The sequence below is a fragment of the Chenopodium quinoa genome, unplaced genomic scaffold (assembly GCF_001683475.1).
Source record: "Chenopodium quinoa cultivar QQ74 unplaced genomic scaffold, ASM168347v1, whole genome shotgun sequence".
NCBI lineage: Eukaryota > Viridiplantae > Streptophyta > Magnoliopsida > Caryophyllales > Amaranthaceae > Chenopodium > Chenopodium quinoa.
The window spans coordinates 50,202-122,290 of NW_018742411.1; the positions used below are offsets into that span (position 1 = coordinate 50,202).

General features: G+C 35.0%; 2 protein-coding genes, 3 long non-coding RNA genes and 1 pseudogene across 5 annotated transcripts; all 6 read left to right on the plus strand.

Annotated features, from left to right (window-relative positions):
- The first annotated feature begins 16,820 nt into the window (after window positions 1-16,820).
- LOC110706061 lies at window positions 16,821-17,904 on the plus strand. Its single transcript, XR_002508231.1, has 3 exons — window positions 16,821-17,204; window positions 17,305-17,408; window positions 17,733-17,904. It is a non-coding gene; the product is annotated as an uncharacterized LOC110706061 (long non-coding RNA).
- Window positions 17,905-18,350: 446 nt separating this feature from the next.
- On the plus strand, window positions 18,351-19,467 carry LOC110706066. The gene is made up of 3 exons (XR_002508232.1): window positions 18,351-18,554; window positions 18,675-18,777; window positions 18,902-19,467. It is a non-coding gene; the product is annotated as an uncharacterized LOC110706066 (long non-coding RNA).
- Window positions 19,468-20,315: 848 nt separating this feature from the next.
- LOC110706076 (subtilisin-like protease SBT5.4) lies at window positions 20,316-33,294 on the plus strand. The gene is made up of 11 exons (XM_021883995.1): window positions 20,316-20,526; window positions 20,686-20,792; window positions 20,930-21,030; window positions 21,720-21,884; window positions 28,455-28,566; window positions 28,692-29,253; window positions 29,546-29,652; window positions 30,053-30,313; window positions 31,158-31,272; window positions 31,605-31,791; window positions 32,011-33,294. Exons 1-11 carry the CDS (start codon window positions 20,437-20,439, stop codon window positions 32,556-32,558), a joined length of 2,355 nt encoding a protein of 784 aa, XP_021739687.1. The 5' UTR covers window positions 20,316-20,436; the 3' UTR covers window positions 32,559-33,294.
- Window positions 33,295-34,046: 752 nt separating this feature from the next.
- LOC110706085 (cellulose synthase-like protein E1) lies at window positions 34,047-49,528 on the plus strand. Its single transcript, XM_021884004.1, has 9 exons — window positions 34,047-34,407; window positions 35,100-35,418; window positions 35,850-35,993; window positions 36,151-36,193; window positions 46,513-46,601; window positions 46,918-47,130; window positions 47,235-47,450; window positions 48,455-48,799; window positions 48,884-49,528. Exons 1-9 carry the CDS (start codon window positions 34,136-34,138, stop codon window positions 49,430-49,432), a joined length of 2,190 nt encoding a protein of 729 aa, XP_021739696.1. The 5' UTR covers window positions 34,047-34,135; the 3' UTR covers window positions 49,433-49,528.
- A 7,558-nt stretch (window positions 49,529-57,086) lies between these two features.
- On the plus strand, window positions 57,087-58,205 carry LOC110706071. The gene is made up of 3 exons (XR_002508233.1): window positions 57,087-57,290; window positions 57,412-57,513; window positions 57,638-58,205. It is a non-coding gene; the product is annotated as an uncharacterized LOC110706071 (long non-coding RNA).
- Window positions 58,206-59,049: 844 nt separating this feature from the next.
- Window positions 59,050-71,355, plus strand: LOC110706095 (annotated as a pseudogene).
- The last annotated feature ends 734 nt before the right edge of the window (window positions 71,356-72,089 follow it).

A 72,089-nucleotide genomic window follows, 5' to 3' on the forward strand; every position in this document is an offset into this window, starting at 1 on the left:
AAGAAATTAGAAGGGAGCCGAGACACAATCTGGGCCCCCACTCCTCTAACTATAGCGAACCCGATCCTGCTGAAGATGTGAGCAGCAGCACGAGCACCTATAGCTTGAGTCCTTGCGAACGCCAGAGCCCGCTTCAGCAACGCAACAGCATCCTTCTCTAATTCCCCCAAAGAAGAAAAGTAGAAAGGAAGAAAGTCATAGCCAATAGCCCTACAACGCGCCCCGTACTTGTCTCGCTTCCGCTGAGCCGCAACCGACACAACACGACCAGGAACAAAGTCAGACAACCCAGATTGCGTCAAGGGGGAAGACCCCGTCAAGTCAACACATACATCAAGGCCTCTATCCCAGGAATATAGCAACACATCTGCTTGTCGAAGAGTCCCGTCGTTCCCTCCAGTCAACCCAACGATAACCTCCTTTCTTGTAGAAATCCCAGAGCGAAAACAAATATCAACAAGGGTATCACGAACAACGTTGTGCCGATGTTTAATACCCACCAACCCAGCACATGACACTGCATGATCCCCATAAATATCCCCAACGAAAACCCTTGAGCAAGCAGATTACGGTGCCGAAACAGAGAATAAGGGAACACCCAACCGGTAGCAAAGAACACAACGATAAGTCTTACCATTCATAGCCTGACCCAAACCTGATATTGGGACCACTCGCAACCAAGCAGAAGTGTGATCCCCTTGTTGGGATCTACATAAGGCAACCTGACTCGGAGATAAGGCGAAAGTAGATTCTACAGATACAGTGACCTTCGTGAAATATATATATCTGCCAATTTCTTCATGAGTTTGGGGGCAGTGATCTCACTAGGGTTACGCATAAGGTCAGTCTCCACCGTCCTATTAAAAAGACTAAGAGCACCATCGAAGGCTGGTCTTGGACAAACAGTACCAGAATTGCGAAGAAGTGTAGCATGTAGACTAGAAGACTGCAAACGCGACGCAAGGAAAGCATAGTGTCGAACATCACCCGCTGATTGACACCTAATCCACCAGAATAAAAAGGTAAGGTGGCAAGTCGCCATTGCCAATCACCAAAACTGGGCCCCAAAGCAGTTACAATGCGCTCCAAAGAAGCTCGAAGGGTCATATCAAAAGAAATCTGGGCCGCTTCAAAAAGATGAGGAGGACAAGTGCACATAGAAAAATAGAGTTTTGAAACCCCAGTACACGCACGAAGAAGTAACAACTCACATTAGGGATCATCAAGCTTAGCAACAACATCCATTAACACAGTGGTCTTCGACACTCTCTATGAAACAAGCTCACCACAGAAAGAGGAATCTGCACTGACAGGACAACCAAGCAACTTAACACCACGAATAGGTTGAGCAATATCTGGAGGAAAGACACCGATCAGACGGCTACGTGGGTCCTCCGAGGGCCAGAAAACTTCAGTGTTTTGAACGTTTACATGGAAGACGAGACGAGGTCCCTCCACCAAAATCAACTCCATAACCTTTCCTACCACCAAGGTGTCACCAATAATAGTGCCACCATCCAAATACCAAGCCTGCAAACACAAGTCGAAAGAAATCCTGATTCGGCACACCAACGGATGGAGCATCAAAGCAAAAAGCAAAGGGCCAAGAGGATCACCCTGTTGCACTCCCTGACATGACCTTAAGGTATGCTCCCCATAAAACAGTCTGGCTGGAGAAGAGTAGCATAACTCAACCCAACGCGAGAGAGCTGGACAACGGAGATGGACCTCACGCAGTAAAGCCGTGCGGTTAACCAAATTGAAGGCATTCTGGAAATCCACTAGCAACATAGAGAGGCCAACATCACCACCACGAGCCTCAACCAAACGATTTACAGCATGAAGAATAGCCTCACCACCCGCCGGCACACCAACACCAAACTGAAGACCTCCTAGATAGCTTCCTAGACGTGGACCAATTAAAGCAGCCCCGACCTTTGAAACCGGACGCCTCCAAACGGTACCCACAACAATAGGCCGAATACCACCACCAAGCTTAAGAAGTGGCGTAAGAGGAGCACTAGCAATGTATTCTCCCAACTCAGCTGGACATTTCCCAGCGAGAAAGAGATTAACCACTTACATAATAGAGTCTACCAACTCATCTGAAATAGCAACCGCAGCACCACTCAAGCAATCCATAAGGTGTTGAGCATGCAAGCCGTCTCTGCCGCATGACGTACCACGCGGAAAACCCTTAATTTGATCCAAAACAACAGCAGGAGAAGCAATAAGGTGCTGATTAACGGGAATATCCGGTAAGATAGGAGCCGGAAAGGAAGGGTGCTTTGCTTGTAATTCTGCAAGAGTAGCATCATTGTAAGGGGTAAGACCAGAAGACGAAAGAACCCTAACCGCATCAGTGTAATGACTGTCACAAATCTTTCTCTTACATTGCTTAATATTACGCTTAGACAAATCATGCTCATCATCAGCATCCAACAAAGGTGGAGACACATCAGCCGACGTGTCCCGCACAAGTTGCGCAGAACCACCAGGCTCACACCAAGATCGAATAGCAGCGGCATACTCTATTCCTGCCGCTACCGCCTGACACCCTAAGAACACTCGCGAATACTCCTCGGAGAAAAGGTTTTTAGAACACATGGAGGCAACACAAGCAGTTGAACCCAACAAGAGATGTCATCAGGCTTGCAAATCACCTTATCAAGCGCTCCTTTGAGAACCCGAGAAAAACCCAATTGAAACTTAAGAGGAATAGATTTCACTGAATGAAACTGCTTAGATAGCAAACTATCCAGGAGAGCAACATTGAACGCAAAAAGAGGCTCACAAGGCATACTAGGAACAAGATCAGATACCTCCAAAGATTGACTCAGTGGTTTAGGAAAACCATAAAGAACAAACCGAACAACACCATCCCCTGAATCAGGTAGGTCCACAATATCTTCCGAACCACGACCATGTCGACACTTCTTACGAAAAGTATGAGTCTTGAAACACTCCCCCACAAAGCCAAATGCCCATACGACGAAAAGTTGACTCCGCTTCTAAGAAAATAGCCAAATCACGAGTAAAAGAGCTTCGGGTAATATCCCGCGCATCCGCACAACAATGGAGGTCACGGAGATGAATGATCAAAGAAGTTTTAGTGAGCCCATTACCCCTGCCATCTTGACACCCAATAAGACCCATGAACGGGCAATGAAAGAAAACACTAGAAGGCATAACATTCACCGCAACTTGCCACAAGAGAACCGCAATACAACACAATGCAACCTGCACCAAAAACATCCCAAAAATGTACCAAAACTACAAACCTAATACACACCAACACTACACCAAAAACAGCACCAAATCCACAAGAAAACAGCACGCAAAACAGCACCAATATTCACTCCAAAACTGCACCAAAATCACTCCAAAACAGCCCGCAAAACTGACCCAATAACCGCCTTAAATTCGCACCAAAAACGAACCCTGAAAAGGTCGTGTAAATAGCCAGAAAATGCGGCAAAATATCCCCCAGAAACTACAGCAACGAAGCTCCCATAAACTGCCCAGAAACTGCAACAGAAAAAGCACCCAAACAACCCATAAAATAGCAAGAAAATACGACAGAAAACCTACCAAAATGACGCCTGAAAACAGAGCTGAACCACGACTGAAAATACAGCAGAACAACGCCAGAATTCACCCCAAATCGCACCTGAAAGCCGCCTGAAGACGCACCAAAACCGCCCATAAACAACCAATCAAGAACACGCCCAGAAACAACACCAAATAACGAGCAAATCGCACCAAAAAATGCCCAGAAATCGCCTGAATTTCGCTTGAAAAAGCCTGACTTGAACGCACAACCACCGGGAACCTGCTGCCTGACTTGAACACGCCTGCAATTACCAGAAAAGCCACCGGAAAGTGACGTGGAAGCCTACCCTACCTAGCCCTAATCGCCCTAAACGAGAGAGTTTCTTGCTTATTATTATTATTATTATTATTATTATTATTATTATTATTATTATTATTATCTCAAAAACAGACAAAGTCATACAACTTACAATAAATTAGTGGGAAGCCGAGATACGATCTGGGCCCCCACTCCTCTAGCTATTGCAAACCCTACCCTAGTGAAGATATGAGTTGCAGCACGAGCCCCAATGTCTTGCGTCGCCGAGAACCTCTGAACCTGCTTCAACAACGCAACAACCTCCTTCTCTAATTCCCCAAACGAAGAAAAGGAGAAGGGAATAAAACCATATCCAATCAACCGACATCTGGGTTCATATTTCACCCTCTTTTGATGAGCCGCATCAGCTACAACCCGTCCAGAAACAAAGTCAGATAGTCCAATTATTATTGTTGTTGTTATTCCGTATTATTATTAACTCAAGTTGAATATTTGTACGGTTTCATTTAATAATGAAATGTAGCTGGCAAATGTAGCAAACTAAAATAACTGAAGTTGTATTTATTGTTGACTTTATTCTTTAACAGTACACGTTCATTTTCAACATATCTTTCATTATACAATTAATGTAGCCGTTGCAGCAAAATAGATTAACTTCCATTAGAAACAAAACAAGACTTCACAACAAATCATATAAATGGGCTAAAATTTGCCAAACTATTTTCACACACAGAAGTATACTTTCTTTGAAAAAAAAAAAAAAATCATGGCAAATACTCATTCTTCAACAAAGAAAAAGTTCTCTATATTCTTCCTTCTCATGATATTAATATGTGCTCTTTTGGCAAATGGAGAAACCAATCAAACTTCCATGGTCTTATCTAATACGAGCCGCCTCACATTTCAACCTCCATTTGAGAATAAGCGGTTTTCATGGGATACCGCTATCAGTAGTGTAGACATAAATTATCAATTTATCTTGTTTTATTTTTATTTTATGTGACAATATTAATTTCATTTGTTTTTATTGCTTTATTTGTACACTTGCTAGCTTATCTTCTTCCTTCCAAAAAAAAAAAATTAAAAGAAAATTTCTCAATATATATCTGTTAGTGGTCATATATAAACAACATTTTGGGTTTATCAAGTCGTGCACGATATTAAATGAATGACATGGTTCAGCTTGTGAATAGATATAGATTTATGTGAGTTGAATTGGTTATGGGCTTATGGTAGCATAGGTTTGCTCATATCCGGTTCAATTTTATGTAAAGACTTTATATCGTTTTTACACAAATGAAAATTTCAATACAATAAATTGTTGGCTTGATTAATTAGTTGACAATATGAATTATTACCATTATTAAATTGATAATTTAAGACCAAAACCGGCATTATATTATTAGGTCGTTAATAAGTTTATTTATGAATTTAGTACTGAGTTGATATAAATCACGCAATATAATAAATTGTTATAAGTTATTGTAGTCAATAACTACGAAGTGTGTACCTCACTTTAGATTACTTTATAGCTTATGAGACCATAACATTTCATGGTTACGTATTTTATATAATACTTTCTTATTTTAATTTTTTTTTTTTTTTTTTGGAAAATCATATTTATACTCTTTTATCTTTATGAACTTACTATAACTATCTCGATATAAATGACTAAATGAAACCTAAACAGCAGAGTAGCAGACATTGGCGAAGCCATAAATTTTACAATGATAGGGCACCATACTTTCTAAAAATACTTCATTAAACCCCTAAAATATGTCTTTTTAAGCTATTTAATTAAAAAAAAAAAAAAAAAAGAACCAAGTCACAACTACGTATCACGAGTGTTCTTAATATCAAGATTCAAATTTATTTTACGTAGTATATATTTAAAAATCTATCAAATATTACCCCGGCCTATTCAAGATTTTAAGCAATGACTCAATTTTAAAAATCTTCTGCTTATTGGTTCGGAAATCACTAAACACATTATTCGTACAAATAGTTGTTGGAGTTTTAATAGAGAACTTCAAATAAGTTATGAATCAAAAGAATTAATTTCTCCTTTGTCAAAGATTGCATTATATTGTATAGTATTTTTCTTAGCTTCCTAAATAAAGTTAATTCCTTTAATTTATATATGCTTTATGCTCAATTAGTCAAATTGCCTTTGGCTTAATTGAATTGGGTGATTTAAATGCTAGCCTTTTTGGGTCTAATTTGTGATTAAATTTATTGTATTTATCTCACTCTTACATCTATATAACTCGTCCTCCTTCATCCTAAAAAGACATAGAAAGATAAAAACAAAATTCCTTTCTCACAAAAATGATGCTTCACCACGTACCACTATTCTCTTGAGCATTGTTCAAAGATGTTCTCAATCTAATTCTTTATCGTACACCAAAGAGTTAGAGTTATGTATCTCTAGAGGTCGATTGCTACGAGTCTATGTGTGCAGTATGAGGCAAAGTCGACTTTAGGGCAGTGATGATGCTATGTCAAACTACGACATTATATCAGATACGTTTGTTTTAATCTTTATTGCTATTAGTCATATTTCCTACAATCTAACGTCGGATTTATAACATGGATTTATAACTTCTGATCCATTGTGGCTAATAGTAATACTTGTTTGTGGTATAAAGGACTATATATTATCTAGTTTAAGTTTGTATATACTTAACTTAGTCATATTTCCTACAATATAAAGCCATGGATCATGCATGGTATTGTCAATGTGAGGAGAATATATGTTGCATAATATAATTCCAAATTATTTATTCTATATTAAGAAAGTGCATATAACCTTCTCATACGTGTCCAATGGCGGATCCAGGATTTTAAGGCTGTTGGGCCACCGTCACTTATCGACCGTCACCCATCGACCGCATACCCATTGATCTAGGAGGTAGATCTTTGTTGAGAATGATTTTGTGATATAGAAGAATTTTGTTGAGGAAGAAGATGCATTTTGGACTAAAAAAAACTAGCTTGTTATATATTACATGTCTTTTTTCTTTTTCGTTATGAAAATTAAGTCACAATTTCAATTCTTTAATGAACTATGGTCCAATAAGGAACACATACTTGATAATACCACATGAAAAATTCACACCGAGGATTATTCATATTTGATTAGGTGTACAACAATCTCAAATTAAACTCTGACAAATACTTTGTTCAACCCCAAATACGAGCATAAGGTCCGTTAACATGACGAATCTTTAATTAATGAACTAGAACCAATTTCCGCTTGAAATATTTCAAACCCTCGAGCAGTAACGAATTCTATATATATTCCGAAATCAACAGTTTCGCTTCTAAATTGTTGAAAAAATACTTTTTGATTCCAAGAATAATAATAGACAATTAAGAACTTCTCTGGAACAAATTCGATCGTTGTACTCGAATCAAAGACTTGTCCTCCTTCTGACAACGACCTCCATAATTCGTGTATCCGAATACGAAGGTTGGAATTGCTAAAGAACTATTCAGATCTCAAACGGTAGGTTTGTGTTTAATGTGTTTAGGGTTTTTCGAAAGTTGTTTTATTGCAGAGGTTGTTGTTTGTATTTATAAACTTCAAATACAAGGAAATCAATAAATCCAAACAACCTATCAATTTATGTTGTGCCCTACTAGGCCCAACTGATAGCCACTCTAAACAATATCTGACACACACGGTTATGTAGAAGAGGGTTCACAATCGTGCAGACAGGTTCGTCTGCAAAATCACATGACTGTGTAGAGTAAGGTACACGACCATGTTTTATCACACGGTCATGTAGTACAAGGTACATGACCATGTATCGGATAGTTGTACAATAATGAGTTTTCAACCAAGGAGTTAATCCCACCTACTTGGTCGAACAAACCAACCCGATTAAGTCTGAGATAAAAACTTTCCTGCTGCATTACTAAAGCCAACATACTCTACTAGGAAGCTTATCATATCTCAATGGCAAGTTGGGATACATACACACTTCATTCAAAGCATTGAACACGTACTTGTCTATTAATTGAAAAGACATAATATACTAGTGTGGGATCTTGTTGGAATTGTACATTTTATCAATATCTAGTTTATATAACTTTTGCACATATAAAAATGGAAATAAAATCATTTTAACACGTGTATTGGAGACCGTGATAAAGTTAAAAAAACGCATCAAAATACTAGGTTAAGAGGGAGTATAACAGTGGACCCACATTATATAAAGGTACAATAATAGTTGAAGTCGTCACATTCAAGGGGAGTACGTATATAATAATCCATACTTCTTACATGTAAAAAGTACACATTTAAAAGAAACGGCCAGACGGGTATTATCAAGCATAGCTAGGTCTAGTTATAAGGTTTGCACAGCCTGTTCCTGATAATTTATTGGCCCTTGCTGTGGAATATGGCTTGGAACTTGCAAAACGTATGGAAATAAAGAAGCTACAAGTGCAGCTAGATAATATGGCAGTGGTGCAGACTCTCAATGGCTCCGATGACTATGGAGGGGAGTGTGTGCACGACATCGCTCATTGTAAAAAGTTTGCATTTGTTAATATTAGGTTCCCATTAGTACATGATTCCAAGACCAAGCAATTAGATGAGGCTAATGAATTGCAGTTGATATTAATTAGATGAGGCTAAGATATAATTCAATGAATGTTTTGGGTCTATGTTCGATTATTACGAATATCGTTTAATTTTTTAATTTTTTTCTTGAGAATGATTTTAAGGCTGGTATTTTGCTGAACTTCATTTTTACAGATTTATTCAGTCTGATTTTTGTTGTTTTCATATGTTTTGAATTTTTAATCATATGTTTCAATTATTAATTATATGCTATAGAAGTATCCCTGCTCATTTGCCAGAGAATCCAATATGCTAGGATTTGGAAAATAATGGGATGTACTTAGTTAGATTTGCATCTTTGTGAGAATGGCGTAGAATGAATTGTGAATTGGTGAGACGCTAAAGACTCATTCTTCTTCTTTTGGAGCTTGCTGAAGTTTGGTATGAGAAACTATTACACTACTAGAAAACAACTTGATTCCGATGAAAATAATCCGTCGGAATCAGTCGAAATTCCGTCGGAAAATGGTCTTCCGATGGAATTCCGTCGAAATGTTCTGTCGCAAAACCCTTCGTAGGAAATTCGACCTTTTCCGACGGAAATTCTGTCGGAAGGCTAGTTTACGACGGAAATTCTGTCGGAAGGCTAGTTTCCGACGGACTTATTCTGTCGGCGCTTTTTTGACTTTAATTGAGATTTCGTCACATTTACGACGGAAATTTTCGTCATAATATACCTTTTTTTATGGAAATTTCCGTCGGAGTTGGAGTGGTTTCCGATAGAAATTTCCGTTGGAAGAGATATATTCCGACGGAAATTTTCGTGGAAAGAGGTATATTCCAACGGAAACTTCCGTCGAATGGTCAATAAAAAAACCAAAACAAAAAACAGCTCCCACCACCCACCACCAGCCACAAGCCCCCTAACCCGTACCACCAGCCCACACCACCACATCCAACCCCTTTTCCCACACCACCCACCACCACCACGCCCAACCCCTTCCCCCCCCCCCCCCACCACCCTAACCCTAACCCGTATCCCCTTCCTACCACCCAAATACCACCACCGAAACCACCACCCACCTCGCCAGATCTATAAACCACCACCACCCACCTCGCCATTCCACACCCTCCCAAACCACCACCGAAATCACCCAAAGCCACCACTGAAACCACCAAAAAAACATCAAAAAGTTCCATCCAAAACCCGGATCTACCCACCACAACCTCACCAACCTAGCCACCAAAATCCAAACTCCAACATCCACCACAACCACCATAAATTTTCAAAAAAAAAAAAAAACCGAAAAAACAACAAAATTAATTTTTTTAAAAAAAAAAAGATACATACCATACTTTGACCACCACACAAAACCTCAAAATTGGGTTTACGAGGCCAAATTTAACCATGAAAACTCTAGATCTAGAGTTTTCATGGTCGAATTTGACTTGAAAACCTTGTGTTGTTGATGTTGTTGATGTTGATGGTGAAAATAACGGACATTTAACCTATATTTCGGCCTACGACGGTGCTTGACGGTGCTCCACGATGCTTGATAGTGGTCGATCCAACATTGAAAGAACGAGACGGTGAGGGAAAAAAGAAAAGACGGGCTACCCGTTGCCGGTTGTGGTGGGTAGATCCGGGTTTTGGTCGGAACTTTTTGATTTTTTTTTGGGTGGTGAGAAAGGGGAAAGAGAAGAGGAGAGGAGGCGGTGAGGGAAAGAAAAGAGGAGAGAGAAAGAGAAAGGGGAAAGAGGAGAGGAGGCAGTGAGGGAAAGAAAAGAGGAGAAAGAAAGATAGAGGGGAAAGAGAAGAGGAGAGGAAGCGGTGAGGGAAAGAAAAGAGGAGAAGAGGGGGTGAGGGGAAGAGAAGAGGAGAGAGAAAGAGAAAGAGGAAAAAGGTGGAGAGAGTAAGAGAAGAGGAGAACCAGATTTTAGGGTCTTGACAAAAAAAAAATTAATTATATTCCTTGAAAATGTGTTTTCCATGAAAATTAATTTATAATTGAAAATATTTTATATCAAATCAAACATAACCTAAATAGTAAAAATAAAAAAAAAAATGAAGAAATTAATTAATTTAAGCTCATTCTAAAAATATTTTTCATCTAATTTATTAATGCATGGTTTAACTTTCATGAAGAGCATCCAAAGTGTTGTATCAATATTTGAAAGTCGAATTCTTGAATCGACAACGACTCGATCAGCGGATTTCTTAGGATTACATTATCCACCATCCAACCTTGAAGATTCAATATGGCATAAGGCAAACTTAGGAGATGATATCAATTAATAGTGCTTATCTTGATGATGGTGTAGGAATTGCTACCTTCCATGCCATGAAGTGGGCCGCATGCCAGGACTGATGTAAATAACTATCCATGGGTGCTATCTGTTGGTGCGTCTACTATTGATCGTGTTTTTTCTGCTCACGTTCTACTCGGCAACAATCAGAAGATCAAGGTATGTATGTATATGCACATATATTTATATGCTATATATTGATTGATGTGATGGTTAAACTTGCCCGTTGGAAAACATGATTAAAAACAAACGTGTCAACTGAATAAAAAAAACAGAACAATTATTACTTAAGAAAAAATTCTAAGCCTCTTACTACCGGAGAAGTATTGGCGTATAGCACCTATGTGCTTAGAAAGATTATAGGATGACACTGGTTTTCTAGTAGTACAATTCAAAGTACAAAACGTACTTACCACTTTGATTAAATGTACTAGCGTGATTTCAGTGGTACATTTTTGGAGTATTAAATGTACCACTAGCACGGTTAAATGGAATATTCAAGTTTTCTAATGCGTGGTAAATTACGCTTCTGCCTTCCTATACACTTTGTTTGTCAATAGGTGCTATACGCTGATATGCACTCCTTACTACCTAACTTGATTTGACAATCATAGTATCAAGTGGTTAATATAATTATTCTAAACTCCTTTTCCCAAAATTTAATATGGAGTAATATATTAAAATTAAACTATTTACTGCAGGGTACACGGTTTTATGATTTTGTAGCAAAACTTGACGTTCCTAATGAATTGTAACCACTAATCACTGGTGCAGATGCTCGCATATCTAGTGCTAATGTTAGCGATGCGTAAGTATAATTAATCTTCTTCTTCTTAATTTTTTTTTCTTTTCTTATGATTTTGAATAATTATGTTAAAAACCACCTCAACAAAAAATTTAAGCTGTTGGTTGATTCCCTAACATACCCATCGCTTAACATTTCATTTTTAAAGGAGGTTTTGGATGAGTTTCGAGCTCGTAACCTTCTTGTTACATTATCTTTGATACTCTGTTAAAGGATAATCTCAACCAAAAACTTAATCTGATGGTTAAGGCCTAGTAATAGATTTTATACTGTATCACATTGTATAATTATTGGATTGTTAAGCTAGATTACAACTTATTAAAATTGCTAATACAAAGCATATGTTATTTCGATCTTTTTATGATCGATATGATATGCATGTGACGTTGGATGTAGATCATTATGTCAACACTATAGTTTTTAGCTATAAAGACGGTGAAACTCTTTTTTCTTATATTAACTCTACAAGGTAAGATCAATTTATAACGCCTACCTCATTTCCTGTTTTGGTGCATAGATATGGAGTTACAACTTAAGCTATATATGTTTATTTCACTTCAGATTTACAGATCAAATCGAGCCATGAGGTAGGTTTTTTCTTTTTATTTAACTAAGTTAGCTCTTGGATATGTAGGTAATTGATGCTGATGCTAGTACAGTGGAAGATCATGATATATACTTCCACTGTTTTCTTTTACTTGCAACACAATTTATGCTCAGACACTTTTAGGAGGTAACTAATGATGGTAAACAAACAATTTTAATCAAAATAATCATTTTGACAGCGAGGATAGAGAAGGGTTAGGTACTATATATGTGTAAAAATTATATTGGTTTAATTTGTTTGTTTACATTGTATAATTTTGGCCTCAAAATGCATGCAACAAGGCTGTATTGCAAGTAAATAAAAATCAAAAGTTAGAATTAAGAAGATGAGACGATTATAATTAGTTTTGTAAATAATATATGAATATCTAAGAAATAAAGATTATTGCAATTTGTAACAGGACTCCAACCGTGTCAATCAGTGGCGTAACAAATACATTGGGAGTAAATCCATCTCCAATCATGGGCTTTTTCTCATCGAGGGGTCCAAACCAGAATAACCCTGGTATTTTAAAGATATACGTACTCATTATTTTTTTGATCTAATTATTACTTCTTTCATTCCTATTTGTTTGTCTCGTCGAAATGTATTTTATTAAGGATTGAACCAAAATATAGGAAGTAGGTAATAAGAGTATCTTTGTCTTTTATACTTTTATTAATGTATACAAGCGGGGTTAACGGTGGAGACAGAGAAATCTTTAAGGCCCATCTTAGAAAGGAATACGGGGCAAACAAATAGGGATGGACAGAGGGATTCTATAATAAATTCATTCATAAAATATATTCCTTAGCATGCACAATATAGTTATTTAAAGTAATTTTTCCTTGTGCGTATTCATTTACTACAGCCTGATGTTACAGCTCCTAGGGGTAATGCATGATCTGTGCACCGAGGTGCACCATGCACATGGTGCACCTGGTTTAATAATAAAAAAAAAAGGCGGAAATAACATTTAGGTTTTTTTAAAAAGAACATGCATTATTAAAGAACATAAAGACATTAAAAAAGAACATGATAAAAACTTTATTAAAATTTTATGAAAAATTACACATTAATGGATAAAAAAGTTTACCAAAGATATCATTTTCCCAAAAATAGTTTTTTCTCTCCAAAAATTCAACTTTGCATAATAATTTTAGTTTTCTCTCTCTAAAATATTTTCAACTAAAAAAATTAAGATTTCATTTTCAAATTAAATTTCAAAATTCAAAATAATATATGTTAAAAGAACATAAGTTATAATGTAAATAATATATAATTCATACCCGAAGAACTCACTGATCAAACTCAAAGAACATACGGTAGTAAAAAATGATATATGATAATTCAAAAAAGAATTGTCGTCACTCGTTATCTCAAAGAACATACAAGCCAAATTCAAAGAACATACTTTGTATTATTGAAACCCAAAAAACATGTTTAATCAACCTATGTTAAAGAACATAAGTATAAAAGAACGTATTATCAAACATATATGGGTATGTTCTTCGTCAAACACAATATGTTTTTTATTAAACAACTGTATGTTCTTTCCACCTTATGGGTGCACCATGCATATGGTGCACTCGGGTGTACCATCCTATTTTCACTTGGGGTAGATATTCTTGCTGCTTACCCTATAGAAATCTTTCAAAATTCTTATTGCATGTTAACCAAAACATCAATGGCTACTCCTCATGTTACTGGTATTGCGGCTCTTATTAAGAAGCAACATCCTGATTGGAGTACAACAGCTATCAAATCAGCAATCATGACTACAGGTATGTTGTGTACACAAACCACATGATATATATATATATATATATATATATATATATATATATATATATATATATATATATATATATATATATATATATATATATATATATATATATATAGCAATTACATACGGTTTATGGATCTGGTTCGGTAATGTAGAATTGATTTAAAGTAAATCACTATACACATCTAAAATGCAGCAAGTAATAATAATGCAACAAGTCCCCTTGATAATGAAGGGATGCCTATACGTGACAGTGACAAGATAAGTGATGCTAACCCATTTGCATACGGCCATACGGGTCGGGCCACGTTAAACCGAATGCGGCAATGGATCCTGGGTTGGTTTATGACATGAACCAATATGATTACCTAAACTTCCTGTGTGCATATCCTCATGATAGTACAACTCTTAAAGAATTTAGCCAACAACATTCTTACAAATGCCCGTGCTCCTTCAACATCTTGGATTTCAATTATCCTTCCATATCTATCGTGAATTTTACCGGCAATGCGATAGTTACTTGAAATTTGAAGAATGTTGGACAACCTGGAACCGCATTGAGCCGCCACCAGGTGTCTTAATTGTGGTGGAGCCTAAGACTTTGGTAGTCTCTCAAAAAGATCAAATCATTATGTTTAAACTTATTATCTGATATCAATCATCTCTCCACTGACTACATTTTTAGAAGTTTGGTGTGGTCTGATGCTAAACATGTTGTTAGAAGTCCTATTACGGTCAAGGCCAAAATAGGTAGATAGTTGTCTATAGTATTTGGAAAAATTCATGGGAATAATTCCACCTTTGGGCCGTTCGTTTTTAATAATCGCACTTTTGAAATATTTTTTAATAATCCGACCTTTACCCCCCATTCTTTTTTGAAGACACGTTTGATAGATGACATTTCATATATTTGCAATAGTAAGCAATAGATGATAAGATTACTAAATATAGTGATAGAGTATAAAACATATTCCTGAGCCTTAATTATCATCTTAATCTTTTGTTGAATTGCTCTTCTAACATGGTATCGAAGCCAGGTTCAAATCTCACCCACCCCCCACTTTCAAGTAGAATATTTCGCACAGGGTATCCGGAGAGCTCATGTACGGTGCATCCACACTTCAAGCCCAATGGACTCTCATGTGAGGGATCGTGATAGAGTATATTTTTGGGCCTCAACCATCAGCTTAATTTTTTAATTACGTAAAATAATAAACATTAATTACATTGATCGACGCGTATTTTTAACATGTATTCCAAAATTAATACCTTTTTAATTAAAAAAAAAAGTATATTATATTGTTATATAATGCTCTAGAAGCTCTCGTTAGCAATATCCATCGTAACAATATATTTTATTTAATTCTAGTAATTATGTATTGAAATTTGTGACTAATAGGTATGTGGCTTGAAATTCAGAGCTTTTCCGATGATGAAAGCTATGGCTCAATTCCCAAAAAGTTGAAAGAAGCTTGCGATAATAAACAAGATATGACATTTAAGTGCAATAGGTCAATACATCATCAACTTTACTTTTTACAGTCTTGTACTGTATGCATGCATTACTCTGTTGTACTCTCTCTATTTTTTTTTTTTTAATTTTTTATTTTCATGTTAAATTCTGAAAGCTTATAGGAGCTAGATATTTTTAACAAGGTATGGAGAAATTGATTAATTTAGAAAAAAATTGCACCTTCAGTGAAAAGTTGAGCCCTAGAGATGACAAGCATGGGCATGGCACCCACACCCTATCTACGGCGAAAGGGAATATTGTCCCATTCGCAAGCTGGGGAGGACTCGCGAATGGGACAGCTAAAGGAATGGCACCAAAGCGCGGTTGGTGGCCTACAAGACTTTGGGGAATGTTCAATGTCCTACATCTAAAACCACAGGAAGCGATGATATAGATATGATGGCTGCTATTGATGACGACGTTGACATTATAAATTATTCTCAAGGATATTCTAGTTCTAGTGGTTATTTTGATGATGCTGCAGGAATAGCTACCTTCCATGCCATGAAGAATGGCATCCTCACTATTGCTGGTGCAGGAAATAGTGGGCCAAATCCCGGGATTGTTGGAAACAATTATCCATGGGTCTTATCTGTTGGTGCGTCTACTACTGATCGTGTTTTTTCTGCCCATGTCTTACTCGGCAAACATCAAAAGCTCAAGGTTCGTATATACGTATATCATTTAATTTATTTATATGTTTACAAACGAACAGTCAAGCATAGTTGTTAAAATTCCGATTCGGATCTTACGATCCTACAATTCTACGATCCAAAATTGCGTGATCGATCCGGATTTTTGGTAGGATCTTAAGTTTGTAGGATCTTATGATCTTACTCTGATATTAATTATGAGTGGTAGGATCTCAACACGATCGTACGATTTTATTATGATCCTACGATCCAATCCAACATTTCACTATAATATGAGACTTTAATTTATTTTGACATATTTTTTATTACTTTTTAGATTATATGCACCTAAATTTAATGTATTCAATAATTATCGCTAATAAATTAGCAAATCCGTGACATTAATATGATTTTATCAATTGACAACTTGCAATTGTCATAGTTAAGGTCTAATTCTTTACAAATTTGCACATAATTTATCAATTTAAACTTGTGTTATTAATCTTCTAACTACCATACAAACAAAGCTAAATGAAGATCGACATTTCTTAAGCAAAAAAATGTCTTTTAGCATTGAAACCCCTTTTCAAAAACTGTTTTTAAGTCAATTTATAACATAATATATAATATTATTTGTTATTAAGTAGGATCTTACGATCATACGATACAATTCTATTGATTCGATCCCACCCCCCTCATTAATTAATTAGCATATGTACGGTGTATTAATTAACTAAGACAATTTAATTTAATTTCTTCTTTTTGCTCAACACACATCCATTATATTCCTTCTAGTTCTACCTACTATACTCTTGGAATTTCCTTAGACCAGCATCATTCAAATGGCTTCAGACTCTGATCTCTACCAGAATCTGATCTCGACCGACGTCCATTTCAAGATGTTTACCTTTCTTCAACACACATACCGCACCTTTTTCTAAGCCGACTAATCCCTCGACTATTGATCAGTCTAAGTGTGAGTCCGAGTCCGAGTCTGAGTCTGATTTTATCGCTCGTAAGTTTGATGATAAATATGAAAGGACAAAGTTGGTTAATATCATGAAAGCTGGTTTTCAGCTCTTATTTTCCGAAGTTGATGACAAAAGTCAATATACCTCTCTTGGAATAAAGGTAAATTTTTGCTATTGTAATTGATCACCATTTGACATTTACACTATTCATATACGAGATTTGACTTAAGTTCTTTAAAATGCGAAACAACTAATAATAGGTTATATTGGAGATTGATCATGAACAAATTCAAGAGGGACCTTGAAGACTCAGCCAAGGCAACACCTTGCGATGCATCTCCGACATATAAATTGGAAGCCGAAGGTTCGATCTAAAAATTCTAAATGCTACTACCTCTATCTCTTTTATTAGTCGGATAATCACATCGGAGTTTTGTTATTTTTTAAGAGTAAAGTCGTGATCCGTCTAATTAATTTTAGCATTAAAAAATAATTCAAAATCATTAAATCACAACCGTTTAATTTATAAAATTGTGATGGTCGTTTTTCTTGTAGAATTTTCAGTGATCCCGTATAATTATTTACACAATATGTCATGAGGCAAACTTAAAAGAAAAAGGGGCAAATGAAAGGTGTACGTAGAAGGATTTCAACTACACTCGTATTATATATTTGCTGTTGCTTGCAGATGCAATTGGATTAATTTTGGACTATGCAGGATTTTGGATACATAGTTGCTCCTCTGTAAGTTGAGCTTTATGTAATTTGATTTTGGTTGAAGATTTTGTCCACATTTAATTTATTACGTTTAATTTTCCGTTATGTTTGGGTTTAAACATTAAATCTCGCACTTATTTAAATATTTCGTATACCAATAGGTTCATCAACACATAATAACTCTAGTGGCCATCGCATAGTAAACTAACTCAGAGGCACGTACCAATAAAGTGTTAACTAAAGGTAGGAGTTTGAATCTTACTAAGTGAGCTGAGGGTGTTTGGGGTCGGGTAGGGTGATCAGCTCTTATACATCCTTCCCTCTACTCCCAAGTGCCTAATTCGCAAATACTGGACCAAAAATAAGGGTTGAGGCCAGGTCAAAATAGATCTTCCTTATCGTAAAAATAAAATAAGAATATAAATAGTAAATAAACACGTGATCACTTATTATATAACTCAAGTTTAATGGTCAATAGATTTGATAATATATTGAAAAGGTTGATGATCCTTACTCGATACAATAGCTTACAAGAGTAAATTTAAGAAGTTATTGCACCTTCATTATTAGTTTCATAGTTTGAATAACATTGACGCATTTTGTATACCTAAAGTTTATTATGCATCATTTATAATGCAAATTTAAAGACGTTAGGGCTTGATTTTTGTTGGTTTTTGTAACGTAGGTACTAACCGATGAACTCGTAACTTCATCGGATGAGAAGACACCCCTTTTAAATCTTTGTGGTAGAAATACAGAAGAAAGCAATCAATCAAGCAGTGGCTATGCAGAGGTGATTATATATTTCGTACTTTCTTCGTTCGTTTATTTATTTTTTATTTATTTTTTTTTTTTCAATTTGGACTCATCATATAACAAGATGATGAGAGCCTTTTCTTTTTTTGAACTTCAGGTGGTGTTTTTTGCACTCGTTGAAGGTCTAATTGATGATAAACTCATTTCTGATAGTGAGCAACTGAAGAAGTTTTTGAAAGATCTTGGCGAAAAAAAAAATGGTAGGAACTCGGATATCGAAAACACAAATTTTTTTAGCAAGAAGTGTTTTTGAGTAATAATTTATCAATGTATGAATTGAAGTGTTCTCAACCTCATTAATATTCGATTATACCATTTTTGTAGGGAATTTGGTCAAAGGTGCATGCTACATGTTCAAGTGTTGCCGAGAATTAACTTTGTTCTCATTAGGCAGTGTTATGCACAGCTTGTTGGTGGCTTGACGTACATACATCTGCAATAATCATATAAGATTAATTAGCAGATGATATTAAAGGACTAGCTCAAGTCAGCGTAATATAAAAGTTACGGGCTCAAATCTTATCTACCGTTCCTTTCAAATAGAATATTGAAACATGCATGGGGTATAGGGGGACCGAAATAAACTTAATTGTATAATTAATACTCCGTATAAGAATATTTTTGATACTACAAATTACTCATCATATATATATATACTCGATTGATTAGCTACTAAAAGTAGTGCAACTTTTTTTTATTTTTTTTATTCTTAATTTTATTACCCAATTTCAAAGTTTAAAATATGATTGGTCTAACTTCTACGAAAATATAAATATGATATACTCCCGAGTCCCATTAATTGCCTCAATAGTTGACAAAAGATATATGTGTAAAATCACCAAACGCTACCTTCTTTCGAGAAACGAAGAGAGTGGTAATAATGAAGAATAATTAAGAATTTTTATTTATCATAAACATTTTCTCAATAAATATACATTTGGGTATAAATTCTTTTGACATATTAAAAGGACGACATGAAATCACATGCTTTAAACAATATTGGGAAATATAGGATATGCGTGCGCATGGCGTGGCGTGGCTTGTTAAGTCACAGTGACAATTTTCATGTACTTCCTCCGTTTTTTTTAACTTGACTCGCTTTGACTTTTACACTATTCAACACCTCTTCTTTGACCGTCTTTTGTGAATTATATGTAAGGAAAAACATACTCATGTGGGATATTGTTAGTTTCGTCTCAATAAGTACTATCATAATATATAACTTTTATAATTTTTACTTATGGAGAATTGATGTTATTGATAGTTAAAGTTCTGCATTGGCAAGCGTGATAAATGAAACAAGTCAAGTAAAAAAGAACAAAAGAAGTATGTGTTATCTTGGGCTGGGTTTACTTGTAATTTTCGTAATATTGCATTGTATAGACGTACAGTATACCTCATTTCATGTCCTTCAAATTTCTTTATCTATAATGTCCAATGCAAATCATTGGCCTTATATATAAAAAGTATTTTTTTTTTATCAATTGTTCATAAACTAGTTTATTCATATAATTACACGGTTACACCAACCACATATAGAATGTTGAGGAGAAAAATGTGGTTAAAAATTGCAAATTTAGTTGAAAATGTCTTTATAATATAATTTGTCAATATAATCACCCACTTGTAATAATTTGGAATAGCAAAGAATTTCTCCACCCATTCATTGCAAATTTCTGTGCTATGTAATTAAGGTAGAATTAATTAGCTATCTATAAGTTAATCATACTCCTTACTATCTAAACAAAATTTTAAAGAGAAATTTATTTTAAAAGGGGTACAAATATTAATCATCCTGATTTGTTTTAGATCGATTGAAAAAGAAAGGGAAAGAAGAGAAAGAAGGATTTTGTTCAACAATGCAAATTCCAATGCTTTTACAACATTGTCTCTTATTATCATCACTTCTTTTTTCATTACAACAATTACCTACCTATGCTGCCCCTAAGGTAAGTCATCAATTTGCCTTGATCGATCATCTTCGTCTTCGATCTTTGACTAAGCAATCGATTGAATTCAAACTGTGATATGCGTAAAAGAAAAGTGTGACGATTAAAGAAAAATGTAAATTTAATTTTGATCATTGTTATATTTTTTTTTGCATGTAGCATTATATAGTCTACTTGGGCTCTCACCACGCAGAACCTCGTTTATTAGCCAGTCCCGAGACTATTACAAAGTCCCATCATGACTTGATTTCTTCTGTATTAAGGAGGTATAATACAAATGTGTCATATTTATTAATTGTATCTTGCCTTAGATATTTTATTTACTTGAAAAGGGGTAATTAATTAATTGTTGAACTTCAATTAATTATCCTTTTGTTTGATTATGTTTGCATACATGGAACAGTGATTCTGAATCATCTTCAGAAAGGATAATATATTCTTATAATAAGATATATAATGGCTTTGCTGCAACATTACACGAAGAAGAGGCCAATGAACTCTCAAGTAAGGCATAGATGAATTTTTTTTTTAATAGCAAAAATATTTCATTAATTAAAAGTCATACGACATCTACAATAGAGAATCTAAATATATACAACATCCGTACGTTTTTTTTTTATTTTATTTTATTTATTTATTTATTTATCATCCAACTTCTGCTTTAAATCTAATAGTTCTCTCTTTTTTACTCACGCCTTACCCCCTCGTTTCTATTGGTATATTAAAGCCCCGTTTGGGTTGATGTAAAATATATTCATGGAAAATGATTTTCTCATTTTATTTTTTTTTGGTTTGTGAAGGGTGGAAAACAATTTTTGCAATGGTGGAAAATTGCATCCTTAATGATGGAAAATATTTTCCTTTACAAAACAAGGAAAATCACATTTTCCTCCCTTTTCCTTACCTCCTTTCTATTTCCCTCTCATCCATCTTCACATTCCTACTCCTATGTTTTATTTTTCCTGAACTTTTCTTGTATGCAATCAAATAAAGAAAAACTAATTTACAATTTTTTTTTCCATGAAAATGTGTTTTCCATGAATATTAATTTATCATTGAAAATGTTTTACATCAAATCAAACAGAACCTAAATAGTAAAATTAGAAAAAATGAAGAAATTATTTAATTTAATTAGCTCATTCTAAAAATATTTTTCATCTAATTTATTAATGCATGGTTTAACTTTCATGTAGAGCATCCAAGTGTTGTATCAATATTTGAAAGTCGAATTCTTGAATCGACAACGACTCGATCAGCGGATTTCTTAGGATTACATTATCCACCTTCCAACCTTGAAGATTCAATATGGCATAAGGCAAACTTAGGAGATGATATCATTTTAGCAAACATAGATTCCGGTAAGTTTTGCGTTGATCCAATATTATTTTTTGTTTCGTTTTGAGAGCATACGAAAAAAAGTTTCTAAAGACATATTTGATTAGTATTACATGATTCGTTTTATAATCATCGATTTTAGAAGTACAACACAGTACAACTTTGTAAAATATACAAGTCAAAAAAAAAAAAAAAAAAAAAAACTGATAGCAATATTGTACATAATTAAATTCAAGTATAAAGTAAATACCATAACTATTTGAAAAATTTGCCATTAACAAAACAATCTTTAGGCCGTTTTTTTTTTTTTTTTAAAATACAACATTTTAATTATTTTGTAATAATATAAACTTTTGGGGTATTAATTTTAAACAGACATAACCGGATGCAACCGGATAAACAAGTTACCACTGCCACGTGTCACAATATGATAGGCTTAAATAAGTTTCTATTTTTTTTTCTCTCCTTCCCCAAACACCACCACTGCTCCACCCTCTCTCGCCATCCCCACCACCACTGTACCACTTCGTACCATCATCACCACCAAAACCGACCCTCCCCTTCCCGACCACAGCTACCAACCCCACCACCAGCCGAAATTCCCACATAACCTACCAACCAGCCTCGATTCCACCCCCACAACCCCCATTCCACCTCTCCCGACTACCGCAGCCAACCAAGACCACCTCCCACAAACCATACCATTCCACCAACGAGCCGCTACCACCAGCAGCCACCTCACAAACCGCGCTGCCACCAGCCACCAAAAACTCCTACACAGCACACCTCACGAACCCAGCAGCCGCTGCTACTATCTCTCCTTGCACCCGCATCACCAATTCCCCAATTGCGCACCAAATCACAAACAACGCCACCAATTGCCACCAATCCGCCATCCTCATTCAGCAATTCGCCACCAATTTTCAACATTGTTGCCCTCCACCATTAATTTTGTTGAGATTTGTGATTGATGGTGATGACGGGCATGATGTGTGAAGAAGAGAGTAGGGTCGGGGGTGGTGCCGGTGGTCGGAGATTAAGGATGGGCGAGTAGGTAGGCTCGGGGTGGGGGAGGTGGGCTTGTCACCGGCGGCTAGCGGGGCAGGGGGCTGGACATGGAGGGGCCTTTTTTTTTTTTTTTTTTTTGCTTTTTGTAAATCAATTTTAATAATTCAAATTTTAATGTTTAGACAAATTACATAAGACCACTCTCAATGGTGAGCAAAAAAATGCTCACCTACTCTCTCTCTACCCACTTTCTCTCTCAACAAATCACTTTTGTTCATGGGCAAATTTTTTTCACATTTTCTCTCCCAATGGTGAGCAAAAAAAATGCCCACCCACCACTCTCTCTCTCTTACTTTTTCAATACCCCAACATTACTTTCTCTCTCCTACACAACACTTCTTTATTTATTTATTTCATTTATATTTTAACAATGTTACTCCAAATAAATAAAAGTTAGTTTAAATTTGTGTAACTTATATTTTTTATTTTTGTCTTTTTTATCGTTAAAATTTGTCGTAAAATTAAGTACGTTATATAAAAAAATAGTAAAAAAAAGCTCAAAATTTGTTAAATGTTTTTATTTATTTTAAAAGCGGTACAATACTAGAAACCAATTACATTTGCAACGTCATGCGTAATTAAACTTAGGAAATAAAATAAACACAACAACTAAAAAATAACTCGACTGCGTACGGAAAAGTAGCTACGCCATAGTACTTGGCTTTATTTATATTAAGTTGTGCTAATTTCTCCCTAATTACGTGGCCCGTATCGCTGCCAAATATGTTCGACTAAATCACGTTTCAGAGATAGATGAATTTCTCTGTCACGGAGGGAAGCTTTTCGCTGTAGAAATGCGTTGAAGTCAAAGGTTGTAGGTCGGCCTACATTGAATTCAAACGGTGGCGTTGTAGATGTTGATGCTGGTGTTGATTCTTGTTGTTCTTCTTCGTAGAAGGCTCTTAGAACTTCGGCTCGAGTGTAGTTATGGCGCTCATCTTCAACAATCATGTTGTGCATAATGATACATGCTTTCATTATGTCTCGCAGTATGTCCTCATCGTACGCCAGTGACGGTTTTCGTATTATTGCAAATCGAGCTTGCAAAACACCGAATGCTCTTTCAACGTCCTTTCGAGCAGCAGCCTGGTGGTCAGCGAACAATTTATCTTTTTGAAGTTGACGGGTTGTGATACCCTGAACAAAATTTGCCCACTTCGGATAAATACCGTCGGCTAAGTAATATGCCATGTTGTATTCATGGCCGTTAACGGTAAAATTTACCGGAGGAGCTCGACCATGCAGAACCTCATCGAACACTGGGGAACGGTATAAGACATTAAGGTCATTACAAGATCCAGGAATCCCAAAGAAGGAATGCCATATCCATAAATCCTGATCTGCAACGGCTTCCAGTATTAGCGTTGCTTTCTTGTTCCTATAGGCGTACTGCGCTTTCCATGCCGTTGGACAGTTCTTCCATTCCCAATGCATGCAATCAATGCTGCCTATCATGCCTGGAAAACCACGCAGTTCATTTTGATGCAGTATTCTGGCCAATTCATCAGTTGTAGGGTTTCGCATGTACTCGGTTCCGAACTGCTCAATGACACCGGTACAAAAACGTTGAAGGGCAACTCGAGCGGTTGACTCACTGATCCGAACGTATTCATCCACGGCGTCCGCAGCCATGCCGTAGCCTAACATTCTTATCGCCGCTGTACATTTTTGCAGAGGTGATAAACCTAACCTTCCAGCTGCATCCCTACGCTGCTGGAAGTAAACATCACCTTCAACGACCTTGTTCATTATATGTACAAACAAAGGTCGTTGCATACGAAATCTTCTTCTAAATTGGGTGGTGTTGTACACAGGATTATCGGAAAAGTAATCATTAAACAACCTGGCATGTCCAATTTCCCTATCTCTTCTATTCGTACCCCCTCTAGGTTTTTTTTGAAGAGTGTTGGGATTGTGTTTGGGGCATGAGGACAGATGGGGGTTGGTATGTGAAGAGTTCATCAACAAGTTGGTCATATTCTTCAGTATTTGAAGAAGATGAGCTTGAACTTGAGCTTGATGATGGTCTAGAATACATCTCGTATTAATATTGTTACTTGATGAAAGGGTGTGGTTGTGGATATGTGCCATGCCTACTATATATAGCAAAAATATCAAATGAATATGTGGTTACAAATCTGAATGACCACACCAAGTACAGGAATCAAATTTTCAACCACGGAATAGGTATACTATGCTAGTTGACAGTGACAAGTCTTGAGTGCAATAATGTCGGTATCAATGACACAAAGGTAAAGCATTCTGATAAAGTGAATATAGGAAAACGTGGCTATACAATGGCAAAGATTTATTGTAATTATGTCGGCATCAATGACACAAAGTTAAAGCATTCTGATAAAGTGAAATCAGAAAACTGTGACTACACAATGACAAAGATTTAAAGCAATTATGTCGGTATGAATGGAAACTTAAATCAACTTGTTAAACAACTTGTCATTCAATATTGGAAAATCAGAATACAAGTGTACATCTTACATTGAGATTAACCACACCACTAATACAACTTAAAAATAAAAGACTAAATTGCGCTTAATAAATAAAAGACTACAACCAAACATGCTTAAAGGCCTTGTAATTTACCCAGTAAAAAATTCTTGTACGACTCTTCTTCAGGAGTGAGTGGCGTAGGCGAATTCTTCATAGCTTGCACCATATCAAACCAGGTTTTCATCTTATGAATGTCAAGTTCCTCCCTTTTCCTCTGTTCCTTGTCTTTTTCAATTTTGATCCTCTCTTCCTTCAGAATGGCCTCCCTCTCGCGAATTGTAGCAAATTCCTTCATTCGTTCGCTAAGCTCAGACGAACCACTTTCTGTTGCTACTGCTTTCCCTTTACGCTTCGCCTTTGCCTTCTTGACACCCTCGGGTCGTTGTAAACCGCCAGATGAAAAACCATCCGTAGGGGTTTCATCCTCTACATCATCTCTGGACCTCTTCCCACTTCCAGCACTACCTTCTTCCTCAGCATCACAAGCGACTTTTCTTTCCTTCAAGGACATTGACCATCTCAGCTTTGGTCTCCATTTTGGATCCTTGTTAAGCATTTCAATTGCGTGAGGAAAAGTGAAATTGCGACCTTGGACGACATGAAAAAGCTTCGCCGCACTTTTCATACAATCAGCTTCTTTGTAACCACTCCCTCCCTCCGGAAGTCTACCTGCTTCATCATAGCAAGATATCCATTGCAGTGTGTCCGCTGCCAACCTTCTCCAGTGCGACGTCAGACTCTTAATAGGCCTTGGCGGAATTATATGCGGCTTCTGCGTATGCAAAGTTTGATATGCTGCATGTACATTGCGCCATAGGCTAGTTGCTTTTTGGCTTGTACTTTTAATAGCATCCTCGCTAATCTGCAAGTACAACCCAATCAGAGCTTCATCTTCCACAACAGACCAAATACGGGTAGCTCGTGCAGGAACCTGGTTGGGTTCCAACAAGCGAACTGGTGGAGGAGGATACTGCGGCGTCTCTGGTACGCTTTTCTCTTCGCTCTCATCGAAGAGTGTGTTACTACCAAGATCAGTTTCGGGTGTACGATCTTCATTAGCAGGGTTTTGTAGGGGAACCTCAGTGGGTGTCTGATGCAGTGGAGGTGGTTGCGAAGACATATTGCCCATTCATTGCAAGAACAATTGAAACTCGGGATTAGTTAGGAAATCATCACTAAAACCCGAAAACTGTTGACGGAAATTTGGGTTGTTTGGATCCATTAAAAAATTCTGCATCAAAAAACAAAAGATAAATATCGTTACAAACATTTACTCAAAAAACAAATTAAAATGACAACAAATCCAAAAAAATATCAACAACTTTCTTCAATTGCATAATGCAATTACATTACATGCCATACAATATAATTTTTTTTTCTCACAATATAACATATATACTAATTTTAACACATAACTACATGTACATATTGAAAAAAATAATTAACCAATAATTGCAACACTTTAAGAACTATAAATTTAGAAATTTATTGAGAAAATATATACAACTTTGTTTAATAACATAATGCAATATAATTTCGTGGCCTATAATATTGATTTTTTTCCAAAAAACCAAACATATACTAATTTTATTATGTAACTACATTTATATATAGCAAAAAAAATTAACCAATAATTGCAACACTTTAAATAACTACAAATTTAGTAATTTATGGAGAAAATATACACAACTTTGTTTAATTACATAATGCAATTTAATTTCGTGGCCTATCATTTTTTTTTTCCATAAAATCACATATATACTAATTTTATTACGTAACTACATTTATATATAGCAAAAAAAATTAACCAATAATTGCAACACTTTAATAACTACAAATAGAAATTTATGGAAAAAATATACACAACTTTGTTTAATTACATATTGCAATATAATTACATGGCCTACAATTATATTTTTTTTTTACAAAATCACATATATACTAATTATATTATATAACTGATTTTAATAATTAAAAAAAAATTATTTACCTGAATATGGCTGAATTGCAACAACAATATTCTTCTACAAATTAAAAATACTTTTAAGAAAATTAAAATGTGGAGGATTTAAAGTGTTTACGAAATTATATCAAAATATATCAAAATGCATGTCTATTTATAGAGAATTTAATTTTATGACCGTTGGTAATTTTTTTTTTTTTTTTTTACAAAATATATTTTTCTGAAAATAGATTATAAATAAATAACCGTTGTAAACGGCTAGTATTTTCTGATTGGCTACTCCGCTGTAGCTGCCACGCGTCGCCTCGTCATTCGCCAACACCGTGCACGCGTCAGACGCACTAAGCTTTTTTTTTTAAAAAATCCGGAAACTCAAAACGACGCTTTTTGAGGCGCGCCTTTGAGGCAGCTTCATCAAAACGCGTCGTTTTGATGGTGGGGTGGGCGAAATTTTTTTAGTGGGTCTGCCAGGTTTGGGCCCCACTTGAGTTACTGTTCATCACAAAAAATGCTCAAGTTTTGAGCTTTTTTAAAAATGCTCATGGGCTTTTTTTTCCATTTCGACAAATTCTCACCATTGTAACCATTGATCATTTTTTTTCCTCACAAAAAATGCTCATGAGCAAAAAAATTTCTCACCATTGCTAGTGCTCTAATGATAACATTTCAAATGTAACCTGTTTTTTAGGTTATAAGTTTTTTGTCTGGTTTAAAATTAACTTCCCCAAAGGATATATTATTATAAAATAATTCAAAGGTTGTATTATTATAAAATAACCAGCCATAGGTTGTATTATTAATGGCTATTTTTCCTAACGATTTTTACAATAATAAAATGAATGCATAAGGGCGTTAGATAAAATTATTAAAAAGTACAAATATTAACGTACATGAATAAACATTAATTACATCGATTGACGTGTGATTTTGACACATATTTTCTAAAATTAATACCATTTTAATGAGGAAGTATATTAGAATGTTAGATGATCTAATGCCTCGAGAGCTGCATGACACTTTATTTTTATGTACTATGTATTGAAATTTGAGATAGGTGTGTGGCCGGAGATTCAAAGCTTTTCTGATGATGAAAACTATGGCCCGATTCCCAAAAAGTTCAAAGGAGCCTGCGAAAATAAATATGATCCGACATTCAAGTGCAATAGGTCATTATATCATCAACTTTACTTCTTACAATACTGTACTGTATGTATTCATTACTTTTTAATCTTGTTTTTTTAAAGGTCTCATTTTGAATTTTTTTTATTTAAAAAAATTCATGTAAATCCAGGAAGCTTATAGGAGCCAGATATTTTTACAAGGCCATGGAGAAGAATAGTAATTTACAAGAAAATTGTACTTTCAATCAAAAGTTGAGCCCTAGAGATGACACAGACGGGCATGGCACCCACACCCTATCAACGGCGGGAGGGAGTATCGTCCCATTCGCAAGCTGGGGAGGACTCGCGAATGGGACAGCTATAGGAATGGCACCAAAAGCGCGATTGGTGGCCTACAAGACGAATTGGAACGTTCAATGCCCTACATTTAAAACCATAGGAAGCAATGAAATAGATGTAATGGCTGCTTTCGAAGCTGCTATTGATGATGGCGTTGACGTTATAAATTATTCTCAAGCATCAAACAATAGTGCTTATCTAGATGATGGTACGGGAATTGCTACCTTCCATGCCATGAAGAATGGCATCCTCACTATTGCTGGTGCGGGAAATAGTGGGCCGAATGCCGGGACTGCTGCAAATAATTATCCATGGGTGCTATCTGTTGGTGCGTCTACTATTGATCGTGTTTTTTCTGCTCACGTTCTGCTCGGCAACAATCAAAAGATCAAGGTATGTATGTATATGCACATATATTTATATGCTATATATTGATTGATGAGATGGTTAAACTTGTCCGTAAGAAAACATGATATAAAAAAAAGAAAAAAAAAAAAAAAAAGTGTCAACCGAATAAAAACAACAGAGAAATTATTTCTTAAAAAGAAATTCTAAGCCTCTTATTACCTAACTTGCTTTGACAATCATGGAATCATAGTTTCAAGTGGGTAATATAATTATTCTAAACTCCTTTTCCCAAAATTCAATATGGAGTAATAAATTAAAATTAAACTATTTACTGCAGGGTACACGGTTTTATGATTTTGTATCAAAAGTTGATGTTCCTAGTGAATTGTACCCACTAATCACTGGTGCAGATGCTCGCATATCTGGTGCTAATGTTAGCGATGCGTAAGTTTGATTAATCTTCTTCTTCTTAATTTTTATTTTTTTATTTATTTTTTTAATATACTTTTAAATAATTAAGTTAAAAACCACCTCAACAAAAAATTTATGTTGTTGGTTGAGTCCCTAACATACCCATCGCTTAACATTTTATTTTTAAAGGAGGTGGTGGCTGAGATTCGAGCTCGTAACCTTCTTGTTACATTATCTTTGATACTCTGTTAAAGGATAATCTCAACCAAAAACTTAATCCGATGGTTGAGGCCTAGTAATAGATTTTATACTGTATTACATTGTATAATTATTGAATTGTTAAGCTAGATTACAACTTATTAAAATTGCTAATACAAAGCATATGTTATTTCTTTTTATGATCGATATGATATGCATGTGACGTTGGATGTAGATCATTATGTCAAGGAGGAAGTATCGATGTTACGAAGGTGACGGGAAAGATTTTGGTATGTCGCAACGCTGGAAGAATTGTTGCAAAAGATGAAACATTGGCTAGTGTTGTAGCTAGAGATGCTGGGGCTGTTGGGATGATCTTTGTATATGAAGAGAAGATAGGAGATGGATTTACCCTTAGCCAATTTCATGCAGTCAACACTATAGTTCTTAGCTATAAAGACGGCGAAACTCTTTTTTCTTATATTAACTCTACAAGGTAAGATCAATTTATAACACCTACCTCATTTCTAGAGGTGATCATTGGGCGGGTCGGGTCGGGCCAAAGCTAAAAAGTTATGCCCATTTTCAGGGCGGGCCAAACTTCGGGCCGAAATTTTTGTGCCCAAACCCGTCCAAAATGGTCGAGTCGGGCGGGCTTTTCGGGCCATTTCGGGGCGGGCCAAAAAAATCAGCTAAGTATGCCTAAAAACGCATTTCCAAACCTGCCCAAAATAAAAAAAAAATTCGGGCCGGACATGGCCCAGCCCGATTTCGGGCCGAAAATTTATGCTCGAAACCCGCCCAAAATTGGGCCGGGTCAACTTTGATCACCTCTATTCATTTCCTGTTTTTTGTGCATAGATATGGTGTTACAACTTTAGCTATATATGTTTATTTCACTTCAAATTTATGGATTAAATCGAGCCATGAGGTAGGTTTTTTCTTTTTATTTAACTAAGTTTGCTCTTGGATATGTATGAAATTGATGCTAGTACGGTGGAAGATCATGATATATACTTCCACTGTTTTCTTTTACTTGCAACACAATTATGGTCACACACTTTTAGGAGGTGACTAATGAAGGTAAACAAACAATTTTAATCATAATAATCATTTTAATAGCGAGAATAGAGAAGGTTAGGTACTGTATATGTGTAAAAATTATATTTATTTAATTTGTTTGTTTACATTGTATAATTTTGGCCTCAAAATGCATGCAACAAGGCTGTATTGCAAGTAAATAAAAGTCAAAAATTAGAATTAAGAAGGTGAGACGATTATATTTAGTTTTGTAAATAATATATGAATATCTAAGAAATAAAGATTGTAATTTGTAACAGGACTCCAACCGCGTCAATCAGTGGCGTAACAAATACATTGGGAGTAAAGCCATCTCCGATCATGGGTTCTTTCTCATCGAGGGGTCCAAACCAGAATAACCCTGGTATTTTAAAGGTATACGTACTCATTATTTTTATTTGATCTAATTATTACTTCTTTCATTCCTATTTGTTTGTCTCGTCGAAATGTATTATATTAAGGATTGAACCAAAATATAGGAAGTAGGTAATTAAGAGTATCTTTGTCTTTTATACTTATTAATGTATACATGCGGGGTTAACGGTGGAAACAGAGAAATCTTTAAGGGCCATCTTAGAAAGGAATATGGGGCAAACAAATAGGGACAGAGGGATTCTATAATAAATTCATTCATAAAATGGATTCCTTAGCATGCACAATATAGTTATTTAAAGTAATTTTACCTTGTGCGTATCCATCTACTACAGCCTGATGTTACAGCTCCTGGGGTAGATATTCTCGCTGCATGCCCTCCAGAAATCTTTCAAAGTTCTTATTGCATGAAAACCGGAACATCAATGGCAACTCCTCATGTTGCTGGTATTGCGGCTCTTATTAAGAAGGTACATCCGGATTGGAGTACTGCAGCTATTAAATCCGCAATCATGACAACAGGTATATATGTTCTTTACACGTGCAACATGATATGATATATTAGGTGTCAATTCAGAAGTATGGATCCAGTTTAATAATGTCAGGTCTAGTTTAAAGTTGAGTCATACTATTCATAATATTTGATTAGGTCGAGTCAGGTGAGTTTTTAAAACCTTATTATTATATCGTTTGTGTAAGCAACCTAACATTTGCTTGTGTACTCTATATATAATAATGCAGCAAGTCCCCTAGACAATGATGGGATGCCTATACGTGATAGTAATAAGACAAGTGATGCTACACCATTTGCATACGGATCGGGCCATGTTAAACCCAATATGGCAATGGATCCAGGGTTGGTATATGACATGAACCAATATGATTACCTAAACTTCATATGTGCATATCCTCCTGAGAGTACAACTCTTAAAGAATTTAGCCAACAACATTCTTACAAATGCCCGCGCTCCTTCAACATCTTGGATTTCAATTATCCTTCCATATCTATCGTGAATTTTACCGGCAATGCGATAGTTACTCGGAAGTTGAAGAATGTTGGACCACCAGGAACCTACGTTCCACGGATTGAGCCGCCGCCGGGTGTCTCAATTATGGTGGAGCCTAAGACTTTGGTGTTCTCTCAAAAAGATCAAATCATTGTGTTTAAACTTATCCTTACAGCGGATATCAATCATCTCTCCACCGATTACATTTTTGGAAGCTTGGTATGGTCCGATGCTAAACATGTTGTTAGAAGTCCTATTATTGTCAAGGCCAAAAATAAGTAGATAGTTAGACTATTGTAAATTCAAGCTACGTTTGGTGATGTTACGAGGTTATTAAGAAAAATAAATAAGATAGTGAAAAGTAATTATTACATATCACATATATGAAATATTAATTCAACGTTGGAAATAAGAATAATTATTTGCGTTGGAAATAGGTAAATAGTTATGTATTTAGAAATAATTTCATTGGATTTAGTTAATTATTTTAGTAATGTATGAGAATAGTTGTATTGGAAGTAGGCATATATGAAGAGAAATGTGTAAAATAATTTACATTGATCTATTGAAATGTAACTTTTGGAAACGCTTAAATAAAGGGATTATCATTTTTTCATTTTTACACTTTTAAGTTTTAACAAAGATACTACTCCTTTTGTTCCTTTTTTCTTTACTTTTTTCATTTTGGCTATTCATCTCTATTTTTTTACTAGGTTAAACCCCCGTTAGATGATAACTTAAGTAGCAGTTGCAAGAATTAATTGTATGCTTTTTGTTAATTTAAAATTTGATTTTTTTTTCGTGGCAGCTAGAGAACTACCTGTTATTTCTTCTGCAAACATTCTTACGGAGTAAGACATAACTCTTCAGAAAGAGCCCAAGTTTTTCATTCTAATGAAAAATACATATTATTTATTAAGTGGAAAGGTCGTACTAGTACTTGTAACAGAGATCTACTCTTTGTAAATATATTAGTAACAAAATGTCCTGTCTTCGTACATCCACAACTCTACTTCCCAACATCATCAAAAACATCAACACACTAGCACCTACAAAACTCATAAGATTATTAGGTACGAGTAACACACAAGAAAGTCAGAAAGTACACTTTAAACTTGTAACACCTAATAAGATTAAGTTTGGTTATGGGTTGGGTAGGGTAGGGTGACGTAGGACCGGCCTAAATTGGGTTTTGTGCTGGGTTGAAGAAGATGGACTTGTCACGGTTGAGTTTGTGGGTTAAGTGATGGGCCAAGTTTTTTTGGTGAGTTAAATATCTAATTAGATATTTCAAAATAGTTTTATTATCTAATACCACCTCCATTAATTTTAAGTTAGCATTATTTGTTAAATATAAAATATTGTTTTATTACAACTAAAAAATTAACAGATATAGTTTTTTTTTTTTTTTTTTTTTTAAAGGAAAAAGGGTGTAGTTTGTGGCCTTGTGGGTGGTGATTATTATTTATTAATTTATTTTTAAAATTTTAAGGGTGGTTATGTAATATGAAAAAAAGGTGGTAAAATCAATTTTAAGTGATTTAAATTTACAATTTTTCCTATTAAAAATTAAAGATATTATCAATTAAAGTTTTGTATTGACATACGTAATTAAGAGAAGCGTTTCACTTATTTAAATAAAGAGGGAGTCTTAGGTAGTGCCATTACTGTGGCATCCATTTAATAATGTCCAAAATGACGGCTCTTCTGTAATTATTGAGTGGAGAGTTTGTTACAAAAAATATTTAAAAATAAGGAAAGAAACAAAATAAAACAACCAACCAAAGAAGAAGATTAGCCTATTCTATAACATATTTTATTCAGATTGCTCAATTATCAAAAAAGAGGAGAGAGAAAAAATGGGAAAAGATGAATACTTTCCTCTGTTTGAGACGAAGCAAGCAAAGGGAAGATTGGTTTACAGGGTATTTGCAACATCTATATTTGTTGCAATTTGTGTAATTTTGATATATAGAGGTGCTTACTTACCCAACAAAAATGGGGAGGGAAGATTGGGTTGGGTTCTTTTGTTTATGGCTGAAATTTGGTTTACTTTTTATTGGATTCTTTCTCAACTTCTTCGATGGAATTGCATCTATCGTTATTCTTTCAAAGATAGACTCTCCAAAAGGTAACTCTTTTTTAATTTTTTTTTTTTTTTTCATCCATCATTAACACGTTTTTCACGTTTTTCGTTAGAAGGGTCTCGTAATGTTTTTTACATTAACCAAAATTATGCAGTGTTTTGTACTAGACTTATGGTTTAGGCCAAATCGGTCAACCCGAATTAGGCTACTAAAGTACCAATACTAGGCTCGAAGTGTGGCCTTAGCCGATTCAATTGGCTAGCCATTTTTTTGTTTGGATGTACCCTACTCGAATCAATTTTTATGTTCATTTATGTTGTCTTGCATCTCTTGCTTAATTAACTTTAAGGATTATTTTGTTCTTTTAAGTCAAATGTATTGTATCTGGTAATTTTAATTTATCAAAATTTATATTCGTTGTAAATTAAATTTAAAATGGGTCGAATTTGGCCAAAACAGTGTAATAATTATATTGACTTGTTGAGTATCCCTTTAGAATAGTGGTAGTGACTAATTTGCATCGCTGCTAATATTCTTGTGTGACTGAATTGTACAATGTATGAGTGACTTGCCTAAGGTAGTGAGCTAATGATTTGCTAATATTCCTGGATCCACCACTATAAATTACCCCTTACTCAGTTACCCCAACATACTAAACGACCCTTTAAAGTATTATTTCGAGTAATGACTAATATGCATCCTTGCTAATATTCTTGCTTAATTGAATTGTTACAAGGTATGAGAATGACTTGCCTAAGGTGGACATATTCGTATGCACAGCGGACCCATTAATCGAGCCACCACTAATGGTGATCAACACTGTTTTATCGGTCTTGGCCTACGATTACCCACCGGAAAAGCTCAGCATCTACTTATCCGATGATGGTGGCTCGGTTTTCACATTTTATGCTCTTTTTGAGGCCTCCCATTTTTCTAAGAATTGGCTACCTTATTGCAAAAAGTACAAGGTTGAACCAAGGTCACCTGCTGCTTATTTTAGATCAATGCCTAAACCTTTTGATGCTACTCATTCTAGCCATTTGGCATCTATCAAGGTACCCCTGCTATGCATATTCAAAGTATAACACGAGATATGTTGATTCATCTGATTTCGTCTAAAATTATTTTATCTATTTAATAATCCTCTAAACACTTTAAGAAAGAGATTAAGCCATGTTAATGGACATATTATTCAAAATAATTTATCTAAGTAGTTTAAAATTATTTTTAATAAAGTTACTCGTTTACCTCTTTTCAAAAAAAAAAAAAAAGTTACTCGTTTATCTACTCTAATCAACCCCTAATTAAAAAAGCCTGTCAAGAAAATCTGTTGCATTTAAAAGAAAACAGAGGAAGTATAGTTATTATTTAATATTCGTATTTGATCATCATAGAACAACAAATTAAAGCTAAAAGTTAAGTTTACTTACTTGCAAATATGAAGTATCATTTTAATTTGTTATTTCATTTTCTATTCAAACCAAAGAAATTGTATGAAGAGATGCGAAACAGAGTTGAGACGGCAACAAACCTTTGTCAAATTCCAGAAGAAGTACGCGATCAACACAAAGGATTTTCTATATGGGATGATGGCTATACTTCTAAACATGATCATGATACCATTCTTAAGGTTAATTACCTTCTCAACTACTTAATTACTATCCATTATTTTTCAGGTTGTGTACAATTTTGGCCTAGTTTGTTCTTTGAATTAAATGCTATGTGAATGAGTTTGTACTTGTTCATATTTGGATGATGTTAATTTTTGGTTATGTGTACGTTTGTAGATATTGGTTGATGGAAGAAATAAAGAGGCAGTAGATGTCGAAGGTTGTTGAGTCCCTTAGGTTTTGATTGATAGTTTTGAATGATGACAAACAGCTAAGGGAAACAGGTCCTTGAAAGTGTTCGATACAGTTGGGGGAACCAGCTAACATAGAACACTGTTTCCCCAGACAAGTTATTACTTACATGAGTTTTCTTATTGAACTAACTTGTCTTTATACAGGGAACAGTTATATGATAAAAGTGTTATGTACTGGTAGGGAACCAGTATGTACTGTTTCCATGGTTGCTACGTGGTAAAGCAGTCACATACTCTTTATTGTGCATTAACCATGTTACATGTGCAGTAGTTGAGTTGATTCCAAGACTTGGAGCATAGAAGCCTTTCGAAGATATTTCGAAGAAAGATTGTTTGCTCATAATAGAAGTATTCAAGGAAGATTCAAGTCTTGAAGATTACATGAAGAAAAGACGATTTATGCTTTAATATGTTATCTAGGTTTTCATGTAATATGCTCCGTAGTATGCTTGCATGTTTGGGTTATATAAGTGCTTAAAAGTATATTGAAGTATGATATGAAATCTGGTACAAAGTTGGAACAGGTTTCATAACATGTTTCAATTCAGGGAACCAGGTCGGGGAACCAGGTTCACTGTATTCGAGCTGCCGTTTTGGAAAAAGATTTTACAAAAAGATTTTTTCGAAAAGATTATCTTGAAAATATTTTGTGCAGCTGGAAATAAGATGAAATATTCTTGGTTACCTAAAATCTAGGAGTATTTATCTTAATTGATTCTATCTTTGTGATTAAATCAAATAAGATAAAAACTTTCCTAAAATTACATTATATCTTATTCTCTAAGATTGTGTGATTTAAGGAAACTAGGTTTTAGGAATCTAAGCTTATATAAACTCATCTTATTTCACATATTTCGTGTGCCTCTCCAGAAATCAAAAAGAGCAATTATTTGAGAGCATATACTTAAGCACTAATCCCATTCATCAAGTCATATACAAGAGCATTCTAGTACTTAAACTTTTTCTCTTAATTAGCTTCGTAGAAGTGAGATCAAAGGAGAGTTTTTGATTCTTGTATTGAGTCTTTAACAAAGGGGTTAAAGGCTGGGTGAGTGTTTGTGAGTTCAAACACATTGGGCTTACGAGTGTAAGTCGAGAGCACACTCGGAGTAGAGTGTGGGGTTTGCTGGTTCCCGGAGTAGGGAACAGCAGAGTGTTCTTTGTCTTTGTTTTTCGGAGTAGATTAATAAAGAACTTAGGATAGGAGGACGTAGGCCTGAGTTGGCTGAACCTCGTTAAATTTGTTGTGTTCTTTATTGCTTTGTTTTATTTCGTTAAATTTGTTGTCTTCTTTATTGCTTATTTATATTCCGCTGCGTACGGGAACCAGCACAACTGGTTCCTCACACATAATCCGAAAAGAAGCAAAATTAGCCAACGATTACTTAACACTCAATTCACCCCCCCCCCCCTCTTGAGTGCCCATTGAACCTTCAATTGGTATCAGAGCCTAAGCTTCTCGAAAGAGTAACATCTAGAGGAGTTAAGAATGAGTACTCAAGAATTAAGTGCAATCGGTTATGACAACAAGTCACCCAAGTTTAATGGAAATAATTATGCTTGGTGGAAGAACAGGATCCAGAATGTTATCATGGGTATTGATTATGAATGCTGGCTCGTAGTTAAAAATGGTCCTAATATCATTCTCAAGACAGATGTTGAGGGGAACCAGGTTCCCAAGAAGGATAGCGAATTGGTCATTGCTGATTACAAGTTGCTGGAAAAGAATGCTAAGGCAATGTCAATACTACAACAAGCAATAGGTGAGACCGAAACAAATCGTATCTCTGGCTGTAGTAGTGCTAAGGAGATATGGGACACCCTTGAACTTGCGTTTGAGGGAACCAGCGAGGTAAAACGGTCTAAAATTGATTTAATCATGTCTAAATATGAATTGTTTGCCATGAATAAAAATGAAAAAATCAATGATTGCTTTCGTAGGTTTATGACTATTGTAAATGATCTTAGATCTCTTGGTAAAAATTTATCTGACGAGGATCTTGTGAGAAAATTATTGCGTAGTTTAACAGATGCATGGACAGCCAAGGTAACAGCAGTATATGAAGCAAAGGATCTGTCTACCTTGTCTCTGGAACAGCTGATTGGTTCCCTTATGACTCATGAGATGCTGATTGACTCTAAGTCTGAGAAGGAACCAGCAAAAGGCATGGCGCTTAAGGGAACAGTAGAAGATGATGAAGATGAAATTAGCATGATTGCAAAAAGATTTGAGAGATCTCTTCGAGATCAAAGAAAGAATTTCAAAGGTAAGCATTTTAAAAACTATAAAAAATCTAACTCTAATTCTTCTTCTACAGGATGTTTCAAGTGTGGAGAAAAAGGACATCTTATTCGAGATTGTCCTAAGTGGAATGACAAACAGTCTAAATCCGGAGATAAACAAGCATACAAGAATGCCATGATAGCTTCCATGTGGGGAGACTCTGACTCAGGGTCAGATGAGGAAGAAGGATCACCCAACTCAGATGTTTGCCTAACTGCCTTTACAAACATCAAGGAAAACAGCACTGGTCCAGGAACCAGAGGGGGAACCAGTACATTCAACAAATGCTTTATGGCAAAGAAGGATGTACTACATGAACGCAAGGTAAGCTTAGAGCAAATTAGAGAAGATATGCATGAATATGATAGAGAAAATATGCTTGCTTGTATTGATTCCTTACTAGATGAATGCTATAAACTAAGTGAAACATACATAACTTGCAAAAGAGAATTAAAAGAAAAACGTGGTGAATGTAATATTGCTATTGCTAGTTGTGATCATCTAGAAGGAGTCTGTTATGAACTAAAAAATCAAGTAGCAGAACTAGAGGTTGAATTGGACAAGTGTAAAGTGGAACTAGAAAAGGAAAGATCGTTTGAACCAATTGATGGAGAAGAGGATCTGACCTCCTGGTTCCCTAGAGACTTATCAACCACTAGTGATACTCTTGATTTTTCAGTAGCTATAAGTAAAGCAAATTCGTGTACTAGAACTTCCTTGTTGAAGGCCTTTGAAACATTGGCTTACAACCTGGAAAACTCTCACAAGGAAATTGCTTCACTTAAAGCTGCACAGTTCACTGTTTCCCCTACAGGTACCAGTGTAGATGTCAGTAATACGATTGATAAGTATGAAAGTAATATTTGTGATTTGCATGCGGAAATCAATCAACTGAAAAAGGACAAGCAACCAGTGATTGTTGACATGTCTATTGACTCTATGGTTTCAAAACTTAATCTACAATTCGAAGCTTTAAAAAGTAACTTTGATTTTCTTAAAGAGAAAAACGAATTGTTAACTAAAACACTTGAAACCAGAGAAAAAGAACTTAATGATAGTCATAGACATGTGGACAAATTATTGAATGCTCAAGAATCCTTAAATTACCTGACTTCATCAAGAGGAAACAGAGGAAAAGTTGGTCTTGGTTATACTAGACAGAGAACCAGGACTAACTGGTCTCCCAGAGAAACCACCTGGATCAAAGAATATCAACGAGGCAAGTATGTCATGACTAAAGAAATGCATGTGTGTTTTCATTGTGGTAAAAATGGACATAAGATACATGAATGTCCAGCTAAGAAAATTAGTGCTAATAAGAACAGCAAGGGTGTAAAATATGTGTGGAGAAGAAAGGATCAACAAGATGTTAATGTTGTTGAAAAGGGACCCAAGTATGTTTGGGTTCCTAAAACTAATGTTTGATTTGCTCTTGCAGGCTAGAGTGAAGGGAGACACCTATTGGTATTTGGACAGTGGTTGCTCAAGACACATGTCCGGGGATAAAGATCAATTCCTTTCACTAGTGGCCTTTGATGGAGGAAGTGTCACCTTTGGGGATAACAACAAGGGAACCATCACTGGTTTAGGTAAGGTTGGTAAGACACTTTCTAACGCAATAGATGATGTTTATTATGTTGAAGGCTTGCAACATAATCTCTTGAGTATTTCTCAATTATGTGACAAAGGTAATATAGTTGAGTTTCAAGCCAACCTATGTCACATAGTTAACTCACAAACAGGAGAACTTGTATGTGAGGGAACCAGGAAGCATGATGTTTACATTACCTTCTTAGATAAAATCCCTCAAGACAAGTCCATCTGTTTGAGAGCTGTTTCTGACAATAATCAATGGATTTGGCATAAGAGGTTTGGACATGCTAGCCTAACACTTCTAAACAAACTTAAAACACGTGACTTAGTTGTAGGCCTTCCTAACATTAAGTATGAAGCTGATAAAGTTTGTTCTGAATGTGTAAGGGGGAAACAGGTCAAAAATTCTTTTAAGTCTAAAACTGTTTTGAGTACCAGCAGACCCTTCGAACTTGTACACATTGATTTGTGTGGTCCCATGAGAGTACAAAGTCGAAGAGGTCATAGATATGTCTGTGTTATGGTTGATGATTATTCCAGGTACACTTGGGTAATGATGTTACACACAAAGGATGAAACGTTTGAAGAATGGGTAACATTGGTGAAACAAGTGGAGAACCAGCTCACCCACAAGCTGGTCTCGGTAAGATCAGACCATGGTACTGAATTTGAAAATGCTAACTTTATTGATTATTGTAGGGAACATGGAGTTAATCACAACTTCTCAGCCCCTAGAACACCTCAACAGAATGGTGTTGTAGAAAGGAAGAATAGAACTCTTGAGGAGATGGCGAGGACGATGCTCATTGAGAGTGGTCTCCCAAAGAGTTTTTGGGGAGAAGCTGTTGACACTGCTTGCTATATATTGAATAGAGGTCTCATTAGACCAAAGTTAAATAAGACTCCCTATGAACTGCTTAAAGGTCGAAAGCCCAACATTACATATTTTCGCATTTTTGGATGTAAATGTTATGTGCATAATAATGGGAAGGACCAGCTTGATAAATTTGATCCTAGAAGTGATGAGGGAATCTTCCTTGGATACTCTTCTCACAGCAAAGCATATAGAGTCTTTAATAAAAGGACTCTTCGTGTTGAGGAGAGTGTCCATGTCATTTTTGATGAATTTAACATGTCTTCTGAGATTGCGCAGGTACAACCTGATGAAGTGATTGGATTGATGGATTTCACGGGGAACCAGTATACTGGTCCCACGGATGAAGTGCAAGCAGATCTAGGCCTACCAAATACTCCACCAGATGATAATGATGAAGTGCCTAGAGAAGAAAATGAAGATAATGAGGACTCTGAAGGGGAACCAAGTCCTGATGGTTCCTCAAATAATAGACAGGTAATGAGTTCAGGGGAAACAGAAGAAGGTACCACTCCTGAACCTGAGGTAAGTAATGATAGAGGAAACAGCATGAATGTGAATCCTCCTGGCTCCTCAGAAGAAGGAGAGATCCATGAACATGCTGGTTCCCAACTTAATGAGAAAGCACAAAACAGTCTTAATTTTAAAAGTTATAGATATCAATCTTCTCATCCCACTGATCAAATAATTAGTGATATAAATAAGGGGATTCAAACGAGAACAAATGTTTTTCAAAACTTTTGTGCTTTCTATTCTTTCCTGTCTAATGTAGAGCCTACTGACTATAAAATGGCATTGACTGATCCTGATTGGGTACTAGCTATGCAAGATGAGTTAAATCAGTTTCAGAGGAACCAGGTTTGGCACCTGGTTCCCCGTCCCAAGGAAAGATCAGTCATTGGCACTAGATGGGTCTTTAGAAACAAGTTAGATGACCTTGGTACTATAGTCAGAAACAAAGCAAGGCTAGTGGTGCAAGGGTACAATCAACAAGAAGGAATTGATTATGATGAGACGTTTGCACCAGTAGCTAGGCTAGAGGCTATTAGGATTTTAATTGCTTATGCTGCTCACATGAATTTTAAGCTGTTTCAGATGGATGTTAAGACTGCCTTCCTCAATGGATATTTAAAGGAAGAAGTATATGTGGAGCAGCCACCTGGTTTTGAAGATGCACTGTTCCCCCAACATGTGTACAAGTTGGACAAAGCATTATATGGGTTGAAACAAGCTCCGAGGGCTTGGTATGAAAGATTGTCCAATTTCTTGATGGCAAATGATTACAAGAGGGGAACAGTAGACAAGACCTTGTTCATAAGAACCAGGGGGAAACACTTGATTGTAGTACAAATTTATGTTGATGATATTTTATTTGGTGCTACTAATCAGGTTTTATGTGATGAATTTGCTAATCTTATGCAGAGTGAATTTGAAATGAGCATGATGGGAGAACTAGGATTCTTCCTAGGGCTGCAGATTAAGCAAATGGATGATGGAATAATGATCCATCAACAAAAGTACTTAAAAGAGTTGCTGAAAAAATTCGGCATGGAGAACAGCAAAGCTTATGATACACCTGTTCCCCCATCTACAAAATTAGATGCTGATCTTAAGGGAAAAGATGTTGAAGCTTCTCTTTATAGAGGAATGATAGGTTCTCTACTTTACCTAACAGCTAGTAGACCTGACATTGTGTTTTCTGTTGGTTTGTGTGCTAGGTTTCAAAGCAATCCAAAGGAATCTCACTTGAAGGCTGTTAGAAGGATACTTAGGTATCTTGTAGGAACAGCAAATCTGGGATTGTGGTACCCCAAAGGCAGTACCATTGATCTTATTGGATACACAGATGCAGATTATGCTGGTTTCTTAGTTGATAGAAAGAGCACATCAGGTATGGCACACTTTCTTGGCTCTTGTCTAATTTCATGGGGTTCTAAAAAGCAAAATTCAGTGGCCCTATCCACGGCAGAGTCTGAATATATAGCTGCAGCTTCATGCTGTTCCCAGCTACTGTGGATAAGGAACCAGCTGAAAGATTTTGGTGTTATTTATAAAAGTGTTCCTATTTTCTGTGATAACACTAGTGCAATCAATATTTCAAAGAATCCTGTGCAACACTCCAAGACAAAACACATTGAAATAAGACACCATTTTTTAAGAGACAATGTGGAAAAAGGATTGGTGGAGATGTTGTTTTGTAAAAGTGAAGATCAAATTGCTGATATCTTCACAAAGCCTTTGTGTAGAGAGTCTTTTTGTAGGTTAAGAGTCCTTTTAGGTCTAGTTAGACTTTAGGTATTGGCTTCAATTACTTCCTTCAATGATTGGTTAGAATGGTATTCTCTTGTATAGTGTGTGTACATACTTATGTTGATATCTTTCAAGTGTTGTGTAGATGGTTCAAAATCTCAAAAGGATTGAGAATCATTGTTGTAAGAAACAGGTGAAATCAGGCTGAATTGCCAGAAACAGCGTGACATGGTTCTATACAGGTACCAGCAAAGGGAAACAGCAGACCAGCTCTGATATGTCATCCGATAATATCTTTTATTTTCGGAAGATTACTATAAGATATTTCCTTTTGGAAGGAATTTATCTTATTTCAGTTATTTAATCCCATATAAAAGGCAAACATATCATATGCCTTATTTATAGTTGGTTGAGATAATTATGGTAAAAGATAATTACCAAATTTTTGATTTCAATTTTAAAAAATATCCTTTACAGTTGCTTTTTATTGGCTCAACTAACTCTTTTCTTTCCTTCTTCTCTCTTTGTGCTTCATTGTTAAAATATACACTAACCCTTTGTGCAGATCATCAATCATCATCACTCGAAATTCTCTTTCTCTCTCTCGTATGCTTTAAATTCATCATTGTTCATTCGGTTACTGTTCACTCAAGGAACCAGCTCAGTCTCAGGGGGAACATCAGAAGGAAGCATAAATGTCCTTAAGCCCGAAGTTGGAGGAAATTCAGAAAAGTCAGAGTGAAAAGGATGAAATAGAGGTTGTTGGTTATTATGAGGAGACACCCACTGCTAAGACCATGGTACGAAGTAGAGTAACTCAATTCACCCCCCCCCCCTCTTGAGTGCCCATTGAACCTTCAATTGGTAAGAAGTTCACTGAGAAGGTGCAGGAGGAACAGTCCATTGACGCTGTTCCAGGAACCAAGAGAAAAAGGGTACCAGCAAGAACCTCTTTGCTTGATTGATGTGATGCTAGTTTTGCACTCGTTATGCAACAAGGAGAACAGTTTTGCACTCGTTATGCAACAAGGAGAACATTCTGAATCAGTACATATCTCTCATGTTTTATAAAAAAAAAAAAAAAAAAAAAAAAAAAAAAAAAAAAAAAAAATAGAGGAACCAGCAGGTCAGGAAGTGGTTTTGAAACAGATTGGGGAATCACAAGAATATGCTTAGTAATATAATGATTTTGGTTTAAGCAGCGCATGGTGACAAAGATGAAGAGGAATCAGATGATAATACAGAAGATGTTGCAAAGTTTGAGGAGGAGGAAGGGAACGAGAATGATGATGAGGAGTGATGCTGTTTCTGTTCTTGTTTCCTCACCCTCATGTTTATTCTAAAATAACTGATTTTGTTGGTCTGTCTACTTCTCTCCATTCCATGAACTTTCTTTTTGGATGGATTTGGGCTTCTTTGGTTGAACTTTGTTGGCTTGTATGAACTACTAACTCTGCTATGGTATGAACTGTTTGACTAATCTCTTTTTGCAGCATAATGCTTGAATGGTGGTTGATGCCATTGTATGGATAAGCACATTAACTTGTGCACATTGCTTTTACTTGTGGATACTTTTTAATGATGCCAAAAGGGGGAAGTAGTCTGAAGTTGAAGCCTAAGGTTTAGCTAGTTTAGATTGAGTCAGTTTGAGTCTTTTTATTTCGTATTTTCTATTTTATGTTTAGGGAACCAGTTGGCCTAACTGACTTGTTCCAAAGAGTTTTGAGTCCTTGAAGTTTTTGACGGTTTTTCTTTTTGAGCATGTCCACAGGTTCAAGAACTTCAAGAGTTTGTCATCATCAAAAAGGGGGAATTTGTTGAGTCCCTTAGGTTTTGATTGATAGTTTTGAATGATGACAAACAGCTAAGGGAAACAGGTCCTTGAAAGTGTTCGATACAGTTGGGGGAACCAGCTAACATAGAACACTGTTTCCCCAGACAAGTTATTACTTACATGAGTTTTCTTATTGAACTAACTTGTCTTTATACAGGGAACAGTTATATGATAAAAGTGTTATGTACTGGTAGGGAACCAGTATGTACTGTTTCCATGGTTGCTACGTGGTAAAGCAGTCACATACTCTTTATTGTGCATTAACCATGTTACATGTGCAGTAGTTGAGTTGATTCCAAGACTTGGAGCATAGAAGCCTTTCGAAGATATTTCGAAGAAAGATTGTTTGCTCATAATAGAAGTATTCAAGGAAGATTCAAGTCTTGAAGATTACATGAAGAAAAGACGATTTATGCTTTAATATGTTATCTAGGTTTTCATGTAATATGCTCCGTAGTATGCTTGCATGTTTGGGTTATATAAGTGCTTAAAAGTATATTGAAGTATGATATGAAATCTGGTACAAAGTTGGAACAGGTTTCATAACATGTTTCAATTCAGGGAACCAGGTCGGGGAACCAGGTTCACTGTATTCGAGCTGCCGTTTTGGAAAAAGATTTTACAAAAAGATTTTTTCGAAAAGATTATCTTGAAAATATTTTGTGCAGCTGGAAATAAGATGAAATATTCTTGGTTACCTAAAATCTAGGAGTATTTATCTTAATTGATTCTATCTTTGTGATTAAATCAAATAAGATAAAAACTTTCCTAAAATTACATTATATCTTATTCTCTAAGATTGTGTGATTTAAGGAAACTAGGTTTTAGGAATCTAAGCTTATATAAACTCATCTTATTTCACATATTTCGTGTGCCTCTCCAGAAATCAAAAAGAGCAATTATTTGAGAGCATATACTTAAGCACTAATCCCATTCATCAAGTCATATACAAGAGCATTCTAGTACTTAAACTTTTTCTCTTAATTAGCTTCGTAGAAGTGAGATCAAAGGAGAGTTTTTGATTCTTGTATTGAGTCTTTAACAAAGGGGTTAAAGGCTGGGTGAGTGTTTGTGAGTTCAAACACATTGGGCTTACGAGTGTAAGTCGAGAGCACACTCGGAGTAGAGTGTGGGGTTTGCTGGTTCCCGGAGTAGGGAACAGCAGAGTGTTCTTTGTCTTTGTTTTTCGGAGTAGATTAATAAAGAACTTAGGATAGGAGGACGTAGGCCTGAGTTGGCTGAACCTCGTTAAATTTGTTGTGTTCTTTATTGCTTTGTTTTATTTCGTTAAATTTGTTGTCTTCTTTATTGCTTATTTATATTCCGCTGCGTACGGGAACCAGCACAACTGGTTCCTCACACATAATCCGAAAAGAAGCAAAATTAGCCAACGATTACTTAACACTCAATTCACCCCCCCCCCTCTTGAGTGCCCATTGAACCTTCAAAGGTTATCGATTGCCCACACTTGTTTACTTAGCTCGTGAAAAGAGGCCTCAATATCTACACAACTTCAAAGCTGGAGCTATGAATTCATTGGTAAATCGATCACCTTGATAAAACAAAAATAAATCGACAAAATATCCAGTTAGCATTGTCATAATTATATAAAATATTATAAAGTCATACTTATTAAAAAGTTGTTGATTTATTTATAGTTTTGCCATTTGATAAACATGTCGTTGGCCCTGTTTGGCAATTTACTTTTAGTTGTTTGTATTACTGTAGTTGTTTTGACTAGTTGGTTGTGATTAGTTGTTCGTGTAAAAGTGTTTGGTAAAAAGCAATTAGTTGTTAGGACCTTGAGACTTATTACTCGTTCTTAAGACCTTATTATTATGATGTTTTTATGCAGCTAAGGGTATCATCAGAAATAAGCAATGGAGCGGTAATCCTCAACGTTGATTGTGACATGTATTCGAATAACTCACAGTCTATTCGCGATGCACTCTGTTTCTTCATGGATGAGAAGAAAAGCCAGGACATTGGGTTTGTACAATTTCCACAAAACTTTGAAAATACTACTAAGAATGATATATATGGTTCAACCCTTCAAGTTATCAGTCAAGTAAGTAAATCATAATTTTCCAACGTTCCAAGTTTTGATTAGAAATTACATGTACAAGTGTTTTACATAATGTGCGTTTTCTTCAATTTATTTTCCAAACGTAGGTCGAATTTCATGGTTTGGATGGCTTAGGAGGGCCATTATATGTCGGAACTGGCTGCTTCCATCAAAGAGAAATATTATGTGGAAGGAAGTACTCTAAGGATTACAAGATCGATTGGAAGACCTCGAAAATGGATGGAACAATCTTCGAGTTGGAAGAAAGAGCAAAATCACTTGCTAGCTGTGTATATGAGCTGAACTCTCAATGGGGAAAAGAGGTAAATGTTAAAAATTAAAAATGGCCTTATATCATTATTATTCAAGAGCATTATTTTGCTAAATATGATGCTTTGTTAATTGTCATGCATTCACTAATAATCGTTCTAGTAATTGCTAATTAACTAGTATTTGGGCCCAAGGTATGCCTCGTGTCACTGCATAGAACTTGCAGTTATGTATTTAATTCATGACTCATTTTATGTAATATCCCTCGTGATTGCTTTAAAATAGTTTAATATACAACTCATACCAACAAGATGCATCTTTTTTTTAGAGATCTCAGTTAAGCGTGCAAGTTGACTGGGAGTAGTCTTAGGATGGGTAACTTCACGGGAAGTTTTCCCGGGGTGCGCATAATGATGTGAATCGAGTCCCCTTTCTTATAACTATCATTATTGTTTTATGTAGGTACTCTTTTGATTTTACCTTACTCTTAAAATAGGGGTTTTACAAGTGAGTTTTAATAATATTTTTAAAACCCACTTGTAAAACCCCTAGTTTAAGAGTAAGGTAAAATCAAGAGAGTGCCTAAATAAAGCAATAAAGATAGTTATAAGAAAAGGGACTCGATTTACATCACATGAATGAGGACAAAATGCGCCGGAATGACTTGTGTTAGTCTGTGAGGACAGTTGTTGGCCATGGATACATATTTCGTGGCAATAGGCTCCACCCTAATTTGTTTGGGGTCGGGGTGTTACATTTATCTTAATTCTATTTCATTTTTCACATAGTCACTCACTTCTTTTATTGATATTTTGTTCGCAAAAAGAACATGAAACATGACATACTCTAGTAGTAAGGCATGTATTGTTTAAATTTGAGGATGTGTGTTTGAATCTTGCTTATACATCCAATATCTATAATATTTAAAAGTAAATCCATGATGTGGAATGAAAATAAATAAACGGTGGAGGTGTGCCACGTGACAGATGAACTTCTTTTGAAAAGCTTTTTTTTTTAATAACTATATAAAATTAAATATTGTGGAAATTAATTTCAGCGGGGATTGAAATATGGGTGTCCAGTTGAAGATGTAATAACCGGGTTGGCAATCCAATGTCGAGGATGGAAATCAATATACTTGAATCCGAAAAGAAGTGTTTTTTTAGGTTTAGCAGCCACAACTTTAGAAGATACACTAGTGCAACATAAAAGATGGAGTGAAGGTGATCTTCAAATCATGCTAACACATTGTCCTTTATGGTACGGCCATAAAAGGATCCACCTAGGCCTTCAATTGGGCTATTGTCACTACTGTTTTTGGGCAGTCAACTCCCTTGCAACCTTGTGTTATTGTACCGTCCCTTCTCTATACATGCTCGGAGGCATTTCCGTGTTTCCTAAGGTACGGAGTAATTTTTATCACTTTCGAGTTGAAGTTTTATTATGACATAAAAAATTCTTACATGTGAATATTTTGTTATGCTAGTTATCAAGTTCATGGTTTCTTCCATTTGCCTATGTTATCATTGCCACGTACACGTACAATTTAATAGAATTCGTACACACCGGAGGTACGGTTTTAGGGTGGTGGAATGAACTAAGGATTTGGCTCTATAAGCGAACATCATCATACTTGTTTGCCCTCGTTGACACGATTTTGAAACTCATTGGGTTTTCGGAAATGAAATTTGTGATCACCAACAAGGTGACCGATGAAGATGTGTATCAAAGATATGAGAAAGAGATTATGGAATTTGGAGCCCCTTCTCCCATGTTCACTTTGCTAACTTCTCTTGCATTGATAAATTTATTTACTTTTGTTGTCTTAATAAAAAATTTGTTAGAACGAAAAGAGATGAGATTGATGATTGAGGGATTAAGCTTGCAAATTTTGCTATGTAGTGTGTTGGTTTTAATCAATTTTCCGTTGTTTAAAGCTGTTTTTATTAGGAAAGACAAAGGCAAGATGCCAAATTCTGTGACTATGAAAGCAATAGTTGTATCTTTTATTATTGTACTTTATTTTTGTCATTAGGACCTTTAATTTATAGATTGATTTGATAAAACTGGTTGTAATTTAAGAGAAGAATAAAAGGAGAAATAGTACATTTGACTCGTCTTTTGGGTGATATATGACTTAGCCTTTATTTATTGTTGTTAGTAGTATTGAATTTTTCCTTCCTTCCCTAAATGATTATATTTTTATATGTGACTATCCAAAATTTATAAAGTTCATCACAAGGAAAATTCTTTGCTTGTTCCATTTTGTTCAATTAGTTATAACATTCGCTGGTATTACATTATCGATCAATGTAAAAAGATGGTAATTATAATGTTCGCTCGTACTACATTATCGATCACAAACAAGGTGGTAGTTATGGCTTGTGATTAAATCTCGTCTATATCGTTTGCCCTTGTAACTCTCTCCACATCAATAAAAAAAGGAAAAAAAAAAATGAAAAAAAAAAAAACAAATCTGATATTGTTTTATCCGAACTTATTTTATTTTGTTTAAGTTTATCTAAAAATGAATAAAGACAAACAAAAGATGATTACAATCATCAATGTAGCTTCTTGTTGGATAGGGTGGGTCCAAGTTTGGAGTAATTTATTTGTCCCAAACTCTCTATTTCGTGTTAGAAATAGTGGGTTTTTCAGGCCGAGTCAAACTTATAGTTAAAATTAAAATTTAAGCTGCCATCAACCCACAAAAAATTAAAATCAAATGATCAAGCCTGAGCCCAAATTTTGGGCCCACAAAAGTTGGCTAAACCCGTACATATTTTTCTAGCCACGTTGGGTTGGGTCATGAGGCGGGCTGCTTGTGGTAGATTTCTTTTGTCATGTAAGTGTATTTGGTTGGAAACGGATTCAATTAAACCATTACCGTAATTAAGTGTTTGTTTAGAGGTTTGGGTAACAATTATCATTACCTAAGGATAATGATTTCCACTCATAGAGTAACAATTACCTTCACCCTCCTCTAACAAAATAAAGAGAACTAGGATTAGGTGATTCCTTTCCATATTTAAACCAAAAAAATGAAAAGGTAACAATTAAAATGATTCATTTCTTTCTCCTTATCTATTTCATTTACACTCCATTTCTAATGTTCAAACCAAATGCCCCCTAAGTCTATTGTAGTTCCAAGATATTAAATTTATATCATTGAATAAATTCGTAGTCAATCAAAATTATTAGCGATTTTATACTTGTAATTTCAAACATATTATACTGATTTTATACTTATACGTACGAGTACATAATAAGAGGTGTGTCAACTTAAAAACAAAGGAGATAATATGACAAGACATTAAGATTTTAAGAGGAACAAAAAAAGTTTGCATAAAAAAAAAAAGGATAAACAGCCAACTGAACAAGAAAACTAGCTTAAACCCTTTAAAAAATTGCTTCAATAATTACCAAAACTGATGAGAGAAAAAATGGGAAAAGATGAATACTTTCCTTTATTTGAGACGAAGAAAGCAAAGGGAAGATTAATTTACAGGGTATTTGCAACATCTATATTAGTTGCAATTTGTGTAATTTGGGTTTATAGATGTTCTTACATACCCAAGAAAGTTGGGGAGGGAAGATTAGGTTGGGTTGCTTTGTTTATGGCTGAAATTTGGTTTGGTTTTTATTGGATTCTTTCTCAAGTTTTTCGATGGAATTGCATCTATCGTTACTCTTTCAAAAATAGACTCTCCAACAGGTACTTTTTTCATGTTTCCCCTCCTTTAATAGAGTTAGATCTTGTTTAGTTCAACTTATTTTTACTTATTTCAGAAAAAAAAAAGTTTAGATCAGATCAGATCAGAAAATATAAGTTCAGATCAGAACATCGTTTTATGTGCGGTTAAATAAAAATCAAAAGTTAGAATTAAGAAGATGAGACGATTATAATTAGTTTTGTAAATAATATATGAATATCTAAGAAATAAAGATTATTGCAATTTGTAACAGGACTCCAACCGTGTCAATCAGTGGCGTAACAAATACATTGGGAGTAAATCCATCTCCAATCATGGGCTTTTTCTCATCGAGGGGTCCAAACCAGAATAACCCTGGTATTTTAAAGATATACGTACTCATTATTTTTTTGATCTAATTATTACTTCTTTCATTCCTATTTGTTTGTCTCGTCGAAATGTATTTTATTAAGGATTGAACCAAAATATAGGAAGTAGGTAATAAGAGTATCTTTGTCTTTTATACTTTTATTAATGTATACAAGCGGGGTTAACGGTGGAAACAGAGAAATCTTTAAGGCCCATCTTAGAAAGGAATACGGGGCAAACAAATAGGGATGGACAGAGGGATTCTATAATAAATTCATTCATAAAATATATTCCTTAGCATGCACAATATAGTTATTTAAAGTAATTTTTCCTTGTGCGTATTCATTTACTACAGCCTGATGTTACAGCTCCTAGGGGTAATGCATGATCTGTGCACCGAGGTGCACCATGCACATGGTGCACCTGGTTTAATAATAAAAAAAAAAGGCGGAAATAACATTTAGGTTTTTGAAAAAGAACATGCATTATTAAAGAACATAAAGACATTAAAAAAGAACATGATAAAAACTTTATTAAAATTTTATGAAAAATTACACATTAATGGATAAAAAAGTTTACCAAAGATATCATTTTCCCAAAAATAGTTTTTTCTCTCCAAAAATTCAACTTTGCATAATAATTTTAGTTTTCTCTCTCTAAAATATTTTCAACTAAAAAAATTAAGATTTCATTTTCAAATTAAATTTCAAAATTCAAAATAATATATGTTAAAAGAACATAAGTTATAATGTAAATAATATATAATTCATACCCGAAGAACTCACTGATCAAACTCAAAGAACATACGGTAGTAAAAAATGATATATGATAATTCAAAAAAGAATTGTCGTCACTCGTTATCTCAAAGAACATACAAGCCAAATTCAAAGAACATACTTTGTATTATTGAAACCCAAAAAACATGTTTAATCAACCTATGTTAAAGAACATAAGTATAAAAGAACGTATTATCAAACATATATGGGTATGTTCTTCGTCAAACACAATATGTTTTTTATTAAACAACTGTATGTTCTTTCCACCTTATGGGTGCACCATGCATATGGTGCACTCGGGTGTACCATCCTATTTTCACTTGGGGTAGATATTCTTGCTGCTTACCCTATAGAAATCTTTCAAAATTCTTATTGCATGTTAACCAAAACATCAATGGCTACTCCTCATGTTACTGGTATTGCGGCTCTTATTAAGAAGCTACATCCTGATTGGAGTACAACAGCTATCAAATCAGCAATCATGACTACAGGTATGTTGTGTACACAAACCACATGATATATATATATATATATATATATATATATATATATATATATATATATATATATATAGCAATTACATACGGTTTATGGATCTGGTTCGGTAATGTAGAATTGATTTAAAGTAAATCAATGCAGCAAGTAATAATAATGCAACAAGTCCCCTTGATAATGAAGGGATGCCTATACGTGACAGTGACAAGATAAGTGATGCTAACCCATTTGCATACGGCCATACGGGTCGGGCCACGTTAAACCGAATGCGGCAATGGATCCTGGGTTGGTTTATGACATGAACCAATATGATTACCTAAACTTCCTCATGATAGTACAACTCTTAAAGAATTTAGCCAACAACATTCTTACAAATGCCCGTGCTCCTTCAACATCTTGGATTTCAATTATCCTTCCATATCTATCGTGAATTTCACCGGCAATGCGATAGTTACTTGAAATTTGAAGAATGTTGGACAACCTGGAACCGCATTGAGCCGCCACCAGGTGTCTTAATTGTGGTGGAGCCTAAGACTTTGGTAGTCTCTCAAAAAGATCAAATCATTATGTTTAAACTTATTATCTGATATCAATCATCTCTCCACTGACTACATTTTTAGAAGTTTGGTGTGGTCTGATGCTAAACATGTTGTTAGAAGTCCTATTACGGTCAAGGCCAAAATAGGTAGATAGTTGTCTATAGTATTTGGAAAAATTCATGGGAATAATTCCACCTTTGGGCCGTTCGTTTTTAATAATCGCACTTTTGAAATATTTTTTAATAATCCGACCTTTACCCCCCATTCTTTTTTGAAGACACGTTTGATAGATGACATTTCATATATTTGCAATAGTATGCAATAGATGATAAGATTACTAAATATAGTGATAGAGTATAAAACATATTCCTGAGCCTTAATTTCATCTTAATCTTTTGTTGAATTGCTCTTCTAACATGGTATCGAAGCCAGGTTCAAATCTCACCCACCCCCCACTTTCAAGTAGAATATTTCGCACAGGGTATCCGGAGAGCTCATGTACGGTGCATCCACACTTCAAGCCCAATGGACTCTCATGTGAGGGATCGTGATAGAGTATATTTTTGGGCCTCAACCATCAGCTTAATTTTTTAATTACGTAAAATAATAAACATTAATTACATTGATCGACGCGTATTTTTAACATGTATTCCAAAATTAATACCTTTTTAATTAAAAATAAAAAAGTATATTATATTGTTATATAATGCTCTAGAAGCTCTCGTTAGCAATATCCATCGTAACAATATATTTTATTTAATTCTAGTAATTATGTATTGAAATTTGTGACTAATAGGTATGTGGCTTGAAATTCAGAGCTTTTCCGATGATGAAAGCTATGGCTCAATTCCCAAAAAGTTGAAAGAAGCTTGCGATAATAAACAAGATATGACATTTAAGTGCAATAGGTCAATACATCATCAACTTTACTTTTTACAGTCTTGTACTGTATGCATGCATTACTCTGTTGTACTCTCTCTATTTTTTTTTTTTAATTTTTTATTTTCATGTTAAATTCTGAAAGCTTATAGGAGCTAGATATTTTTAACAAGGTATGGAGAAATTGATTAATTTAGAAAAAAATTGCACCTTCAGTGAAAAGTTGAGCCCTAGAGATGACAAGCATGGGCATGGCACCCACACCCTATCTACGGCGAAAGGGAATATTGTCCCATTCGCAAGCTGGGGAGGACTCGCGAATGGGACAGCTAAAGGAATGGCACCAAAGCGCGGTTGGTGGCCTACAAGACTTTGGGGAATGTTCAATGTCCTACATCTAAAACCACAGGAAGCGATGATATAGATATGATGGCTGCTATTGATGACGACGTTGACATTATAAATTATTCTCAAGGATATTCTAGTTCTAGTGGTTATTTTGATGATGCTGCAGGAATAGCTACCTTCCATGCCATGAAGAATGGCATCCTCACTATTGCTGGTGCAGGAAATAGTGGGCCAAATCCCGGGATTGTTGGAAACAATTATCCATGGGTCTTATCTGTTGGTGCGTCTACTACTGATCGTGTTTTTTCTGCCCATGTCTTACTCGGCAAACATCAAAAGCTCAAGGTTCGTATATACGTATATCATTTAATTTATTTATATGTTTACAAACGAACAGTCAAGCATAGTTGTTAAAATTCCGATTCGGATCTTACGATCCTACAATTCTACGATCCAAAATTGCGTGATCGATCCGGATTTTTGGTAGGATCTTAAGTTTGTAGGATCTTATGATCTTACTCTGATATTAATTATGAGTGGTAGGATCTCAACACGATCGTACGATTTTATTATGATCCTACGATCCAATCCAACATTTCACTATAATATGAAACTTTAATTTATTTTGACATATTTTTTATTACTTTTTAGATTATATGCACCTAAATTTAATGTATTCAATAATTATCGCTAATAAATTAGCAAATCCGTGACATTAATATGATTTTATCAATTGACAACTTGCAATTGTCATAGTTAAGGTCTAATTCTTGACAAATTTGCACATAATTTATCAATTTAAACTTGTGTTATTAATCTTCTAACTACCATACAAACAAAGCTAAATGAAGATCGACATTTCTTAAGCAAAAAAATGTCTTTTAGCATTGAAACCCCTTTTCAAAAACTGTTTTTAAGTCAATTTATAACATAATATATAATATTATTTGTTATTAAGTAGGATCTTACGATCATACGATACAATTCTATTGATTCGATCCCACCCCCCTCATTAATTAATTAGCATATGTACGGTGTATTAATTAACTAAGACAATTTAATTTAATTTCTTCTTTTTGCTCAACACACATCCATTATATTCCTTCTAGTTCTACCTACTATACTCTTGGAATTTCCTTAGACCAGCATCATTCAAATGGCTTCAGACTCTGATCTCTACCAGAATCTGATCTCGACCGACGTCCATTTCAAGATGTTTACCTTTCTTCAACACACATACCGCACCTTTTTCTAAGCCGACTAATCCCTCGACTATTGATCAGTCTAAGTGTGAGTCCGAGTCCGAGTCTGAGTCTGATTTTATCGCTCGTAAGTTTGATGATAAATATGAAAGGACAAAGTTGGTTAATATCATGAAAGCTGGTTTTCAGCTCTTATTTTCCGAAGTTGATGACAAAAGTCAACATACCTCTCTTGGAATAAAGGTAAATTTTTGCTATTGTAATTGATCACCATTTGACATTTACACTATTCATATACGAGATTTGACTTAAGTTCTTTAAAATGCGAAACAACTAATAATAGGTTATATTGGAGATTGATCATGAACAAATTCAAGAGGGACCTTGAAGACTCAGCCAAGGCAACACCTTGCGATGCATCTCCGACATATAAATTGGAAGCCGAAGGTTCGATCTAAAAATTCTAAATGCTACTACCTCTATCTCTTTTATTAGTCGGATAATCACATCGGAGTTTTGTTATTTTTTAAGAGTAAAGTCGTGATCCGTCTAATTAATTTTAGCATTAAAAAATAATTCAAAATCATTAAATCACAACCGTTTAATTTATAAAATTGTGATGGTCGTTTTTCTTGTAGAATTTTCAGTGATCCCGTATAATTATTTACACAATATGTCATGAGGCAAACTTAAAAGAAAAAGGGGCAAATGAAAGGTGTACGTAGAAGGATTTCAACTACACTCGTATTATATATTTGCTGTTGCTTGCAGATGCAATTGGATTAATTTTGGACTATGCAGGATTTTGGATACATAGTTGCTCCTCTGTAAGTTGAGCTTTATGTAATTTGATTTTGGTTGAAGATTTTGTCCACATTTAATTTATTACGTTTAATTTTCCGTTATGTTTGGGTTTAAACATTAAATCTCGCACTTATTTAAATATTTCGTATACCAATAGGTTCATCAACACATAATAACTCTAGTGGCCATCGCATAGTAAACTAACTCAGAGGCACGTACCAATAAAGTGTTAACTAAAGGTAGGAGTTTGAATCTTACTAAGTGAGCTGAGGGTGTTTGGGGTCGGGTAGGGTGATCAGCTCTTATACATCCTTCCCTCTACTCCCAAGTGCCTAATTCGCAAATACTGGACCAAAAATAAGGGTTGAGGCCAGGTCAAAATAGATCTTCCTTATCGTAAAAATAAAATAAGAATATAAATAGTAAATAAACACGTGATCACTTATTATATAACTCAAGTTTAATGGTCAATAGATTTGATAATATATTGAAAAGGTTGATGATCCTTACTCGATACAATAGCTTACAAGAGTAAATTTAAGAAGTTATTGCACCTTCATTATTAGTTTCATAGTTTGAATAACATTGACGCATTTTGTATACCTAAAGTTTATTATGCATCATTTATAATGCAAATTTAAAGACGTTAGGGCTTGATTTTTGTTGGTTTTTGTAACGTAGGTACTAACCGATGAACTCGTAACTTCATCGGATGAGAAGACACCCCTTTTAAATCTTTGTGGTAGAAATACAGAAGAAAGCAATCAATCAAGCAGTGGCTATGCAGAGGTGATTATATATTTCGTACTTTCTTCGTTCGTTTATTTATTTTTTATTTATTTTTTTTTTTTTCAATTTGGACTCATCATATAACAAGATGATGAGAGCCTTTTCTTTTTTTGAACTTCAGGTGGTGTTTTTTGCACTCGTTGAAGGTCTAATTGATGATAAACTCATTTCTGATAGAGAGCAACTGAAGAAGTTTTTGAAAGATCTTGGCGAAAAAAAAATGGTAGGAACTCGGATATCGAAAACACAAATTTTTTTAGCAAGAAGTGTTTTTGAGTAATAATTTATCAATGTATGAATTGAAGTGTTCTCAACCTCATTAATATTCGATTATACCATTTTTGTAGGGAATTTGGTCAAAGGTGCATGCTACATGTTCAAGTGTTGCCGAGAATTAACTTTGTTCTCATTAGGCAGTGTTATGCACAGCTTGTTGGTGGCTTGACGTACATACATCTGCAATAATCATATAAGATTAATTAGCAGATGATATTAAAGGACTAGCTCAAGTCAGCGTAATATAAAAGTTACGGGCTCAAATCTTATCTACCGTTCCTTTCAAATAGAATATTGAAACATGCATGGGGTATAGGGGGACCGAAATAAACTTAATTGTATAATTAATACTCCGTATAAGAATATTTTTGATACTACAAATTACTCATCATATATATATATATGCTCGATTGATTAGCTACTAAAAGTAGTGCAACTTTTTTTTATTTTTTTTATTCTTAATTTTATTACCCAATTTCAAAGTTTAAAATATGATTGGTCTAACTTCTACGAAAATATAAATATGATATACTCCCGAGTCCCATTAATTGCCTCAATAGTTGACAAAAGATATATGTGTAAAATCACCAAACGCTACCTTCTTTCGAGAAACGAAGAGAGTGGTAATAATGAAGAATAATTAAGAATTTTTATTTATCATAAACATTTTCTCAATAAATATACATTTGGGTATAAATTCTTTTGACATATTAAAAGGACGACATGAAATCACATGCTTTAAACAATATTGGGAAATATAGGATATGCGTGCGCATGGCGTGGCGTGGCTTGTTAAGTCACAGTGACAATTTTCATGTACTTCCTCCGTTTTTTTTAACTTGACTCGCTTTGACTTTTACACTATTCAACACCTCTTCTTTGACCGTCTTTTGTGAATTATATGTAAGGAAAAACATACTCATGTGGGATATTGTTAGTTTCGTCTCAATAAGTACTATCATAATATATAACTTTTATAATTTTTACTTATGGAGAATTGATGTTATTGATAGTTAAAGTTCTGCATTGGCAAGCGTGATAAATGAAACAAGTCAAGTAAAAAAGAACAAAAGAAGTATGTGTTATCTTGGGCTGGGTTTACTTGTAATTTTCGTAATATTGCATTGTATAGACGTACAGTATACCTCATTTCATGTCCTTCAAATTTCTTTATCTATAATGTCCAATGCAAATCATTGGCCTTATATATAAAAAGTATTTTTTTTTATCAATTGTTCATAAACTAGTTTATTCATATAATTACACGGTTACACCAACCACATATAGAATGTTGAGGAGAAAAATGTGGTTAAAAATTGCAAATTTAGTTGAAAATGTCTTTATAATATAATTTGTCAATATAATCACCCACTTGTAATAATTTGGAATAGCAAAGAATTTCTCCACCCATTCATTGCAAATTTCTGTGCTATGTAATTAAGGTAGAATTAATTAGCTATCTATAAGTTAATCATACTCCTTACTATCTAAACAAAATTTTAAAGAGAAATTTATTTTAAAAGGGGTACAAATATTAATCATCCTGATTTGTTTTAGATCGATTGAAAAAGAAAGGGAAAGAAGAGAAAGAAGGATTTTGTTCAACAATGCAAATTCCAATGCTTTTACAACATTGTCTCTTATTATCATCACTTCTTTTTTCATTACAACAATTACCTACCTATGCTGCCCCTAAGGTAAGTCATCAATTTGCCTTGATCGATCATCTTCATCTTCGATCTTTGACTAAGCAATCGATTGAATTCAAACTGTGATATGCGTAAAAGAAAAGTGTGACGATTAAAGAAAAATGTAAATTTAATTTTGATCATTGTTATATTTTTTTTTTGCATGTAGCATTATATAGTCTACTTGGGCTCTCACCACGCAGAACCTCGTTTATTAGCCAGTCCCGAGACTATTACAAAGTCCCATCATGACTTGATTTCTTCTGTATTAAGGAGGTATAATACAAATGTGTCATATTTATTAATTGTATCTTGCCTTAGATATTTTATTTACTTGAAAAGGGGTAATTAATTAATTGTTGAACTTCAATTAATTATCCTTTTGTTTGATTATGTTTGCATACATGGAACAGTGATTCTGAATCATCTTCAGAAAGGATAATATATTCTTATAATAAGATATATAATGGCTTTGCTGCAACATTACACGAAGAAGAGGCCAATGAACTCTCAAGTAAGGCATAGATGAATTTTTTTTTTTAATAGCAAAAATATTTCATTAATTAAAAGTCATATGACATCTACAATAGAGAATCTAAATATATACAACATCCGTACGTTTTTTTTTTATTATTTTATTTATTTATTTATTTATCATCCAACTTCTGCTTTAAATCTAATAGTTCTCTCTTTTTTACTCACGCCTTACCCCCTCGTTTCTATTGGTATATTAAAGCCCCGTTTGGGTTGATGTAAAATATATTCATGGAAAATGATTTTCTCATTTTATTTTTTTTTGGTTTGTGAAGGGTGGAAAACAATTTTTGCAATGGTGGAAAATTGCATCCTTAATGATGGAAAATATTTTCCTTTACAAAACAAGGAAAATCACATTTTCCTCCCTTTTCCTTACCTCCTTTCTATTTCCCTCTCATCCATCTTCACATTCCTACTCCTATTTTTTATTTTTCCTGAACTTTTCTTGTATGCAATCAAATAAAGAAAAACTAATTTACAATTTTTTTTCCTTGAAAATGTGTTTTCCATGAATATTAATTTATCATTGAAAATGTTTTACATCAAATCAAACAGAACCTAAATAGTAAAATTAGAAAAAATGAAGAAATTATTTAATTTAATTAGCTCATTCTAAAAATATTTTTCATCTAATTTATTAATGCATGGTTTAACTTTCATGTAGAGCATCCAAGTGTTGTATCAATATTTGAAAGTCGAATTCTTGAATCGACAACGACTCGATCAGCGGATTTCTTAGGATTACATTATCCACCTTCCAACCTTGAAGATTCAATATGGCATAAGGCAAACTTAGGAGATGATATCATTTTAGCAAACATAGATTCCGGTAAGTTTTGCGTTGATCCAATATTATTTTTTGTTTCGTTTTGAGAGCATACGAAAAAAAGTTTCTAAAGACATATTTGATTAGTATTACATGATTCGTTTTATAATCATCGATTTTAGAAGTACAACACAGTACAACTTTGTAAAATATACAAGTCAAAAAAAAAAAAAAAAAAAAAAAAACTGATAGCAATATTGTACATAATTAAATTCAAGTATAAAGTAAATACCATAACTATTTGAAAAATTTGCCATTAACAAAACAATCTTTAGGCCGTTTTTTTTTTTTTTAAAATACAACATTTTAATTATTTTGTAATAATATAAACTTTTGGGGTATTAATTTTAAACAAACATAACCGGATGCAACCGGATAAACAAGTTACCACTGCCACGTGTCACAATATGATAGGCTTAAATAAGTTTCTATTTTTTTTTCTCTCCTTCCCCAAACACCACCACTGCTCCACCCTCTCTCGCCATCCCCACCACCACTGTACCACTTCGTACCATCATCACCACCAAAACCGACCCTCCCCTTCCCGACCACAGCTACCAACCCCACCACCAGCCGAAATTCCCACATAACCTACCAACCAGCCTCGATTTCACCCCCACAACCCCCATTCCACCTCTCCCGACTACCGCAGCCAACCAAGACCACCTCCCACAAACCATACCATTCCACCAACGAGCCGCTACCACCAGCAGCCACCTCACAAACCGCGCTGCCACCAGCCACCAAAAACTCCTACACAGCACACCTCACGAACCCAGCAGCCGCTGCTACTATCTCTCCTTGCACCCGCATCACCAATTCCCCAATTGCGCACCAAATCACAAACAACGCCACCAATTGCCACCAATCCGCCATCCTCATTCAGCAATTCGCCACCAATTTTCAACATTGTTGCCCTCCACCATTAATTTTGTTGAGATTTGTGATTGATGGTGATGACGGGCATGATGTGTGAAGAAGAGAGTAGGGTCGGGGGTGGTGCCGGTGGTCGGAGATTAAGGATGGGCGAGTAGGTAGGCTCGGGGTGGGGGAGGTGGGCTTGTCACCGGCGGCTAGCGGGGCAGGGGGCTGGACATGGAGGGGCCTTTTTTTTTTTTTTTTGCTTTTTGTAAATCAATTTTAATAATTCAAATTTTAATGTTTAGACAAATTACATAAGACCACTCTCAATGGTGAGCAAAAAAAATGCTCACCTACTCTCTCTCTACCCACTTTCTCTCTCAACAAATCACTTTTGTTCATGGGCAAATTTTTTTCACATTTTCTCTCCCAATGGTGAGCAAAAAAAATGCCCACCCACCACTCTCTCTCTCTTACTTTTTCAATACCCCAACATTACTTTCTCTCTCCTACACAACACTTCTTTATTTATTTATTTCATTTATATTTTAACAATGTTACTCCAAATAAATAAAAATTAGTTTAAATTTGTGTAACTTATATTTTTTATTTTTGTCTTTTTTATCGTTAAAATTTGTCGTAAAATTAAGTACGTTATATAAAAAAAATAGTAAAAAAAAGCTCAAAATTTGTTAAATGTTTTTATTTATTTTAAAAGCGGTACAATACTAGAAACCAATTACATTTGCAACGTCATGCGTAATTAAACTTAGGAAATAAAATAAACACAACAACTAAAAAATAACTCGACTGCGTACGGAAAAGTAGCTACGCCATAGTACTTGGCTTTATTTCTATTAAGTCGTGCTAATTTCTCCCTAATTACGTGGCCCGTATCGCTGCCAAATATGTTCGACTAAATCACGTTTCAGAGATAGATGAATTTCTTTGTCACGGAGGGAAGCTTTTCGCTGTAGAAATGCGTTGAAGTCAAAGGTTGTAGGTCGGCCTACATTGAATTCAAACGGTGGCGTTGTAGATGTTGATGCTGGTGTTGATTCTTGTTGATCTTCTTCGTAGAAGGCTCTTAGAACTTCGGCTCGAGTGTAGTTATGGCGCTCATCTTCAACAATCATGTTGTGCATAATGATACATGCTTTCATTATGTCTCGCAGTATGTCCTCATCGTACTCCAGTGACGGTTTTCGTATTATTGCAAATCGAGCTTGCAAAACACCGAATGCTCTTTCAACGTCCTTTCGAGCAGCAGCCTGGTGGTCAGCGAACAATTTATCTTTTTGAAGTTGAGGGGTTGTGATACCCTGAACAAAATTTGCCCACTTCGGATAAATACCGTCGGCTAAGTAATATGCCATGTTGTATTCATGGCCGTTAACGGTAAAATTTACCGGAGGAGCTCGACCATGCAGAACCTCATCGAACACTGGGGAACGGTATAAGACATTAAGGTCATTACAAGATCCAGGAATCCCAAAGAAGGAATGCCATATCCATAAATCCTGATCTGCAACGGCTTCCAGTATTAGCGTTGCTTTCTTGTTCCTACCGGCGTACTGCGCTTTCCATGCCGTTGGACAGTTCTTCCATTCCCAATGCATGCAATCAATGCTGCCTATCATGCCTGGAAAACCACGCAGTTCATTTTGATGCAGTATTCTGGCCAATTCATCAGTTGTAGGGTTTCGCATGTACTCGGTTCCGAACTGCTCAATGACACCGGTACAAAAACGTTGAAGGGCAACTCGAGCGGTTGACTCACTGATCCGAACGTATTCATCCACGGCGTCCGCAGCCATGCCGTAGCCTAACATTCTTATCGCCGCTGTACATTTTTGCAGAGGTGATAAACCTAACCTTCCAGCTGCATCCCTACGCCGCTGGAAGTAAACATCACCTTCAACGACCTTGTTCATTATATGTACAAACAAAGGTCGTTGCATACGAAATCTTCTTCTAAATTGGGTGGTGTTGTACACAGGATTATCGGAAAAGTAATCATTAAACAACCTGGCATGTCCAATTTCCCTATCTCTTCTATTCGTACCCCCTCTAGGTTTTTTTTGAAGAGTGTTGGGATTGTGTTTGGGGCATGAGGACAGATGGGGGTTGGTATGTGAAGAGTTCATCAACAAGTTGGTCATATTCTTCAGTATTTGAAGAAGATGAGCTTGAACTTGAGCTTGATGATGGTCTAGAATACATCTCGTATTAATATTGTTACTTGATGAAAGGGTGTGGTTGTGGATATGTACCATGCCTACTATATATAGCAAAAATATCAAATGAATATGTGGTTACAAATCTGAATGACCACACCAAGTACAGGAATCAAATTTTCAACCACGGAATAGGTATACTATGCTAGTTGACAGTGACAAGTCTTGAGTGCAATAATGTCGGTATCAATGACACAAAGGTAAAGCATTCTGATAAAGTGAATATAGGAAAACGTGGCTATACAATGGCAAAGATTTATTGTAATTATGTCGGCATCAATGACACAAAGTTAAAGCATTCTGATAAAGTGAAATCAGAAAACTGTGACTACACAATGACAAAGATTTAAAGCAATTATGTCGGTATGAATGGAAACTTAAATCAACTTGTTAAACAACTTGTCATTCAATATTGGAAAATCAGAACACAAGTGTACATCTTACATTGAGATTAACCACACCACTAATACAACTTAAAAATAAAAGACTAAATTGCGCTTAATAAATAAAAGACTACAACCAAACATGCTTAAAGGCCTTGTAATTTACCCAGTAAAAAATTCTTGTACGACTCTTCTTCAGGAGTGAGTGGCGTAGGCGAATTCTTCAGAGCTTGCACCATATCAAACCAGGTTTTCATCTTATGAATGTCAAGTTCCTCCCTTTTCCTCTGTTCCTTGTCTTTTTCAATTTTGATCCTCTCTTCCTTCAGAATGGCCTCCCTCTCGCGAATTGTAGCAAATTCCTTCATTCGTTCGCTAAGCTCAGACGAACCACTTTCTGTTGCTACTGCTTTCCCTTTACGCTTCGCCTTTGCCTTCTTGACACCCTCGGGTCGTTGTAAACCGCCAGATGAAAAACCATCCGTAGGGGTTTCATCCTCTACATCATCTCTGGACCTCTTCCCACTTCCAGCACTACCTTCTTCCTCAGCATCACAAGCGGCTTTTCTTTCCTTCAAGGACATTGACCATCTCAGCTTTGGTCTCCATTTTGGATCCTTGTTAAGCATTTCAATTGCGTGAGGAAAAGTGAAATTGCGACCTTGGACGACATGAAAAAGCTTCGCCGCACTTTTCATACAATCAGCTTCTTTGTAACCACTCCCTCCCTCCGGAAGTCTACCTGCTTCATCATAGCAAGATATCCATTGCAGTGTGTCCACTGCCAACCTTCTCCAGTGCGACGTCAGACTCTTAATAGGCCTTGGCGGAATTATATGCGGCTTCTGCGTATGCAAAGTTTGATATGCTGCATGTACATTGCGCCATAGGCTAGTTGCTTTTTGGCTTGTACTTTTAATAGCATCCTCGCTAATCTGCAAGTACAACCCAATCAGAGCTTCATCTTCCACAACAGACCAAATACGGGTAGCTCGTGCAGGAACCTGGTTGGGTTCCAACAAGCGAACTGGTGGAGGAGGATACTGCGGCGTCTCTGGTACGCTTTCCTCTTCGCTCTCATCGAAGAGTGTGTTTACTACCAAGATCAGTTTCGGGTGTACGATCTTCATTAGCAGGGTTTTGTAGGGGAACCTCAGTGGGTGTCTGATGCAGTGGAGGTGGTTGCGAAGACATATTGCCCATTCATTGCAAGAACAATTGAAACTCGGGATTAGTTAGGAAATCATCACTAAAACCCGAAAACTGTTGACGGAAATTTGGGTTGTTTGGATCCATTAAAAAATTCTGCATCAAAAAACAAAAAGATAAATATCGTTACAAACATTTACTCAAAAAACAAATTAAAATGACAACAAATCCAAAAAAATATCAACAACTTTCTTCAATTGCATAATGCAATTACATTACATGCCATACAATATAATTTTTTTTTTCTCACAATATAACATATATACTAATTTTAACACATAACTACATGTACATATTCAAAAAAATAATTAACCAATAATTGCAACACTTTAAGAACTATAAATTTAGAAATTTATTGAGAAAATATATACAACTTTGTTTAATAACATAATGCAATATAATTTCGTGGCCTATAATATTGATTTTTTTCCAAAAAAACCAAACATATACTAATTTTATTATGTAACTACATTTATATATAGCAAAAAAAATTAACCAATAATTGCAACACTTTAAATAACTACAAATTTAGTAATTTATGGAGAAAATATACACAACTTTGTTTAATTACATAATGCAATTTAATTTCGTGGCCTATAATATTTTTGTTTTCCATAAAATCACATATATACTAATTTTATTACGTAACTACATTTATATATAGCAAAAAAAATTAACCAATAATTGCAACACTTTAATAACTACAAATTTAGAAATTTATGGAAAAAATATACACAACTTTGTTTAATTACATATTGCAATATAATTACATGGCCTACAATTATATTTTTTTTTTTACAAAATCACATATATACTAATTATATTATATAACTGATTTTAATAATTAAAAAAAAAATTATTTACCTGAATATGGCTGAATTGCAACAACAATATTCTTCTACAAATTAAAAATACTTTTAAGAAAATTAAAATGTGGAGGATTTAAAGTGTTTACGAAATTATATCAAAATATATCAAAATGCATGTCTATTTATAGAGAATTTAATTTTATGACCGTTGGTAATTTTTTTTTTTTTTTTTTACAAAAATATATTTTTCTGAAAATAGATTATAAATAAATAACCGTTGTAAACGGCTAGTATTTTCTGATTGGCTACTCCGCTGTAGCTGCCACGCGTCGCCTCGTCATTCGCCAACACCCTGCACGCGTCAGACGCACTAAGCTTTTTTTTTTTAAAAATCCGGAAACTCAAAACGACGCTTTTTGAGGCGCGCCTTTGAGGCAGCTTCATCAAAACGCGTCGTTTTGATGTGGGGTGGGCGAAATTTTTTTAGTGGGTCTGCCAGGTTTGGGCCCCACTTGAGTTACTGTTCATCACAAAAAATGCTCAAGTTTTGAGCTTTTTTAAAAATGCTCATGGGCTTTTTTTCCATTTCGACAAATTCTCACCATTGTAACCATTGATCATTTTTTTTTCCTCACAAAAAAATGCTCATGAGCAAAAAATTTCTCACCATTGCTAGTGCTCTAATGATAAACATTTCAAATGTAACCTGTTTTTTAGGTTATAAGTTTTTTGTCTGGTTTTAAAATTAACTTCCCCAAAGGATATATTATTATAAAATAATTCAAAAGGTTGTATTATTATAAAATAACCAGCCATAGGTTGTATTATTAATGGCTATTTTTCCTAACGATTTTTTACAATAATTAAATGAATGCATAAGGGCGTTAGATAAAATTATTAAAAAGTACAAATATTAACGTACATGAATAAACATTAATTACAGCGATTGACGTGTGATTTTGACACATATTTTCTAAAATTAATACCATTTTAATGAGGAAGTATATTAGAATGTTAGATGATCTAATGCCTCGAGAGCTGCATGACACTTTATTTTTATGTACTATGTATTGAAATTTGAGATAGGTGTGTGGCCGGAGATTCAAAGCTTTTCTGATGATGAAAACTATGGCCCGATTCCCAAAAAGTTCAAAGGAGCCTGCGAAAATAAATATGATCCGACATTCAAGTGCAATAGGTCATTATATCATCAACTTTACTTCTTACAATACTGTACTGTATGTATTCATTACTTTTAATCTTGTTTTTTTAAAGGTCTCATTTTGAATTTTTTTTATTTAAAAAAAATTCATGTAAATCCAGGAAGCTTATAGGAGCCAGATATTTTTACAAGGCCATGGAGAAGAATAGTAATTTACAAGAAAATTGTACTTTCAATCAAAAGTTGAGCCCTAGAGATGACACAGACGGGCATGGCACCCACACCCTATCAACGGCGGGAGGGAGTATCGTCCATTCGCAAGCTGGGGAGGACTCGCGAATGGGACAGCTATAGGAATGGCACCAAAAGCGCGATTGGTGGCCTACAAGACGAATTGGAACGTTCAATGCCCTACATTTAAAACCATAGGAAGCAATGAAATAGATGTAATGGCTGCTTTCGAAGCTGCTATTGATGATGGCGTTGACGTTATAAATTATTCTCAAGCATCAAACAATAGTGCTTATCTAGATGATGGTACGGGAATTGCTACCTTCCATGCCATGAAGAATGGCATCCTCACTATTGCTGGTGCGGGAAATAGTGGGCCGAATGCCGGGACTGCTGCAAATAATTATCCATGGGTGCTATCTGTTGGTGCGTCTACTATTGATCGTGTTTTTTCTGCTCACGTTCTGCTCGGCAAACAATCAAAAGATCAAGGTATGTATGTATATGCACATATATTTATATGCTATATATTGATTGATGAGATGGTTAAACTTGTCCGTTAGAAAACATGATATAAAAAAAAAAAAAAAAAAAAAAGTGTCAACCGAATAAAAACAACAGAGAAATTATTTCTTAAAAAGAAATTCTAAGCCTCTTATTACCTAACTTGCTTTGACAATCATGGAATCATAGTTTCAAGTGGGTAATATAATTATTCTAAACTCCTTTTCCCAAAATTCAATATGGAGTAATAAATTAAAATTAAACTATTTACTGCAGGGTACACGGTTTTATGATTTTGTATCAAAAGTTGATGTTCCTAGTGAATTGTACCCACTAATCACTGGTGCAGATGCTCGCATATCTGGTGCTAATGTTAGCGATGCGTAAGTTTGATTAATCTTCTTCTTCTTAATTTTTATTTTTTTATTTATTTTTTTAATATACTTTTAAATAATTAAGTTAAAAACCACCTCAACAAAAAATTTATGTTGTTGGTTGAGTCCCTAACATACCCATCGCTTAACATTTTATTTTTAAAGGAGGTGGTGGCTGAGATTCGAGCTCGTAACCTTCTTGTTACATTATCTTTGATACTCTGTTAAAGGATAATCTCAACCAAAAACTTAATCCGATGGTTGAGGCCTAGTAATAGATTTTATACTGTATTACATTGTATAATTATTGAATTGTTAAGCTAGATTACAACTTATTAAAATTGCTAATACAAATCATATGTTATTTCTTTTTATGATCGATATGATATGCATGTGACGTTGGATGTAGATCATTATGTCAAGGAGGAAGTATCGATGTTACGAAGGTGACGGGAAAGATTTTGGTATGTCGCAACGCTGGAAGAATTGTTGCAAAAGATGAAACATTGGCTAGTGTTGTAGCTAGAGATGCTGGGGCTGTTGGGATGATCTTTGTATATGAAGAGAAGATAGGAGATGGATTTACCCTTAGCCAATTTCATGCAGTCAACACTATAGTTCTTAGCTATAAAGACGGCGAAACTCTTTTTTCTTATATTAACTCTACAAGGTAAGATCAATTTATAACACCTACCTCATTTCTAGAGGTGATCATTGGGCGGGCCGGGTCGGGCCAAAGCTAAAAAGTTATGCCCATTTTCAGGGCGGGCCAAACTTCGGGCCGAAATTTTTGTGCCCAAACCCGTCCAAAATGGTCGAGTCGGGCGGGCTTTTCGGGCCATTTCGGGGCGGGCCAAAAAAATCAGCTAAGTATGCATAAAAACGCATTTCCAAACCTGCCCAAAATAAAAAAAAAATCGGGTCGGACATGGCCCAGCCCGATTTCGGGCCGAAAATTTATGCTCGAAACCCGCCCAAAATTGGGCCGGGTCAACTTTGATCACCTCTATTCATTTCCTGTTTTTTGTGCATAGATATGGTGTTACAACTTTAGCTATATATGTTTATTTCACTTCAAATTTATGGATTAAATCGAGCCATGAGGTAGGTTTTTTCTTTTTATTTAACTAAGTTTGCTCTTGGATATGTATGAAATTGATGCTAGTACGGTGGAAGATCATGATATATACTTCCACTGTTTTCTTTTACTTGCAACACAATTATGGTCACACACTTTTAGGAGGTGACTAATGAAGGTAAACAAACAATTTTAATCATAATAATCATTTTAATAGCGAGAATAGAGAAGGTTAGGTACTGTATATGTGTAAAAATTATATTTATTTAATTTGTTTGTTTACATTGTATAATTTTGGCCTCAAAATGCATGCAACAAGGCTGTATTGCAAGTAAATAAAAGTCAAAAATTAGAATTAAGAAGGTGAGACGATTATATTTAGTTTTGTAAATAATATATGAATATCTAAGAAATAAAGATTGTAATTTGTAACAGGACTCCAACCGCGTCAATCAGTGGCGTAACAAATACATTGGGAGTAAAGCCATCTCCGATCATGGGTTCTTTCTCATCGAGGGGTCCAAACCAGAATAACCCTGGTATTTTAAAGGTATACGTACTCATTATTTTTATTTGATCTAATTATTACTTCTTTCATTCCTATTTGTTTGTCTCGTCGAAATGTATTATATTAAGGATTGAACCAAAATATAGGAAGTAGGTAATTAAGAGTATCTTTGTCTTTTATACTTATTAATGTATGCATGCGGGGTTAACGGTGGAAACAGAGAAATCTTTAAGGGCCATCTTAGAAAGGAATATGGGGCAAACAAATAGGGACAGAGGGATTCTATAATAAATTCATTCATAAAATGGATTCCTTAGCATGCACAATATAGTTATTTAAAGTAATTTTACCTTGTGCGTATCCATCTACTACAGCCTGATGTTACAGCTCCTGGGGTAGATATTCTCGCTGCATGCCCTCCAGAAATCTTTCAAAGTTCTTATTGCATGAAAACCGGAACATCAATGGCAACTCCTCATGTTGCTGGTATTGCGGCTCTTATTAAGAAGGTACATCCGGATTGGAGTACTGCAGCTATTAAATCCGCAATCATGACAACAGGTATATATGTTCTTTACACGTGCAACATGATATGATATATTAGGTGTCAATTCAGAAGTATGGATCCAGTTTAATAATGTCAGGTCTAGTTTAAAGTTGAGTCATACTATTCATAATATTTGATTAGGTCGAGTCAGGTGAGTTTTTAAAACCTTATTATTATATCGTTTGTGTAAGCAACCTAACATTTGCTTGTGTACTCTATATATATAATGCAGCAAGTCCCCTAGACAATGATGGGATGCCTATACGTGATAGTAATAAGACAAGTGATGCTACACCATTTGCATACGGATCGGGCCATGTTAAACCCAATATGGCAATGGATCCAGGGTTGGTATATGACATGAACCAATATGATTACCTAAACTTCATATGTGCATATCCTCCTGAGAGTACAACTCTTAAAGAATTTAGCCAACAACATTCTTACAAATGCCCGCGCTCCTTCAACATCTTGGATTTCAATTATCCTTCCATATCTATCGTGAATTTTACCGGCAATGCGATAGTTACTCGGAAGTTGAAGAATGTTGGACCACCAGGAACCTACGTTCCACGGATTGAGCCGCCGCCGGGTGTCTCAATTATGGTGGAGCCTAAGACTTTGGTGTTCTCTCAAAAAGATCAAATCATTGTGTTTAAACTTATCCTTACAGCGGATATCAATCATCTCTCCACCGATTACATTTTTGGAAGCTTGGTATGGTCCGATGCTAAACATGTTGTTAGAAGTCCTATTATTGTCAAGGCCAAAAATAAGTAGATAGTTAGACTATTGTAAATTCAAGCTACGTTTGGTGATGTTACGAGGTTATTAAGAAAAAATAAATAAGATAGTGAAAAGTAATTATTACATATCACATATATGAAATATTAATTCAACGTTGGAAATAAGAATAATTATTTGCGTTGGAAATAGGTAAATAGTTATGTATTTAGAAATAATTTCATTGGATTTAGTTAATTATTTTAGTAATGTATGAGAATAGTTGTATTGGAAGTAGGCATATATGAAGAGAAATGTGTAAAATAATTTACATTGATCTATTGAAATGTAACTTTTGGAAACGCTTAAATAAAGGGATTATCATTTTTTCATTTTTACACTTTTAAGTTTTAACAAAGATACTACTCCTTTTGTTCCTTTTTTCTTTACTTTTTTCATTTTGGCTATTCATCTCTATTTTTTTACTAGGTTAAACCCCCGTTAGATGATAACTTAAGTAGCAGTTGCAAGAATTAATTGTATGCTTTTTGTTAATTTAAAATTTGATTTTTTTTTCGTGGCAGCTAGAGAACTACCTGTTATTTCTTCTGCAAACATTCTTACGGAGTAAGACATAACTCTTCAGAAAGAGCCCAAGTTTTTCATTCTAATGAAAAATACATATTATTTATTAAGTGGAAAGGTCGTACTAGTACTTGTAACAGAGATCTACTCTTTGTAAATATATTAGTAACAAAATGTCCTGTCTTCGTACATCCACAACTCTACTTCCCAACATCATCAAAAACATCAACACTAGCACCTACAAAACTCATAAGATTATTA

Excerpts from the sequence above, each read along its gene's own strand:
- LOC110706076 (XM_021883995.1), top strand. The coding sequence starts at position 20,437 with ATGCAAATTCCAATGCTTTTACAACATTGTCTCTTATTATCATCACTT. Across the intron at positions 30,314-31,157 it reads TCTTATATTAACTCTACAAG|GACTCCAACCGCGTCAATCA; the intron begins GTAAGATCAATT and ends AATTTGTAACAG. Across the intron at positions 31,792-32,010 it reads ATCCGCAATCATGACAACAG|CAAGTCCCCTAGACAATGAT; the intron begins GTATATATGTTC and ends ATAATAATGCAG.
- LOC110706085 (XM_021884004.1), top strand. The coding sequence starts at position 34,136 with ATGGGAAAAGATGAATACTTTCCTCTGTTTGAGACGAAGCAAGCAAAG. Across the intron at positions 34,408-35,099 it reads AAAGATAGACTCTCCAAAAG|GTATGAGAATGACTTGCCTA; the intron begins GTAACTCTTTTT and ends AATTGTTACAAG. Across the intron at positions 35,994-36,150 it reads ATCATGATACCATTCTTAAG|ATATTGGTTGATGGAAGAAA; the intron begins GTTAATTACCTT and ends GTACGTTTGTAG.